The sequence below is a fragment of the Neomonachus schauinslandi genome, chromosome 8, assembly GCF_002201575.2.
Source record: "Neomonachus schauinslandi chromosome 8, ASM220157v2, whole genome shotgun sequence".
Taxonomy (NCBI): Eukaryota; Metazoa; Chordata; class Mammalia; order Carnivora; family Phocidae; genus Neomonachus; species Neomonachus schauinslandi.
Window position 1 is genome coordinate 4,590,960 of NC_058410.1, and position 72,089 is coordinate 4,663,048.

Below are 72,089 nucleotides of genomic sequence, written 5' to 3' on the forward strand. Positions count from 1 at the left end.
TCTAGGGAGTGTGAAGAAATTTTAAAATTGCAAAATGGATAATTTGAAGATCATTTATAATGAATTTACAGTCATCTCCCTCAGTGAATTGCAGTAATCAGTTGACAAAATGATTTTACTGCATAGCCAAGTCTTATCTGAATGAAATTGGGTGTTTTTGTAAACAAGTGCTATCTAGTACATTCTTTTCAAAACACAAAAACAAAGATCTAGGACATAAAGCATTCTATAACAGAATGTATTTAGGTAGCAATGATGGGATGATGTTTAAGTGGAACACTTTCTTGGACTATCAATCCAAAAACCCAAAGCCTCTGATTGGTCTTGGTGCTTCCCACATCTACCTGCTGCCAGTGGAACCAGGGAATCACCAATGACTTCTAGCCATTGTATATGTTTGTTGGCACGGTTGTCTGCTGTGGTACTCTGAAGCAGATTACACTCTTTTTATGACAGATTTATAGAAAATATTGGACAGGAAGAAAATGAATTTATCAATCAATTTTGAAAAAAAAAGGTTTAACAGTAAATAGAATGTGGGATAACTGGATCTCCCTTTTTTCCTGACTCCCAAACTTCTGAGGAAGTGAATGACAAAAAGCAAACAGTCTTGTATGGCTGGCTTTCTTGAAGTGGACAGTGAAAATTTTGAGGATTATATAGCAAAGAATTTATTCTCAAGTAGTTCTTTAGACTTAGTGTCTTACCATTGTTCAAAAAATAGGAAAAAGGAGGATCACAAATACTCATTGGGGTAATCATTACTCTAAATCCTTTATATTTTATTTTTTAAGACAAATTTTTGATTAGCAATTATATAGATGTCAGAGAATTTTAGTCATATTAGAAAAAAAAACACTTGGGCTTTTGTATGGGAAAGGAATAGATTGTTTTTCTCATTTAAATTAACCTATTATAGACTTCTACTATCTAAATGTCACCATACAACAGATATTTGGGAATAGACCGGATTCAGATAAGTGACTTTGTTATATTCCATTTTAATATTATAAAATCACTTCAACAACCACTCAGCCCAGTTTTTCAAAAACAATCTTTGAACGTATGGAAATCAGTAACAGTTAGTGGGAAATAGAAGTTGAAAGCTAAATATATTTAATTTCAGGTTTCTTATGGTTTCTACAGAAGCAGTTACTAAGAGAAATATGAAGTGACTGATCCAAGTCCACACATTTAATAAGGACCAGGATGGGAATGGAATTTAAATTAGTTGCTCCCTGCTCTAGTACCCTTCATGATCAATTCCTGGGGACATCTTATCTAATTGAAGAGAAAGTACATTAGAACTAATAATGGATATTGCTGCTCTTAATAATTGTAAAGAAGACCTATTGAAGTCAATGCCTCTGGAAGTCCTTGAAACCTATAGTGTGGTTATAAGTTATATTTTGAGAGGAGCTAGATAAGATGTAGACATTAACATTTTCAGTTGTCAACCTAAGATAATGAGGTTACCCTAATCTCAATTTAGTGCCCACTTGAGACCCAGGGAGACATTGAGACAACGCGTCTGTCAGCAGGAGATCAAATAAGTGTGCTTATGTTGGGGTTTTCACAATATACATGTAAAGAAGACAGTGCCTACTTAGCTATTTAGTTACATTTATTTGGGGGGAATTTACAGTTTTTTAGGACAGACTGTTTAATGAAGTTTTCACAGAGAAGCAATAACATAGAACCGTTGGATTAACATTAAAGACTTTGAAGATATTTGCCAATTACTTAGGATAACGATTTTCTTTTATTCCAAAATAGTTAACATTGAACCTGTCTCCTTTTGGGACAACTATTGGTATCTAGTTTCTTATTAGAAGCCTATCACTTTCTCTGATCTCTCTGACACGTTTTGTGCCATTTAGATAATGTTTGAAATAGATGTATACAAATCTATATCCTTAGTCAGTGATTTACTGAATTGACTTCTTTAGATTACATAGTTCCATGGCAGCACCATTTTAGAATAAAACATTATTAGAAAAGTAATGCATAAACATTTATAGTACTCAAAAAACAAACAGAAATGTGAAGTAAACAAAAAACAAAAAACAGAAAAGTGTCCCCCTTCCCATTAATCCCATGTTACAGTGGTGATTCCAAGCAAATACTTCATGTCTATCTTTCTAAACTTCATGTCATCCTATCCATTCAACACTTTGTGCATAAATGAGATAGCTGTTGTCCTGCAACCTGTTTTTTATTGTTGTTGGTTTTGGAGGGATGCCTGGTAGTATGCAGTTTGTGAACTCTTTTGGACACATATTAGTGCATATTCACATAGAACTATTACATTTTCTTCAGAGATCACTGTGCCACATTTTGACTTACACTTCCTCCAGGTGCACTTCTTTTCCTATTGACATCTGGGCTTTGGTCACTTTTATTTTGTTCTCTATGTAGTATCAATATAGAAACTCTTTAAATTCTACTTGAGTAGCTGTAACTCTACAACTATGTCAATATATAAAATTGCAGAGTCACATGTATTCCCACTCCTAGTTTTCAGTGCAATCATCACAGGAGGGTTACATGAATATCACCTCACAATGGTTTTACAAGATGATTCGAAAGAAAAGACATCTGATCTGAAATCTAGAGGACTCAAGTTCTTAACCCTGTCATTAAATCTCTTTGTGAGCTTAGGCCTTGATTACTGCATGTGTAAATTAAGGGTATTGGACTAGATGATCCCTAAAATTATATTATTCTATGATTGCATTTCACTCAGCTAATCATTAATTTTCTCTCTCTTTTTTTTTTTTTTGCAGATGGGTTTCTGTAGTGCCAGACTGCATATAATTTTCTTTACTAAGACACTCTGATTGTTGAGTAAGGATATAATATTACATATTCAAATAGATAAACTTATTCAAAAATACTTTTATAGTAGAGATTTAGATTCATTACCTTTAAATTCAGAATCTTCTATTTTTGTAGCAACCTAGGATGTTTGGTTTATAGAGTATACTCTGTGTAAACCCAACTCTTCCTGGAAGTAAGGTTAGCAAAGCTTGTCAAAAACAGCATTTAAGGACTCGAGGAGCAAGATGGCTGAGGAGTAGGAGACCTAAATTTCATCTGGCCCAGGAATTCAGCTAGATAAGGATCAAACCATTCTGAACACCTGCGAACTCAACAGGAGATTGAAAAAAAGATTAGCAGCAACTCTCTGAACAGAAAAGTGACCACTTTCTGGAAGGTAGGACATGCAGAGAAGTGAATCTGAGGCAATATTCGGGAAGATAGATGGCGGGGGAGGGGGCCTCCGTTGGCCGCTTCTGGCAAGTGATAGAGCAGCGGAGCACAAAATCAGAACTTTTAAAAGTCTGCTCTGCTGAGGGATGACGCTCCAGTGGCTAAGTGGGGGGTGGAACCCTCGCTGGGACAGTGTGGTCCCAGGACCCTTGGGGTCACAGAAAGACTGGGGTGCCTGAGTGCGGCAGAGCTCCCAGGTATCGGAGCGGGGAAGCCAGCAGTGGAGACAGAGCCAGAGAAGGCCCTCAGCTCGGGATTGCCATAAACTGTGATCCGTGGCACTGTCGGGCCACTGCTCTTCCAGCAGGGACCCAACAAGCAGCAGGTCTGGGGAGACTCCCCTTCCTCCCCCAGGAGGAGCGGCACGGGAGCACACCGCGAGGATCTGCTGGGTTTGGAGACTCCAAACGAGGTTGTGTGCCTGAGACAGAAATGCTCGGTCACAGGCCGGGTGAACACGGAGTGCAGCCGGAGACTGGGAGACGGGAGTGATTGACTGCTTTTCTCTGGGGGCTCACTGATTAGTGGGGCCCTGAGTTCTTGGCTCCTCTGAGGTGGATATTGGAAGGCAGCCATTTTCATTCCCATTCTCCAAAGCTGTATGGAAAGCATGCAGGGAACAAAAGCTACCAAGAGCAAACCCAAGCAGATTAGTTAGCCCGGCCCCCACCAAGGGTGGTGCAATTCCGCCTTTGGCAAAGACATTTGAGAACCATGGAAACAGGCCCCTCTCCCAGAAGATCAGCAAGAACAGCCAGCCAAGACCAAGTTTACCAATCAATGAGAACCGCAGAACTCCAGCACTAGGGGAACACTATACATAGAATTCATGGCTTTTTTCCCTATGTTAATTTTTTTAATTATCTTTTTCTTTTTTTTTTTAATATTTCTTTTTCCATTATTTCAACCAACATCTTATCAATCCCTTTTTTAAAAAATCTTTTTTATTTTTCATTTTTAGAGTCATATTCTATCCCTTCATAGTAGTTAACCTTATTTTTGGTATATATATATAAGTTGTTCTCTCTTTAAAATTTTGGGATACAGTTTCTTCTAACAGACCAAAATATACCCTAAATCTCTAGTGTATGGGTTTGTTCTAGTCTCCGGCCTGATCACATTCTCTCCCTTTTTTTTTTTTTACCTCTTCTTTCTTTTTTCAACCAACTTCTTGTCTTATCAATTCCTTTTATAAAATCTTTTATAATTTTCATATTTACAGTCATATTCCAGCCGTTCATCATATTTACCCTTACTTTTGTACATATATAAGTTTTTCTTGAAAATTTCGGGAGGCACTTTCATCTAACAGACCAAAATATGCCCAAGATCTAGTGTGTGGCACTGATCTATGCACCAGCCTGATCATATTTGATCATATTCTGTTTTGGTTTTTTTATCTTTTTTTTTTCTTTTTTCTTTCTTTCCCTTTCTTTCCCCCCAGTATCAGGTCTCTTCTGACTTGTTTAGTGTATATTATTCTGAGGTCTATGTTACCCAGTTAGCATTTTGTTCTCTCATTCATCTATTCTCCTCTGAACAAAATGACAAGACAGAAAAAATCACCTCAAAAAAAAAAAGAGGGCGCCTGGGTGGCTCAGTTGGTTAAGCGACTGCCTTCGGCTCAGGTCATGATCCTGGAGTCCCGGGATCGAGTCCCGCATCGGGCTCCCTGCTCGGCAGGGAGCCTGCTTCTCCCTCTGACCCTCCTCCTTCTCATGTGCTCTCTCTCTCTCTCTCATTCTCTCTGTCTCAAATAAATAAATAAAAATCTTTAAAAAAAAAAAGAAAAAAAGGCAGTCCCAACTGCCAGGGACCTAATCAATACAGACATTAGTAAGATGATGGAACTAGAGTTCAGAATGACGATTTTAAAGATACTACCTGGGCTTGAAAAAAGCATGGAAGATATTAGAGAAACCCTTTCTGGAGAAATAAAAGAACTAAAATCTAACCAAGTCGAAATCAAAAAGGTTATTAATGAGGTGCAATAAAAAGTGGAGACTCTAACTGCTAGGATAAATTAGGCAGAAGAGAGAATTAGTGATGTAGAAGCCAAATGATGGAAAATAAAGAAGCTGAGAAAAAGAGAGATAAACAACTACTGGATCACGAGGGCAGAATTTGAGAGATAAGTGATACCATAAGATGAAACAATATTAGAATAATTGGGATCCCAGAAGAAGAAGAAAGAGAGAGAGGGGCAGAAGGTATATTGGAGCAAATTATAGCAGAGAACTTCCCTAATTTGGAGAAGGAAACAGGCATCAAAATACAGGAGGCACAGAGAAGCCCTCTCAAAATCAATAAAAATAGGTCAACACCCCGACATCTAATAGTAAAACTTATGAGTCTCAGAGACAAAGAGAAAATCCTGAAAGCAGCTCAGGACAAGAGATCTGTAACCTACAATGGTAGAAACATTAGATTGGCAACAGACCTATCCACAGAGACCTGGAAGGCCAGAAAGGATTGGCATGATATCTTCAGATCACTAAATGAGAAAAATACGCAGCCAAGAATACTATATCCAGCTAGGCTGTCACTGAAAATTGAAGGAGAGATAAAAAGCTTCCAGGACAAACAAAAACTAAAGGAATTTGCAAACACGAAACCAGCCCTACAAGAAATCTTGAAAGGGGTCCTCTAAGCAAAGAGAGAGCCTAAAAGTAACATAGACCAGAAAGGAACAGAGACAATATACAGTAACAGTCACCTTACAGGCAATACAATGGCACTAAATTCCTATCTTTCAATAGTTACCCTGAATGTAAATGGTCTAAATGCCCCAATCAAAAGACACAGGCTATCAGATTGGATAAAAAGACAAGACCCATTGATATGCTATCTGCAAGAGACTCATTTTAGACCCAAAGACACCCCCAGATTGAAAGTGAGGGGGTGGAAAACCATTTACCATGCTAATGGACACCAAAAGAAAGCTGGGGTGGCAAACCTTATATCAGACAAATTAGAATTTAAACCAAAGACTATAATAAGCTATATCCTACTTAAAGGGTCTATCCAACAAGAAGATCTAACAGTTGTAAATATCTCTGCCCCTAACCTGGGAGCAGCCAATTATATAAGCCAGTTAATAACAAAAGCAAAGAAACACATCGACAACAATACAGTAATAGTGGGGGACTTTAACACCCCCCTCACTGAAATGGACAAATCATCTAAGCAAAAGATCAACAAGGAAATAAAGACTTTAAATGACACACTGGACCAAAGGGACTTCACAGATATATTCAGAACATTCCATCCCAAAGCAGCAGAATACACATTCTTCTCTAGTGCCCATGGAACATTCTCCAGAATAGATCACATCCTAGGTCAAAAATCAGGTCTCAACTGGTACCAAAAGATTGGGATCATTCCCTGCCTATTTTCAGACCACAATGCTTTGAAACTAGAACTCAATCAAAAGAGGAAAGTTGGGAAGAACTCAAATACATGGAGGCTAAAGAGCATCCTACTAAAGAATGAATGGGTCAACCAGGAAATTAAAGAAGAATTTAAAAAATTCATGGAAACCAATGAAAATGAAAACACAACTGTTCAAAATCTTTGGGATACAACAAAGGTGGTCCTAAGAGGAAAGTATATAGCAATACAAGCCTTTCTCAAGAAACAAGAAAGGTTTCAAATACACAACCTAACCTTAAACCTATAGGAGCTGGAAAAAGAACAGCCAATAAAACCTAAACCCAGCAGGAGAAGAGAAATAATAAAGATCAGAGCAGTAATTAATGAAATAGAAACCTAAAGAACAGTAGAACAGATCAACAAAACTAGGAGGTGATTCTTTGAAAGAATTAACAACATTGATAAACCCCTGGCCAGACTTATCAAAAAGAAAAGAGAAATGACCCAAATAAATAAAATCATGAACAAAAGAGGAGAGATCACAACCAACACCAAAGAATACAAACAATTATAAGAACATATTATGAGCAACTCTATGCCCGCAAATTAAATAATCTGGATGAAATGGATGCATTCTTAGAGATGTATCAACTGCCAACACGGAACCAGGAAGAAACAGAAAACCTGAACAGACCTATAACCACTAAGGAAATTGGGCAGTCATCAAAAATCTCCCAAGAAACAGAAGCCCAGGGCCAGATGGCTTCCCAGGGGAATTCTACCAAACATTTCAAGAAGAATTAATAACTATTCTTCTGAAACTGTTCCAAAAAATAGAAATGGAAGGAAAACTTCCAAACTCGTTTTATGAGGTCACCATTACCTTGATCCCCAAACCAGACAAAGAACCCATAAAAAAGATTTACAGACCAATATCCCTGATGAACATGGATGCAAAAATTCTCACCAAAATACTAGCCAATAGGATCTAACCGTACATTAAAAGGATTATTCACCATGACCAAGTGGGATTTATCCCTGGGCTGCAAGGTTGGTTCAACATCCGCAAATCAATCAACATGATATAATACGTTAACAAAAGAAAGAACAAGAATCATATGATCCTCTCAATAGATGCAGAAAAAGCATTTGACAAAGTACAGCATCCTTTCTTGATCAAAACTCTTCAGATTATAGGCATGAGGGTACATATCTCAATGTCATAAAAGCCATCTATGAAAAACCCACAGCAAATATCATTCTCAATGAGGAAAAACCGAGAGCTTTCCCCCTAAGGTCAGGAACACAGCAGGGATGTCCACTATCACCACTGCTATTCAACATAGTATTAGAAGTCCTAGCCACAGCAATCAGACAACAAAAAGAAATAAAAGGCATCCGAATTGGCAAAGAAGAAGTCAAACTCTCACTCTTTGCAGATGATATGATACTTTATGTGGAAAGCCCAAAAGACTCCACCCCAAAACTGCTAGAACTCATACAGGAATTCAGTAAAGTGGCAGGATATAAAATCAATGCACAGAAATCAGTGGCATTCCTATACACCAACAACAAGACAGAAGAAAGAGAAATTAAGGAGTCAATCCCATTTACAATTGCACCCAAAACCATAAGATACCTAGGAATAAATCTAACCAAAGAAGCAAAGAATCTGTACTCAGAAAAACTATAAAATACTCATGAAAGTAATTGAGGAAGATACAAAGAAATGGAAAAACGTTCCATGCTCATGGATTGGAAGAACAAATATTGTGACGATGTCAATGCTACCTAGAGCAATCTACACATTTAATGCAATCCCTATCAAAATACCATCAACTTTTTTCAAAGAAATGGAACAAATAATCCTAAAATTTGTGTGGAGCCAGAAAAGACCCCGAATAGCCAGAGGAATGTTGAAAAAGAAAAGCAAAGCTGGAGGCATCACAATTCCGGACTTCCAGCTCTATTATAAAGCTGTCATCATCAAGACAGTATGGTACTGGCACAAAAACAGACACATAGATCAATGGAACAGAATGGAGAGCCCAGAAATGGACCCCCAACTCTATGGTCAACTAATCTTCGACAAAGCAGGGAAGAATGTCCAATGGAAAAAAGTCTCTTCAACAAATGGTGTTGGCAAAATTGGACAGCCACATGCAAAAGAATGAAACTGGACCATTTCCTTACACCACACACAAAAATAGACTCCAAATGGTTGAAAGACCTCAATGTGAGACAGGAGTCCATCAAAATCCTCAAGGAGAACATAGGCAGCAACCTCTTTGACCTCAGCTGCAACTTCTTCCTAGAAACTTCGCCAAAGGCAAGGGAAGCAAGGGCAAAAATGAACTATTGGGACTTCATCAAGATAAAAAGCTTTTGCACAGCAAAAGAAATAGTCAACAAACCAAAAGACAACTGACAGAATGGGAGAAGATATTTGCAAATGACATATCAGATAAAGGGCTAGTAACCTAAAATCTATAAAGAACTTATCAAACTCAACACCCAAAGAACAAATGATCCAATCAAGAAATGGGCAGAAGACATGAACAGACATTTTTCCAAAGAAGACATCCAAACGGCCAACAGACACATGAAAAAGTGCTCAACATCACTCAGCATCAGAGAAATCCAAGTCAAAACCTCAATGAGATACCACCTCACACCAGTCAGAATGGCTAAAATTAACAAGTCAGGAAATGACAGATGTTGGCGAGGATGCGGAGAATGGGGAACCGTCCTACACTGTTGGTGGGAATGCAAGCTGGTGCAGCCACTCTGGAAAACAGTATGGAGGTTCCTCAGAAAGTTGAAAATAGAGCTACCATACAACCCAGCAATTGCACTACTGGGTATTTACCCCAAAGATACAAATGTAGGTATCCAAAGAGGTACGTGCACCCTGATGTTTATAGCAGCAATGTCCACAATAGCCAAACTGTGGAAAGACCCATGATGTCCATTGACAGATGAATGGATAAAGAAGATGTGGTGTATATATACAATGGAATATTATGCAGCCATCAAAAGGAATGAGATCTTGCCATTTGCAACAGTGTGGATGGAACTGGAGGGTATTATGCTGAGCGAAATAAGTCAATCAGAGAAAGACATGTATCATATGACCTCACTGATATGAGGAATTCTTAATCTCAAGAAACAAACTGAGGGTTGCTGGAGTGGTGGGGGGTGGGAAGGGTGGGGTGGCTGGGTGATAGACATTGGGGAGCATATGTGCAATGGTGAGCACTGTGAATTGTGCAAGACTGTTGAATCACAGATCTGTACCTCTGAAACAAATAATGCAATATATGTTAAGAAAAAAAAAAAGAAGAAGAAGGTAGCGGGAGGGGAAGAATGAAGCTGGGGAAATCGGATGGGTAGACAAACCATGAGAGACGATGGACTCTGAAAAACAAACAGGGTTCTAGAGGGGAGGGGGGTGGGAGGATGGGTTAGCCTGGTGGTGGGTATTGAGGAGGGCACATTCTGCATGGAGCACTGGGTGTTATGCACAAACAATGAATCATGGAACACTTCATCTAAAACTAATGATGTAATGTATGGGGATTAACATAAGAATAAAAAAAAAAAAGAAGAAGATAGTAGGAAGGGAAAAACGAAGGGGTGGAAATCGGAGGGGGAGATGAACCATGAGAGCCTATGGACTCTGAGAAATAAACTGAGGGTTCTAGAGGGGAGAGGGGTGGGGGGATGGGCTAGCCTGGTGATGGGTATTAAAGAGGGCACGTTCTGCATGGAGCACTGGGTGTTATATACAGACAATAAATCATGGAACACTACATCAAAAACTAATGATGTAATGTATGGTGATTAACATAACATAATAAAATTGAAAAAAACCAAACAAACAGCATTTAATCTCGTCAAACTCAAAGCTTGCCGTGCCATCTTCTGTGATCCTCTCTGATCATTCAGTATGATGGATGGGGTTTCATTCCCATCAGTGCTCTGGTTAGTCTCGGTAACACCAGCATCCACTCTCAGTCATACTTACCTTGCTGGCTGGTAACTCCCAGCAATCAAGCATCAATGCACTACATCTATTCCCCACATTGTGCCAGTTGCTCAAGGAATAGAATGCATGATATATTAGTTAAGAAACGTGTAGAAAAAAATGATAAACACAATAGCTTAGGAAAAGTGTTGGTACCGGTTTGATCAGAACAGTATTAATTTTTAAATAAAAGTAATGCAATCTAGCAAACTCAAATCAAATTTGTTCTATGTGATAGACCCTTTAGTAAGCAATGTGGTTGAGGAAAAAATTGAATAGAACATTTTACAGCCACAAAAGAGATTATAGTCAAGTAGGCAGAATAAATCTTCTACACACAGAAATATGAGACAGCATGTGGTAATTCTATATAAAAGGGACTTATAGAAATAGTTGGTAACAGACAAAGGTAAAGTCTTTGGATGTCACATTGTGTCAGATGCCTGTAATTTGACCTATTATGTAGGAAAGTGTTAGATATGTTTCAAATACTTCCTAGTGAAGGAGAAACTTAAACACCCCTCCTGCTCAGGTTATTATATATTTGGTGCTATGTCTTTGGCAGCATGGCCTCGGTATAGATGCTGTCTTTGAACATCAGTAAACTGGATAAAGTGTTAGGGAACCACTTTTTCCTAGAAAATTATCATTGGGAATTATCAATTATAATTGCACTGCCCCCCAACTGTGAAAATAAGGGATAACTTGGGATGCTCTATTTTAGTTGCTTCACCATAATATTAAAATGCATTGTGTTTTGTAGCACAAAAGGGAGGGAAAGAAATAAAAATAAAAATAGACATTGTCAAAGGATAAAACCATCCATAGTACAAGACCCAGAAATAATAATTTAAAAAATGTTAAAACCATCAGACAGAAAATGAGTATGTTTAATTTTTTTTAAAAAAAACCTAGTAGAGGGCGCCTGGGTGGCTCAGTTGGTTAAGCGACTGCCTTCGGCTCAGGTCATGATCCTGGAGTCCCTGGATCGAGTCCCGCATCGGGCTCCCTGCTCGGCAGGGAGTCTGCTTCTGCCTCTGACCCTCCCCCCTCTCAGGTGCTCTCTCTCTCTCATTCTCTCTCAAATAAATAAATAAAATCTTAAAAAAAAATAAAAAATAAAAAAAACCTAGTAGAAAAGCTGAACTACATTCATGAAAAAGAGATTTTTAAAAAGACAGGAATAAAATATAAAAGCCATAAATAAAATATTAAATAAAACAGTATCAGAGATGCCAAATTTTTCTGTCAACTTAGTAGCCAACTAGAAACAGCTAAATAGTGATTCAGTCAATTCAAAGTCAGGTCAATAAGTATTCCCCAAAGTGAAAACAAAGAAAGATATGGTGAAATTTAAAAGAAGAAGGAGAAAAGGAATAAGACAACAGCAAAAAGTTCTGAGAAGGGGTGCCTGGGTGGCTCAGTTGGTTAAGCGACTGCCTTCGGCTCAGGTCATGATCCCAGGGTCCTGGGATCGAGCCCCGCATCGGGCTCCCTGCTCAGCGGGAAGCCTGCTTCTCCCTCTCCCACTCCCCCTGCTTGTGTTCCCTCTCTCGCTGTCTCTTTCTGTGTCAAATAAATAAATAAAATCTTTAAAAAAAAAAAAAGTTCTGAGAAAATAACAGAGTCTAAAATATGTGTAATTAGACCCCCTCATGGAAAAGGAAGAAAGGTATAATGGGGCATGTGTGATAAGTGAAGAGATAATAGGAGAGAGTTTTCTAAAATTAATGAAAGACAATGAACCATACATCCAAGAATCTCAGAAACCCTGAGCCAATGCATACTGGGGGAAATTTTAGAAAAAGAAAAACCTGGGCATCATAACCTAACTTTGGAAACCAAAGGTAGAGGGAAAATAATCATAAATTCATCCAGACAGAAAGAAAACCTGACATATAGAGGTACCTGGGTGGCTCAGTGGGTTAAGTGCCTGACTCTTGATTTCGGCTTAGGTCATGATCTCAGGGTCATGAGATCTAGCCCCACATCACATGGGGCTCTGCACTCAGTGGGAAGTCTGCTTGAGGATTCTTTCTCTCCCTCTCCCTCTGCCCCTCCACTCAAATAAACAAACAAATAAATCTTAAAAAAAAAAAAAAAGAAAAAGTAAACCTGACATACAGAGGAACAAAAAGTAAAACAAAACAAAACAAAAATGAAAGAATCCAGCACACTGTACACCTTAGACCGCAATCAGAACAGTGGAATTAAAATCTTTAAAATACTTAAAGCATAAAACTGGCAACCCATAATTCTTTGCTCAGTGAGAATATCCTTTATAGTATTTGCAGAGACACTTCTATAAAGAATAGAAAAGGGCACATAAAAATTTGTTCAGTTCAATTAGTCCTTAAGGAAATATAAGTCAAAATCACAATGAGCTATTTCTACTCACTTACTAGAAGGGTTAAATTTCATTAAAAAATAAAAACAAACCATTTACTCTTGGTATAACACCTAGTGATGGTAAGGTTGCAAAATGACTGGAACTCTTCTGTATTTCTCATGGAAAGCAAAATGGCAAAGCCATTTGGAAACATGTAAGAAGTATTCTTACACTTAGATATTTATCCAAAAAAATACCCAAAAAAGTCTACCAAAAAACCAAACAAACAAACCTGTACACAAATGTTTATAGAAGCTACATTCATAATTGCTAAAAACAACACAAATACCCATGAATCTATGAATAAACAAACTGGTACCTCCACACAATGGAATAAAACGACATTAAAAAGCAACAAATTACTGAAACAAACACATACACAAAGAATGTATCTTTAAAGCATTTTACAGATACAGAAAAACTACAGAGAATATGATTTCACTTACATGACATTCAGAAGAAAGAAAGCTATAGAACAGAAGTTAGATGTGTGGTTGTCAGGAGCTGGGTGTTGGAGGGGGAGGAGATGGACTTCAAGGGATGTGGTAGGGGTGAATAATGGTCCCCAAATATGTCCACTCCCTAATCCCCACAACTATGACTGATACCTTGTGGAGCTAAAGTGACTTTGCAAATATCATTCTGTTAAAGATCTTGAGCTGAGGAGATGATCCAGGATCATCAGGATGGGCTCCAAATGATCACAGGGGTGCTTTTAAGAGGCAGGCAGAGTAGTCAAAGTCAGAGGGAAAAGGCAATATAATGTAGGATGCAGACACTGGAGTGATGCAGCCATGAGCCAAGGAGCAAACAGGTGCCAGAGGTCTCTGGAAGCTTGACGAAGTAAGGACGCTATACTCTCCTGGAGAAGCAACCACTCTGCCGACATCTTGATTTTAGCCTCTGAAGACTCATTTCTGACTTCCTATCTCCAGGCCTGTAAGAGAATAAATGTGTGTCATTTGAAGTCACTAAGTTTATGGTAATCTGTCACATCAGCAATGGGAATCAATACAAGCAGCCACGAGGCATGTTTTGAGTAGAGCACAATCTATATGTTGATTGTGATGGGATAACATGATAGAAAACATTTCTGAATACCTATTAAACTGAGCACCTAAAAAAGGAGAATTTTGCTTTATGAAATAACACCATAATATATCTAACTTCAAAAAGACAGATCATGTCAATTATAATCATATGGCTACTAAAGTGTCTGTACTTTAAGTAGACTAAGTAAACTAAGTAGACTTCTGAACAAAGAATATTTTGGGGAACAGAGAGCTGTTTCCACTTATAAAGTGGTCAATTTATATAAAAGAGGTAAAAACCCTAAAGTATATATAAGCCTAACAAAATGCTTCATAGTACATGAAGCAAAATCTAATAGACTTGATAAGAGAAATAAGTAAATTCACAATAAATTTGAGGCTTTCAACACATGTTCATGGTTAATAAAACAAGTAGGTAAAGAAATCAGGAAATATATACAATGTTCAGAGAAAATTATCAACAAACCTGACTTAATTTATATATGTAAAATTTCCCATACAACATACAATAGTGAAGCCATTTTTTTAAGGGCACATGGAACATTCACCAATGTAGAACATATGCTGTGCAATAAGACATGTAAAAGCATTGATGTTTTACCAAAAATATTCTCTGACGACAACAGAATTGAATTAGGTTATGAATAACAAGTATATATGAAAAATCCTCAAATATTTGAAAATTATGTTTAAAAATAACAACCTTCCAAATAAGCCATGAGTCAAAAAGAAATGATAAGAAAAATTAGAACATTTTAGAAATGAATGAAAATAAAATCTACCATGCCAAAACCTTGGGACAGAGCTGAAGATGTGCTTTCAGGTTAATTTACTGATTTACATGCTATGTAAAAATGAAAAAAAAAATTAAAACAATGATCTAATCTTCCACATTTAGAAACTAGGAAGAACAGCAAATTAAACCTAAAGTAGAGGCTTAGATAAAACAAAAATAACAACAGAAAATACTGAAACGGTACATGGGCCATTAACAGAGTAAATCGATGAAACCAAAATGGATTCTTATACCATACCAATACAGAAATAAAACTCTAGCAAGAATGATCAATAGTAGGGCACCTAGGTGGCTCAGTTGGTTAAGCTTCTGCCTTTGGCTCAGGTCATGATCCCAGGGTCCTGAGATAGAGCCTCTCATTGGGCTCCCTGCTCAGTGGGGAGTCTGCTTCTCCCTCTCCCTCTGCTGTTCTCTCTCACTCTCAAATAAATAAATAAAACCTTTTTTAAAAAAAAAGAAAGATCAAGAGTAAAAATGAGAAAAAAATTACAATATTAAGAATAAGAAATAAATAGAATAACTTACTCATTAACAGAATAATAAGAATCAACTAATAGAATAACCAGAGAATATTATAGCAATTAATGGAATAATAAAAGAATATTATAAAAAACCTTATGCAATAAATTCAAAGACTCAAAGAAATAGACAAATATCTTGAAAATAGCTTTTGAGAAAACCTCAAGAAGAGAAAATATATATATAAATATATAAAAATATATATAATAATATAAATAAGGATATTTATATTTATTTACAACATTAAAATGAAAATCAAAAACCTTTCTATAAAGAAAACTACAGGCCCCTATGGCTTCCCTGAGATTTCTATCAAATACTTAAAGAGAAAATACAACCAGTTCTACAAAAAATCTTTGAGAAAATAGAGGACTTATCACACCAATGTTTAACATCAGTATTACTCTAAAATTACTCTAAAACAACAGCGTTTTCTCTAAAACTATAAATATAAAGAGACACTGCAAAAGGAAAATTACAGACCCATATTTTCATAAATATGGACATTAAAATCATTAATTAGATATAAGCAAATTGATTTCTGCTATATATTAAAATGGTAATATATCATGACCAAGTTCAGTTGAGACAAGAAATGCAATGTTGGATTAATATTCAGGAATCAATATAATTCACCATACCAACCCAATAAAAGAAAAATCATAAAATCATCTCAAATTTTGTGGAAAGGAACATTTGATTAATCCAATGTCCATTCATATTTAAATGTTTTAGTAAACTAGGAGTAGTAAGGAACATTTACAACTTGGCAAAGCATAGCTGCCAAAAAACAAACAAGCAAACAAAAAAAAACTCCCTACACTTGACATCATAGTCTGGATGAGACTACCCATCAGGAGAAAGGTAGGAATGACTGCTTTCATCACTTCTATTTGACTGTGCTCCAGAAATCCTAGCCAATAAAATAAGGCAAGGGAAACAAAAAGGAATCATAATTGTAAAGAAGAAAAATATCTTTATTTACAAATGATGGAATCTTGTATATAAGAAATTTTAGGAATCTATAAAAAAGATTATTAGAATAAACTTAGCAGGATTGCAAGATGTAAGGTATATACTCAATAACTGAATGTATTTCTATAAATTAGCAATAAACACTTTAAAAATAAAAATTTAAAAATACCATTTAAAACAGCTACAAAAACATAAAATATTCAGGGAAGGTTTAGTTATATAAATGGCCTGCCTATACACTGAAAACTGAACTTAACTCCTGGGAGAAATTTGAAAGCCCTAAATAAATGTGAATATACACCATGTTCATAATCTGGAACTCTCAATATTTTAAGAGTTTTAATTTCTTTTATTCAGTGCAATTGCAATAACAGCCCCATAACTCACTTGTGGAAATTACATTTCCAAAAGTTATATGGAAGGAAAAATAACCTAGGATATATAAAGCATTAAAAAATATGAATGAAGTTGAAGAATTTACATTGCTGGAATTTTAGACTTTCTATAAAACTTCTGTAATCAAGACCTTGTAAACACATATGGGATGATGAAGAAGAATAGCCTAGAAATATCCCCACGTATACATGGTCAGTAGATTTTTTTAAGGACTTTTTTAGAATACTTTTAAGTTCACAGAAAAATTGAGAGAAAGATATAGAGATTCCCCATACATACCTCTACCCTCAGACAGCCTCCCCCCCATCAACCTTTCCCACAGAGTGATACATTTGTGACAATTGATGAATCTAAATGGACACATCATTATCACCCAAAGTCTATGGTTTAAAATAGGGTTCACTCTTGTTTCTGTACTTATGGGTTTGGATAAACATACGATATGCATTCATCATTATGGTAGCATACAGAGTTTTTTCACTGCCCTAAAAATCATCTGTGCTGTGTCTATTCATCCTTCCTCCGACCCCTCCCACCCTACCAACTCCTGGTAACAGCTGATCTCCATAGTTTTGCCTTTTTCAGATTGTCACATAGTTGGACTAATACAGTATATAGCCTTTACAGACTGGCTTCTTTCACTTGGTAATCTGCAAGCTTCCTCCATGTCTTTTCATGGCTTGATAGCTCACTTATTTTTAGTGCTGAATTCCATTGTCAGAATGTACCACACTTTATTTATCCATTCACCTTAACAGATTTTTTAACAAAATGTCAAGCTAATTCAATGGATAAGTGTAGTCTTTTCAACAAACAGTGCTGTATCAGCTGGAAATCTTTATGGGAAAAAATATAAACTCTATTTCTTTAGTAAGCTTAGCTAACCCAGAGAGCTCTGAATATAAAGATAGTAGAATCTATATTGCAGAGCTGTATGAGGAGTAGGATAAATAGGGATGAAGTTGAAATAAAACAAAAGCTACCTAACATCTAGACTCTATTCTCAATACCTCAAAGGAAGTTGAATAGAGCACTAAAATTTACCTCTTGCATTAAAATTAAATATTCAGCCTCAAAGTCCTGCTCCCAAATCTAATTACTATTTAGCAAAACAATGTGGATTAGAAGATGGAATTTTGATAAACTCTCTTAACTGAATTTCCCCTCATCCATGACTATTTCAGCCATTGGTACTGTCCCTCTACAACTCTTCCATACCTGGAGTCTATTCAGGGGAGGTAAACTACCACTCAAAAGCTTTCATTTCTAGCTCCCCTATTCTTCACCACCTCCTTCTGGACATGAGCTGAACACCATAATCCTGGTATGGACTGAAGAGTACCAAGAACAGAGGAGCAACATCCAAACATGGTATTGGTGTCCTTGGTAAGCTTGCATTAGATATTTTAAGAGGTCTTTGGTTCTCATCATTCAATATTACTTTTTTTTTTTTTTTTAAGATTTTATTTATTTATTTGACAGAAAGAGACACAGGCAGAGAGGGAACACAAGCAAGGGGTGTGGGGGAGGGAGAAGCAGGCTTCCCGCCAAGCAGGGAGCCCCATGTGGGGCTCCATCCCAGGACCCCGGGATCATGACCTGAGCCGAAGGCAGATGCTTAACGACTGAGCCACCCAGGCGCCCCTCAATATTACTTTTATTTTTTTTTAAAGATTTTATTTATTTATTTGACAGAGAGAGACACAGCGAGAGAGGGAACACAAGCAGGGGGAGGGTCAGAGGGAGAAGCAGGTCCCCCGCCGAGCAGGGAGCCCGATGTGGGACTCGATCCCGGGACCCTGGGATCATGACCTGAGCGAAGGCAGACGCTTAACGACTGAGCCACCCAGGCGCCCTCAATATTACTTTTAAAAGAACTTTCAAGTTTTTGTTTTGAAGCCAAGATATCCACCACCAAATTTTTTCCCTCTAAGTTAAAAATTTATACTCTTTGGATATAGTTTTTCAACCAGCTATTTTAACTATGTATATGTATATATTAATATATGCACATAAGTACCTAACTGTATATATATATATATATAGGACATTATAAGGCATGGTGCTGAATGGCTTAGTAAAATTAAGATAAACCATATCAGCCACAGTAGGAAACTGTTTAAGTCATATAAATGATCCATGCCCAAAACACTGAATCTTGTGATAGTTATTGTGGGATTTCCATAATGAATTTTATGTTACAAATAATAATAGTGTTTCTCCTTGCCTGGCTTCTGCAAAATATGGGTAGTTTCCTTTACTTGTTATGGAACATTCCAAAGATACTAAAATTTTCTAGTGATATAACTTGGAATGAGCTGAAACTCATCTGTGTTATATGCATATTAGACAAATACAGAAAAGAGATCTTCCTTTGGTTTTAATTTTGTTATGAAATTTAAATAGTTGTCTCTAACACTGCCCAAAGAGGTGTTAATTGCTATGTGATAAAACTTTTAACTAGTTTCACCCTTGCTTTGCTCCTTGCTCCAAACTCTTGTTCTATTATTTCAAATTGAGTCTGGATCTCAAGTCATCATTCCTAGGGTTTGCTGGAGAGCATCAGTCAGTTGGCTTTCTGGAAAAATCAGTGTCACAGTCACAGCTGAAGCCAGGAAAAGAGTTGGCAAGAAGAGAACATCCATGGGCTGAGGACGGAAGCTACTCAAGGAAGTAAAGCTGAAACACAGTCCCTGAGGAGACAGTATCTTCCTCAGTCCACGGACTCTCCATTATGTCATCAGATAATGTATGACATGACTGGCAGCTGCCCTAGATTCAACTATTGCTGAAAAATAGCCCTGCCACAAAGCAAAGCACATAAAATAGAATGTGATATTTGTAGTTGGTATTTGACTTTTTCCTCCTCTTATTCTATGTGTCAGATTGAATCATTCTCTGGTACTTTGCAAGTAGAGTAACCAAGACTGATAGATCTTTCCAGCCTGTAGGGTTAACATCATGTCATATTAATACTGGTTCCTACCACCACATGAGCAACTATGTGTGTTCCCAGAAAGTTTTATATATACACAATTTTATAGCTTGGGGTCAAGTTTATTCTAAAATACTAATCCAATGTCCTTTGCTTCAAGTAAATTGTTCTGCATATTCTTGAGTACTAAGCCTGATTTGGGGGGGAATTTTATTCATCAGCTACATTTTCTTAATCTTAAGAATCTGGAACTGCACAGTCCAACATGGTAGCCACTATCTACCTGTGATATTTAAATTTAAATTAGTTAAATTTAGGGGTTCCTGGGTGGCTCAGTCAGTTAAACATCTGCCTTTAGTTCAGGTCATCATCTTGGAGTCCTGGGATAGAGCCCCACTTTGGGCTTTCTGCTCAGCAGGGAGTCCGCTTCTCCCTCTCCCTCTGTGCATGCTCTCTCTCTCTCTCTCTCAGGTAAGTAAATAAGAAATCTTAAAATAAAAAAATTAGTTAAATTTAAATAAATTTTAAGATTCAGTTTCTCTAATCAATAAAACTAAAAGGAAACCTATTGAATGGGAGAAGATATTTGCAAATGACATAGCCAATAAATGGTTAGTATTCAAAATATAAACCTCAACACCCAAAAAAACAAATAATCCAATTAAAAAATGGGCAGAAGACATGAATAGACATTTTTCCAAAGAAGACATACAGATGGCCAACAGACACTTGAAAAGATGCTCAACATCACTTATCATCAGGGAAATGCAAATCAAAACTACAATGAGATGTCACTCACACCTGTCAGAATGGCTAAAATCAACAACACAAGAAGCAATGGATGTTGGTGAGAATGTGGGGAAAGGGGAGCCCTTGTGCACCATTGGTGGGAGTGCAAACTGTGAAGCTGCTGTGGAGAACAGTATAGAGCTTCCTCAAAATTTAAAAATAGAACTACCTTACAATCCAGGAATCATACCATTAGGTATTTCCCCAAAGAATACAAAAATACTAATTCGAAAGAATACATGCACCCTGATGTTTAGAGACACATTATCTACAATAGCCAAATTATGGAAGTAGCCCAAGTGTCCATCAGTTGATGAATGGATAAAGAAGATGTGCTATATAAATATAATGGAATATTACACAGCCATAAAAAATAATGAAATCTTGCCATTTGCAAGGACATGGATGGAACTAGAGTGTATCATGCTAAGCAAAATAAGTCAGAGAATGGCAAATACCTTATGATTTCACTCATATGTGGAATTTAAGAAACAAAACAAAGAAGCAAAGAAAAAGAGAGAGAGAGAGAGAGGAAAAAAATAAAATAGACTCTTGACTACAGAGAACACACAGATGTTTACCAGAGGGGAGATGGGTGGGCAGGTGGATGAAATAAGTGATACAGATGAAGGAGTGCACTTGTAATGCATACCAGGTTTTGTATGGAAGTAACAAATCACTATATTGTATACCTGAAACTAATGCTATACTGTATGTTAGTATAGTATAACTGACTTGAATTTAAATAAAAACTTTTTAAAAATTCATTTTCTCAGTTGTACTAGCCACATGTGAATAGTGGCTACTTTATTGAATATAATATTTATATCACCACAAAAAGTTCAATTGGATAGATAGTACAGGTCTAGAATCTTGAGATGTAGGAATTCATGGATCCAATTCCCATCTTATTATTAATTTTAATCATACATTAGTTGTACTAAACTCTTGCCATTGGGGATCTAGTTCTCCTTATCTTAGCCCTATCATCTTCATAATGCAGTGAGAAGGTTTGGATGCACAAGAACCAATTCAAGTCAATATCTCCCTTCTGAAATGGTCTCTTAAGCTGTCTGAGCTTCACTTTTCTCTAAGGAATTAATGTTATCTGCACTGCCCACCTCACAGGACTCTCAGGAGACCTCAAATATGCTGAGTTCTAAGTAATAACGATCAGTGGTGAGGATGATAAAGTTAGAAACAGGTAGACTTGACTCACATCTACAGGGCTAACTGGAGTATTGATCCCCAGGGCAGTTCTGCAGAAGTACAATATCACCAGCAAGCTCTTCTTGGTTTGTTACAGAAATCTGATCCTCAAGATATCTGATCCTTTTCACTGAACAGATATCTTCAACCAGAAGAAATATGGCATGGTGATCTTAAGTGATTCATCTGTTCAAAGTAGACCCCAAGCAATACCTAAATACAAGGAGAACCATCATATGCAGAATGTTGGAGTCATGGTCAAGTGGATAACTCAAAGTAGGTCTCCTAGTTTGGAGTGAATCAGCAGGTATCAGTCAGAAGTCCAGGCACATTAATATTCAGAGCAAAAATAAAGGTGGATAGGACAGGAGACTACATTTCTGGTGATGTGTAGTTCTAAACATTACTCAGGCACATCAGATAGTTGTTTTCAAACTGAAAAATGGGTTTATACTCTATCAAGTGTGAATTTGGACCTGATAAAACCTTACCAGATTTGGTCAGGTTGCTCAAAAACAAGACTGGGCTTAAGATAGAAGAGAAAAAGGAGAGTAGATTTCTGCTATAGGTTGGGGAAATCATGGGTAAGCAAAGATAATATGTGTACCCAGAGAAACACTCTAAAGATATAAATTGTTACTTGTTTCTTAAACTTCAACCCAAGTATAATCTGAGGAGCTCCGTTACCTTCGTGAGCACTGGGAAGCAGCAGAGATCCAGAGCACAGACCAGTGTCAATGTCTAGGTGTGACTCCCAGCTCTGGATACTTCCTGACTGTAACTTCAGGTAAGTCTTCTTTTCTTTCAGTGACTCAATTCACTCAGCAGTACAATGAGGAAGATAATTAGAGTTCCTATAGGACTGTGAAGAATTCGAGTTCTATTGAAAATTTTTAGAAGGGTATATGGCTTGGTTCTGTGGATTGCATTTTCCCCCTGAAATACAGGTTTATCTATTCATTCATTTTTTTGTTGAGCATTTACCATGCACATGGCATTGCGTGAGGCACTGACTCTATCTTGTTAGTGAAAACAGACAGAAGACATACACTCACGCAGCTTAGATTCTAGCAAGGAAAATAGGACTTTTGCAGATCTGTGAAACATGTGGGCTCTTTAAGTCAAAAGCAATTATATTCTATCTTGATAAATTTTACCACAGGAACAAACAAACAAACAAGACTAGCAAGAACATTTTTCTGAATAGATAGTAATGCAGAGTCATGTTGAATTAAGTTTTTTTCTTTGGTTTTCTTTTGCTAGTTTTTCCTTGATTCTTCCTCTATCACAAGTTTTTCTGCTTTAGAGATGAGATTTTGTGCAAGTTCAAGAGAAAATAGAGAGACAAAAAATCTCAGCAATATCATGGACAAATAACATAGATGTTGACCTATAACTGTCATTTTTCTTCAGCACATTAAAATGCAGATGCATAAATATCCCATAATGTTTAAATTTCTTCTTTTAAAAATCAAGAACTGAATGTTTATAGTTATTGCTAACAAATGATTAATTCATAACAAATATTGCCGTATAAGTATTAAGTTAATTGGAAGAATGGGAAGATGATCCAAGCAGAGGGAAGAGCCTTGAGTAAGGCCTGGCATGGGAGAGAGACAGCTTGTGGCAAAATCTGGGATTTGTTTAGATGCAATAAGCTGGTGTCACTGAGGTTGAGCAGTTTTTCAAAAATAGACCTAGGTCCAGGTTGGTGAGACAATTTGGAAATCTGCATTTTTATCAAACAACTTACCTGATTCTTGTGAGTAGTTGAGAAATCTTGGTCTAAAAAGCAGGGGTCATGTGACAACCACAGTAGATAAAGGAAATAGGAAGGTAAGTCACAGTTGGTATCAGAATGACAATATTGGGCGCCTGGGTGGCTCAGTCGTTAAGCGTCTGCCTTCAGCTCAGGTCATGATTCCAGGGTCCTGGGATCGAGTCCCACATCGGGCTCCCTGCTCGGCAGGAAGCCTGCTTCTCGATCTCCCACTCCCCCTGCTTGTGTTCCTGCTCTCGCTATCTCTCTCTCTCTCTGTCAAATAAATAAATAAAATCTTTAAAAAAAAAAAAAAAGAATGACAATATTATGCTGGGAAGCTTGGACTTCTTTCCAAAAGCAGTAGGGTACAATAGAAGATTTTTAAGAAAACAAATGACACAAAGAAACTTATGGTTTAGAAAAAAGTGTCATATGAATGTGGAGAATGGAGTGGAATTTGTAGGCTCTGCTAGGATGATACCAAAACAGCTCAGATAAAAGTCATTTAGAGCTCAGGTTAGCATAGTGGCAGTGGATGTAGACAGAGGGAGCGTCTATCTGTTGGGGTATGACAGACTGGCTTGAGCTGACTCAAACCAGAGGGGAATATATTTAAAAATATTGAACAGTAAATAATTGAAATGACATTACATTTTGTTTATTAGTGTGAAACTCTTTAGTGGTCCACACAAGAAAGCATTGAAATATATTTGCATTGATTATCAAAAAATTTCTTTTTTGTTCAAAGAAAAGTCCCTAGGGAATTTTTTCCTTAAATAACTTCCCAGAAAAATTACTGTATTTGTAGATTTTTGCATTCACACACAAACAGGTATATATATATAATCTTGGTCAAAAATCTTTTAAATTTCTAAATAAAGATATAACAGGACTTTCTAGGGTCTATAATCTGCTAATGTAGTCTATGCATATTCCCCTAAAAAAAGATTTATAGTGTTTTCCAAATATTTCTTGAACCCCAAAACCCCTTGTATCACAATGATCTGTACACAGACCTTGAGACATAATTTGGTAGCACTTACTCAGGATAATAGACTTTTTGTGTGTGTATGTGAACTACTATCATTATTGAAACTTTTCAGAGAAATGTTCAGTGAGTCATTTATTAAATAATTAATTGAACAAATATGTATTTTATACCTATTCCCTTATTATTTTTATTATTTGATTACCTGTGGATTTATTAGCTGTGGGTAGAGCAGTAAGGAAACAAACTAACAATATGACAAATCTCTGAGAAATTTAGTTGGCTGCTAATCAACCACTGTTTCTATTCCTCTCAAGCTCAAATTGAATTTGGATCATTATCATCAAGGTGATTCTCAACCAGTAAAACAAGGGAAAGAATTTATTCAAAACATCTAAAACAGAAGATATAGATACTTTGGATTGGAGAATGGAGGGCTTTCTAGTGATAAAAATTATGGAATAATATATGAAAAAAGGAATACACAATATATAATAGTTTTAAAATTCTGAATGTTAAAAGCATTTGCCAACTGAAAACACAAATAACTGAAGAGTATTTTCAGGAAATTAAACAGTGAAATGATTCATTTCCTAACATGTAATATTTATATAGAGGAAGTTGCATGAGACTAAGGAAGAATCACATGGGAAAACAAACGAATGACACAATACAAGAAGAATTATAGATAAATGTGATCGAGGCTCAATCTTACTTCTTAGTGACTATGTAAAGCAGAACAGCAAGGGTCCAGGGAAATGCACAATATTGGGGAAGTATAATTTGGAAATCAAGAATTAGGAAATTGTGCCATGCTCTGATGCAGTCATCCTGTCACATGAGGATCTGCTGCCTGTTCACAGGTCTATTCTCCTTTCCCCTTTTTCCTACTAGACCACTCCCCGTACCCCGGTTCAAACATGGCAGGTGGCCAGCGCCCTGAGACCGCACTTCCCAGCCTCTGAGGTGCTGTGCTCATTGGATGGACATGACCCGGCCTATGAGAGTGAGGGGCACATCCTTAGGGAAAGGAGATCTGTGTCCTCCTTCCCTCTTTCAGTATGGTGTGATGACAAATGTAGCAGCCAGTGTGGACACAGAGAAGGAAGCCGGGCTCACAGAACTGCCCCGTGGTCTCAGAGCTGCTGGTGTCTCCACTCTACCTGATGAATAAACTTGCGCGTCGTCTGAACCCCTGTACATGAGCTCAGTCAGTACCCTAATGCAACATTACAGAAGGTTATATTGTAAGGAAAAAATAATTCTATTCTTTCTAAATTAAAATAAAAAATATCGACAATAACAATGTAATAGCAAAAGTTTTGAGGGAAACTGAGTCAAATAATAAGAGAATATTTTAAAATTACATTGTTTCCATAGAATAAATATTAAACAGTTGAGATTTTAAATTTTGAAAAGTAATAACATAGATAGATGCTCAACATAATATTAAGTGAAAAATCTAAATAAAACTATGTATGTAGTATGATGTGTATTTTCTAAAATAATGATACATTGGCATTACAAACAATTTATAGGATTGGAAGCTAACACATCAAAATATTAAAAGAGATTAGGGGTGGGCGAGAGGATTGTGGAGACGCTTGATCTTCCTGTTCCTGTTCATTCTTGTCTTTATTTTCTATAATTTCTTCAGCGAATTTGTACTTGTTTACAGTCAGTGATGTAAAGTTTTATGGCCTTTTCCTATAACTTGTAGTTAATAAAATGCAGAAGAAAAATAATATGCTTAAAAGCTGGCCCCAGGGCACCTGCCAAGAGAGAGGGATTGTCCCTTTTGGTAAAACAGCCGGACAGGCCAGGATCTGGATGGGCTGGAGGTGAGGGAAGAGATCCCGAAACTGCTGGTCATGAGAAACATGTGCAGTCTCCTAAAGTCTTCAAATGCAATTCCTAGTTCTTCTGCCCTTTTTTTTTTTAACGTTATCTCCCTCTCCCTCTTGGGTTAGAAGGTTCTGCCCTGCTGGTAATCGCATCACTTCGGGCAAGGGGGTTAAGTGACTGCTAGAATCCGGGAGTCTGTGAGGTTAATCTTCCGGTGGCAAGCTGAGCTGGGGGCTCCTTTGCACAAGCCCACGAGCCGCAGATGCCAAAGATGACCTCGCTCCACCGACGGCCGCTGGCTCCTGGGGGTGCCGGCGGCCGGCCCGGGGGAGGAGGCACCAGCCCCCGGGCTCCCGGCGCGCAGCGCCCCGGGCCTCGCACGCCGGGCCTCCGCTGGGAAGGGGCTTCAGCGCCTCAGGCCGCAGGAACGCTTAGCAGCTTTGATTGCAGCTGCCAAGCCTGTGGCAGGTTTCAAATGGAGGCGCCTGATTGTGAGGATAAGGAGGCCTCCTTCAAATGGAAAGTCGCTTTTCATTACAAAATGGTGCAGCCAAGGACACTCTCGACTGGCCTGCGTGCGCGTCCTCTCGTCCTCTGCCTCCTTCCCTCCGAGGCGGAACAGGAGAAGATTGGCGGCCATCCTTTGCGGGATCGTGGAAATGCATCCAGGAGATGGTGGTAAAATGAACCTTGCGAAGAAATAAGGAAGGCTAATTTGGTTACTCTGGTTTTATTAATATTATGTAACTTTCTAACCTCTCGTAAATTTCTCAAGTTTGGATAAAAACGCTTGTTCTACATTAAATATGCAGGGTAAGAGAGAGTTAATTAATATAATCAGGGAGAGCGAGGCTGCTGACAGCTCTTATTACTCATGGGCCAGTTAAGTCAGTGAAAGAATTTCTGAGAAAATTCCATCTAATGCAGCATTCATTACTAAATTACCTAAAAATAGAGTTTCTTAGATTAAAAATGAGGCTGTTTCAATGACATTTGGCTGTATGCAGAGAAAAATAAAGACTAAAAGTAGAGTAAAAAAGAAAGGGCTATTTTCCCTAAGCGGTTACTGTGACAGAAACAGCTTAGGATCTAGATCAGAACGGTCCTCACAACTCTTATCAGCTTGCTTGTAATTGCTGCATTGAAGGATGTATACTTTTAAAATTAATATTCATAAGTTAAGATATGGATAATTTTGCTGGGCATTTCAAGAGCTTTTTGGCCTCTGGCACAGAATATCAGTGTGTGTGGATCTGCCGTGAAGTGTGTCACGAGTGATTTGTCATTATAAACACAGATACTTGGGAATGATTGATGTACACTCTTACACGTTGGAGCAGATTCAGATTTTCAAATGATCTCACAAACATTTTGAAAAGCTTCCTGGAATGGGAGGAAAGATGTGGAGTCCGTACCACGGGGACCTGGAATTGCCTGGAGGATGTGGCCTGCCTCTGGGAGGCCTCCTCAGAGTGCAGCGGATGGAAGATTAGAAGCTGTTTCTGCCCTTGATTGATTTGCCTGGATGCTGATTCTTTTCACATTATTTTCACTGCACTCCTCTGTAGTGACAGTATGGGAAAGCTCTCTGCAATGGAAAACTCTTACATCTCACCCATTTAATATCAGTCGAGGGCACATGGAGGGTCCCTGAAGGAAAGTCTCTCATTGCTGAAATCCACAGGACACACAAAGATTTACTGAATGTCTAGTGTGTGTTATCCAATCAAGGTGCTGGATATACATCATTTTTAGTCAAAGAAATGATCTTTGACCACTTGAATCACACTTGTTTTGTCATGCAGACCAACATAAACAAACAACAAAGGGAACAACAACAAACAAACAAAAACAAACAAACAAAAAAATAGCCCAAACTGTGTATTTGTAGAAATTCTGTTAAATATTATAAAGGGACACCACGGGCCTGGACACTGCTGTGTGGTTTGGGTGGCTTTTCTGGGAGGCGACACTTCCTCAGGGGAGATGTTGGGTAGCAGTTGAATACACAAATTTGGAATAATCAACATATAAATGATAATGGAAAGTCATGTGGGCCAATGAAAACACCAAGAGATGAAGCATAAAAATAAAAGAGAAATGGGTCCATGAGTAAAACTCTACAAAATGTCATCATGTCAAGGATTCCTGTGGAAGATTAGGAATCAGCAGCCAAGAATGAGAAAAGAACACTCAGAGAGGTAAGAGGAGAAACAGAGGATTGTAATTTCATGAGCACCAAGATAAGATTGGGGTGGCAGGGGAGAAGGAGAGCTCAGCTTAATCCTTCAGGAGGACAGAGTAAAGCCAGTCAAAAAGTACCCACCAGATTTGGTCCCATAGATGAGGTGGTGATCTTGGCAAAAGTATGTGTGTGTGTGTGCATGGGTGTGTGTGCATGCATGTCAATTGTATGTTATGTGCGAGCACACGTGTGCATGTGTGTGTGAGCATGCGTGTGCTCTGTCTGTGGTTTGGGTTGGGGGAGCGATGGTTGAGTGGAGGAAGTGTGTACAGGAAACCATTGGTGGATATTTGGCTGTGAAAGTGAAGAGAAAAAAAAAAGTGGTGGATGTGTATGGATTCGGGCAGAAGGAAAAATTTTGTTTTAAATGGGATATACCATGACATTTTTGCATGATGACAGTGCTGATCCCGCAGAGATGTAGAAACTGGTGATGCCAGAAATACAGGGGCTAATTGAAGGTGGCAAGAGGTTGGGGAAGTGAGAAGGGGCACAGGTGAATGGTTTGATCTCTCCTAGGGGGAGTGAAGCTCCATTGAGTAAGTAAGGGACAGCTCACTGTATATACCAGTGGGAGTGTCATTTTTGGGGTGGAAATGTAAGGACCTTTGCTCTTGTGGCTGCTATTCACTGCTGGACATGTTGGGTTGGGTTGTGTTTAAGCTTTGCAGCTTGAAGATACAGGGTAAGGGAGTAGCTGGAACCTGTGGGAGCACAAAATAATCAAAACATATCAAAAGTCTGCAAAGTAGAGTTGAGCTCCCATTTAAGATGCTGAATCATAAATTACAGCCCCATTAATTTGCATAGATGTATAATCTTCTCTGCAATGCTGTAGATCTTAAGAAAGTCAATGTTTGGTCTTACTAAGAGTAGAGAAATTTAAAAAAAAGTCATCGTAGAAAAATTAAAGTCCATATTTTGCAGATGAAGAATGAAATAGAGATTTCATGAGATCTGTGTTGAAGATAGTACCTCTACTGAGTGGCAGAAGTGAAGCTGGAACCTACTGGTACTTCTGCTCATTAGGGGGTGGTGTGGGAGGGTCTTCTTGGAAAGGTCTTATCTGCAAGTGTGAGGGAGACAGGAATAGCATATCCTTCAAACTACATTGTTGATGGAAAATAAACATTAAAAATTGGATGGAGACACAAAGAGAGGAAAAAATGGAAAACGTTTTCTCATTTTCTCATAAAACAATGAACAGGTCAAAAAGATTACTCCCTAAAGTGACCAAAGTAAGGGCAAGCAAGGGTCCTCCTTATAGACTGGACTAGTCTGAAAGTTTGATGTTTTTTTTTTTTTCCCCTGACAGGCCTCATGTAAATTCATCTTTCTCCTCATAAATTGAACTGAAATAGCAAGAGCTAGAATAGCAGTGGGGTGCACAGTTTGATAGTTTCTTTCCACTGGGTGAACAGAAGAGATGCCTAGAGATTTGACACACCATGTTTATTCTAAGCGATGTCTGGAGCTGAGGTCTACCCAGCTTTTTATGCTTCTAAATTATACTTGAAGAGAAGGGAGAGCAAGTCTGTGGCTTTTAGATATGAGACCTCAAGGTACCTGATTAGGAATGGCCGCAGTGTCGGATTTGACCCACTGACTAATCAGCAGGAACCAGGGGGCTGAATAATTATTTGTGCTGTGTTGTGAACTGAACAGATATTCTTCGGGATGTGCAGAAGGTGAATCTGCTCCACGCGGGCCCTACTTATGCCTCACGGTCCTTTCCACTGAAGTGCCTTGCTCTCATCTCAAGAATGAATTCACAACCAAATGACATGTTCCCTCCACACCTCCCATTTGGGGGTGCTCTTTCCTGATGGCACACTCCCTGTCATCAGGGACACCTGGCTCCAAGCCTCCCGATGCACAACTTGGCAGATGCCAACAGCACTATTCAGCACCACTCCCCAGCACACCAGTCCCACACTGCCTTCCTGCCTTCTGTGTCTTTGTTCTTCATAGGCACCACTTTGTTTTTCATGCCCGTTGTCTCCCAACAACCCAGGTTTTCCCATACTAGCCTGTATACCAACACTGGCATTATTTTTCCTCAAACTCAGATTTCCTCATGTTACTCCTAACTCTCAAAAAAACCTAAAGGGTTGCCCCAGCTGTCCACAGGGGAGGGTCACATCTTCTTAGACAAGAATGTTAGGTCTCTTCCACTTCCTCTGGTCACTTCCAAACTGACGTTCCACTAGTTCCAGAAAGAACGCTCAGATGCATTCAGACCTGCTTTCCTGTCTACCCTGCACGTTCATGCCCTTCCAACAGCAGAAAGACCTCTCCTAACCTTCCCCTCGAATCCGATCTTACCGAACGTACCAGACTGGGTTCAAATCTCAACTGCTACAGGCACCCTTTTTGGAATTCTCCAGTCAATATGGTCTGTTCTGCCTCTGACTTCTTGTAACAAGTATGGTATATTTCTTTAAATGACATTTCCTCACTGATATTTTTATTAACTTTCACCATGTCTTTTTTTAAAAAGGAAAAAGATTTATTTATTTACTTGAGAGAGAGAGAGCGGTGGGAAGGAGCAGAGGGAGAGAGAATCTTAAGCAGACACCATGCTGAGCACGGGGCTAGATCTCACAACCCTGAGATCACAGCTGAAACCAAGATTCAGACACTCAACCAGCTGTGGCCCCCAGGTGCCCCTTCACCATATCTTTTTTAAAATTGGGTTTTAAAATTCTTAATATTGATGACTGCTTCTTTTAAGTTTCACAAAATTTAGTACAAAATAGAAGCATACAACATGTATTCATATTTTGATAAGCAAATTAATTTAACCTTTATAATATAAAGTTGAGACTGAATTTCAAATCTCAACAAAAGATAACAGCAAAAAGATATGGCCACTTGCCATATTTGCCAAGAGACTTTAGAGAAAACCCTCCTAAGACCTTGAGGGAGGTACCAACACGTTAAGTCATTTCCTGATGTTGATGCTCCTACAAGCTCTTGCTTTTTGGACTTTCCCCTTCAGAGCATCATATGAGAGGGTGATGTCATTTTGTTTTTCTCTGGTATATTTGAAAAAAGAAAAAACCTTATGTAAATCTGACTGGGACTTTTTAAATTCTCATAAACGTTAGAAGCATAAGTTCACCGGAACTCCACAAACCAACACATGAGCTAACGGCATGTGCTATCAAGGGAAACCCCACAAAATTTGCAAAAGTTCAGCAGCTACCACACAAAGAATAAAGGGAAGAATACAAGTTAGAAAATTGAGAGGATGAATGCAATCATTTTGGACCTTCTGTTCCACGTTAACACTCAGAATGTCTGGCAGAGCTCAGTTTTCTTAACTGAGATTGTGATGAAAATTACTATATCCACAAATCTTAATTGTACCACACTAGAGCCAAATAAATACCTTGCATAATATTATACTTGAAATGTTAAGCACATAGTCTTAATTTGTGGAATGTTAAAATCTTACTGAGCTAAATCTCATGCATAAGAGTGTTAAACAAACACAGAAACCTCAGGCAGTGATTAATACACGTTGGCAATATTCTTTCCACAGCTAAGTACAGAGTTTGCTGTAATTAATATTTATGATACTAAATAATGAAAAAGTGTATTTCCTTTTATTTTTCCTATGCACTGTAATTTTAAAATATCATTCTAATAATTCTTTCTCTGCTAGTTGACACCCTATGGGGATTGGCTAATTGTCTTCAGATCTGCCCCTCACATGGGTTTCTTGACTGTGTCAGTTTGGTCGACTGTTGGCATCTATGTGTGTGCAATGCCAAGTTTGTTCCTTATAGAAGATACGGCAGAGAATTAAAATAGGACTTCCTGAATAACTACAAGCAAGAGATATCCAAAATTGTAGTTTTGGAGTAGACTGTTTAAAATAACTAGAAGAGGAGATTTGAAATATTTAAGAGCCACTTGTCATTGGTTCAAACCAAATTAAATATTTCAAGTGTAGAATAGCAATGATCATTTCCTCACAGCTTAGATACACACCAGAAGAGGCCTCACTAGTGTAAAATGGTTTGCATAACACATTTAGGAAGCATCAAACTCTTTATAGAAAGTTCTAAAGGGAAGTGGTGTGATGCAGATGGAAATGAATCATCTAATTGATAGTAAATTATAGAAAAAGGATGTCAGAAAGGATGGCTGAAAAATCTAAATTTATCATGTTCTTCAAATCATTGCTTTAAGTCAGTGTTTCTGCCCCACATCGAATGAATGGAGGAAGCGTCAACATTGCTTTGGAATATTGAAGTCCTTTACTTAAATTGCAGAATATTTGGAATGAGAGCTAAAAAAAAAGAAAAAGCAGGTTATTGTTTTATTGATTATTGTTTCTCCCGAAAGTAAGCATTGCTATATGGAACTAGGAGTCAAAGTGTACCATGAAAGAGTACCTCCATCAACACTCAGCTTTGGACAAATTTAGAATTATCTTTGCGGTCTTAATTTTTTCACTCCTCATTTTCGTCTAAACTACTATAATCAAGTTTATATGCTTACCACTCTACTGAAAATATATGGAAGATTCTGGCAAATGTCATCAGTGACATTATTCTTGTAAATCCATTACATATGTCTTATTCATTCTTTTATTTAATGATCTTGAATTATTCAGTCATAAAAAACACTCATTTTTTTTAATTCACTCTTCCATTTTTTTCTTAAATACTAACCTCTCTGGGTTTTTAATCTAAAGTTGGCTAGACTTTGACCTAAACACTGGTCTTCCACAAGGCTCTCTCTTTCTCCCTTTCCTTTTTTTAAAGATCCCATTATTTTGGAGCAGTTTTAGGTTCACAGAAAAATTGAGGGAAAGGTACAGATATTTCCTTTTTATCCCTTACCCCTACACATACATCGCCTACCCCATTATAAGCACCTCCACATTTGTGGGGCATTTGTTACAAATGATAAACCTACATTGACACAGTATCATCACTTAGAGTCCATAGTTTACATTAGGGTTCACTCTTGGTGTTGTACATTCAATGGGTTTGGACAAATAGATAATGCCATGACATCCACTATTACAGTTTCATACAGAATCATTTCACTGCCTTTAAACTCCCTCTCACAGCCCCTGCAACCACTGATCTTTTTACTTTCTCCATAATTGTGCCTTTTCCAGAATATCATATAGTTGGAATCATACAGTATGTAGCCTTTACTGATTGGCTTCTTTCACTTAACAGTATACAGTTAAGGGTCTTATATGTTTTATCATGGCTTAGTAACTCATTTCTTTTTAGTACTAAATAATGTTCCATTTTCTGATGGACTATGGTGCACTTATCCATTCACCTACTGAAGGACATCTTGGTTGCTTCCAAGATTTAGTAATTATGTTCTTTTTCTAATTCTCCACCATTTCTTCTGATATATTATTCTCTCCCTCTGCTTCCACTGCCAACATTGTCATTCTCTCAAATCTACATCTTTAGGTGTGAGAGCATTAAACCCTTCATTTCAACGTCTTGCTGAATGAACTGTCTAATAGAAACAAAGACATTTCAAATTCAAAATATTCCAAACAAATAAATTATTTTACTTTTTTAAAACCCCAATCCAATTATTTTTCCTGCTGAGTTTATTCTGTATACTGGCATTATCTTTCGCCCTGTTGCCCAGTCCGGAAAGGTGTTTGCCAGCCTCAATCATTCCATCTTCTTTCTCAGCTATAATCTTTGAATAGCCATCAAATCCTATAAAAATATTGTAGAATTATCCCCAAATATTTCCTTCTTCTCTAATAAATTAGCAAGCTTGGTTATTAACTGTCTCACACCTCACCTGGATGATTTCAATCACTTTTAACTAGAATCTCTGATTTTAATTATTGCTTTTTCTGGCCAATCTTTTATGCTACTCACTGCTTTATTTTATAAAACACAAATCTCTCCATGAAATCCCCCAACTTAAATACATTTGATGGCTCCCAGCATGAGATCTTCACTATCTACTTGTAATTTTCTTCTACAGACTTATTTCTGACCACTCCTTCCCTGGATACACTCTAATATATGTCATGCTGTGGATCATCACCTGAACTTGGCTTAAAAATTAATGCCTCCATATTTTGCTCACTCTTTTCTTTCCTTCTTCAAGACCCTTTGCTCCTTACTTTTTTGGTAAACCCCTACTCATTGTTAACAGCTCAGCTAACATGTGTCCTCTGGGAGCTTTCCATAACTCATCTAGGCTTTCTCTTTCTTACTGCTCCCTTGTAATTTTTCCTCTGTGACAGTGCCCACTTCACGTTATGAGTATTTATTTGTGTATCTCTATCAGCTATTGACTGTGAGCTCTTGTGTTCATTAATTGATTGGGTAATTTTCTCACAGGATATAATGGTGCTCAATAAATGCAGGATAAGTAAATGATATGTTAAAATAAATGGATAATAATTAAAAAGTTAAAGTTCAGAGATACACATAGCAGAACATTTCAAAGTCAGGCTGAGTATTTTTATAATATTATTATAGGCAGTAGTGAGTCATTGTACATCTTTGAACAGAAAAAAATAGTCATTATTGTGCCAATTATTATAGCATATGAATGATGGACTGGAAGAGAGATTTGGAGAATAGAAAGCCACCTTAATATATATAAAAGCAAAACATTTTAATTCTGGAAAGAATACAAAAGAGAAAACAGATTGCCTTGAGAAAAATACTTGTAAACACACTCTTTTCAGTGGCTGAATGACTGATGACTCACCCAAGTGTCTTTTATGGTTTTATGTCCAGATTGTGCTATCCCTGTGCTCAGCACAATGGAATAAATGAATGGTGGATTACATGGATCCCATCCAGGTGTATTTTAGTGTCTAGAGTTTGCCTATTCCTATGTTAAGCACAGTGGAATAAACAGAGAGAGAATGGGCACTGTGATGGTTACTTTCATGTGTCGGCTTCACTGGGCTAAGGGATGCCTAGATGGCTGGTAAAATATAATTTCTGGGTGTGTCTGTGAGGGTGTTTCAGAAAAAGATTAGCATTAAATTGGCAGAGGAAGTCAAAAAGATCACCCTCACCAAGTGGGTGGGCGTCATTCAATCTGCTCAGAGCCTGAATTTAAAAGAGAGACAGAGAGAGAAAGAGAGAGGAAGGGCAAATTTATTCTCTCTGCTTCAGCTGAAAGATCAACCTTCTGCCCTGGGACATTGGTGTCTCTGGACTCAGCCTGGGACTTATACCTTGGCTCCCTTGGTCTCAGGCCTTTGGGCTTGGACTAGAACTACACCACCCACTTTCCTGGGCCTCCAGCTTGCAGTCTGCAGAGAGTGGGACTTCTCAGCCTCTATATTGTATGAGCCAAACCCTCATAACAAATTGCTTTCTCTCTCTCTCAGCTGATAGGATTGGTTCTGTTTCTCTGGAGAACCTTGAGTAATACAGGAACAATGTTAGAAGTAATATTAAAGCACACACACAAAAAAAGCATCTAAACTTGATTATGGGTTCAGGTTTGATAGCTGGATAGCTCACTCATTTTATTCAATGATTGCTTGCTCACATTTCAAAAGCAAAACATTAAATGCAAACCAAAGATAAGCACTGTCAAATATGCATTTTATGATAATTCAAATGAAAGTCTAAAGAGTAACTTTCTATACGTATGTTTCTGTTAGGAAAGGCATCAGGGAAATGTGCTCAAGTCATAAGAGAGTGCCATTTTGGTACATCTGGATCCCTCAAAAGAACCCATCCACGAAATTCAGAATCTGTCTAAAAAGATGCTGATTTTGTACTCTTCTTTTAAAATGTGTAGCACTTCTTTTCTTGGAGCCCAATTAAGTTTTTCTAAATTCCCTTTAGCTTTATAAGTGAATGTCTGAGCATGATGTTTATAAAGGCAGGTATGTGCCCCCCGCAGCTACATATTCTTCAAATCACACTGTTCACATATAATACTTATATTAAAGCATTAGATTCATAGTCATGTGCAGCTTTTATATCCTATACAAATTATCCAGTACCTTGCATTCTGTGTTCTTCAGAGGAATGAAGCCATAGGTCTAAAAAACTGAAAAGCACAAGTGAAAATGATGTCATCAAAATTAAGTAGGGAAGAATATGACAATAAGACAATTCTGAGTGGATTTTCTGAAGACATGTGTAGGTAGATAGATAACTGGATAGAAGGAAGGAATAAGAATAATAAAAACTTTTAACACATTTGATTTTTGAGGAAAGATAATTCAAATACCTAGAGACTGCATAATTTTCTTCACCCTCCATCTATTTCCTGCCTGATGGGTTTGTATTTAAAATGTTTTCTCTGCCACATTTCTCCCCAGCATCAGTGCTATGCATATGAGTGGTAAGACAAGAGCTACGTACAGCCTTGAAATTCAGCTGGAATGCTCTGATCTGCTCTCAATCAGAGTGAAAAAGGCATGCAAAGAGGAAGACTGGGGATGAATTAACCAGTCTATCAACCAATGGAACTTCAGAAACCAAATGGGAAATGGGAAAGAAAAGAAACCAGAATGCAATGACTCTCCTCCAGCCTTATTGGATTATTGATTTTGTTTGTCATCTTAGTTTATTTTGGGAATGCGTCTTAAACCCATGATCACATGGGAGAGACTGGGAGTGTTATTTCTTTTATGTAATGAAAAAGAAATGTAGAAAATTTATGAATCTATCCTATGGAACGGTGCTGAGAAGACTTGTCTCATTGAACTGTATTTGAACTTCATAGAGTGTGGAATTAATTTACATTTCATTATAGCCTGGTAATTCCCTCAGCACAATATAAGGTGGTTCCAAAACAAGCAAACTATGTATATCCTTGGGTTACTGCAAGATCCCATGAGCACCAATCCCCAAATCCCAGTCTGAGAGGTCAAACCTGAATTGCTTAAATCAGTAGGAATCTTGCTCTGTCCCTTTGGAGAAGGATCATGCTGCAAACAGGAATATTTCAAAATCAATTACTAGTACTTCCCATTATGATGACAGAGTTCACTCGTGACCCCAAAATAACAAAAACAACAATAGGTTAGAATATGTACTAATTCATCATCCAGCAATGACTTCATTAAATAAAAGAAATTGGAGTTGGCAGTAAAGTAATAATACCACTATTATTCACACACCACTTACATCCCCTACTACCTATAGTCTTAGCTGTTACAGGGGAACTGCTAGGTCCCTAATCTCATTTGGTGAGTTCCTTCTTAAGAATTTGCTCTGCTTAAAAAAGCTCCTATAACTTTTTGCATGTCCTCAGTATTTTTTAGGTTCACAATTTTGTTTACGTCCAAAGATTCTCCAAAGTCCTAAATCATATGACTTCCTAAATCATAGATGACAATAACTGATGTGATATAGTGCTGACTATCATTTCCTGGGACAGGAACAAGGGCAGTTATTAAATCATAATTTAGGCAAATGCCCTGACAAGGTATGTTTCCATGTACCTCCATCTCTAAAGATCCTGGAATTCATCATCCTTAACCTTGCTTTTAAGAATTCTCACATGTCTTTTCAAGCAATTTGACTTGGCTCATTTGTGTAAATAGCCTTGTCTTTTTACAAATGGTCCCTATTCAGAGGGTTTGCGCTCTCCAGTATGGAAGTGGAAATTGTATAGTGCCCTGAGAGACAGCCATATCAACATTCCACTAAAAGTAACAGTTGCAACTCTGCTGAATTCAATTTAATTGTGAGCATCAGTTTCAAGCCCCCAACAGGTAACTTTTAGCCACCAGAAATGGTGCTTGTGGGACCAAATGTAAAAAAAAAAAACTAATCAATATTATGATACCATTTTGTGCAGCATGTTGTCTTTTCCAAAGATAGGCTACTCAACAGTGTGGTCTATGTACTGCCTTTGAATTGGGGCTTAAGATTTACTTAAACTGATAGAATATGGCAGAAGTGATGACGTATGATTCCTGAGGCTATGCAACATCTACTGTGATATTCAGAATTCTCATTTTGGTGCCTTGAATCAAATGGTAGGTAGTCTGAGTTTTCTGAAACCACCCAACAAGGCAACCCAAACTTGTTCATGTGCCATTGGGAAAAGTCCTGAGATTTCCTGGAGAGAGAGAGAAAGAGATGCCTGACCAGCTTCCATCTACTGTCTGGCTGTCACCACATAAAAGACCCCAAATCACCATGGATAGGAAGTAGGGTGAGGAAACCACCCAGTTACTTCCATAGAAAAGGAAAGAAGATTCAGAAGGAGAAATCGAAGACTCAGAGAATCAATCCCAGAGAGTAGTACTAGACCCTAATCAACTATATAATAAATATAAGATAACTTTGGGCCCAAACTCAAGCCACTGACCACATAACAGAGCTTGAGATCTCCTTTGTTGCCTTTCTTTTTAAGAGAGGGGCGGAACAGGATCATCTCTAGAGTTAGTGTCCACTCAACGATGGGAGTAAGAACCAGGATAATATGACTTATTTGATAGCCTGGATAATCAAAGTCCATTTTGGGAAAACTATTAAAATTTTACTCTGTCTTACATAAAAAGTTCATATATTAATTATAAAATAAACTACAAAATAAAGATTAAAAATATAAAATAATCTTACTTTAATTCTACTACTCAAAAAGAGTCACTTGTAGGTACCTGGGTGGTGTTCTCGGTGGAGTGTTTGACTCTTGGTTTCGACTGGGGTCTGATCTCTAGGTCCTGAGATGGAGGCCTGTGACAGGTTCCAGAGTCTGCTTAAAACTCTTTCTCCCCTTCCTCTGCCCCTCCCCACTGTGCTTTCCCTCTCTCTCTTTCTCTAAAATAAATAAATAAATATTTAAAGAGAAATAGTCACTTGTAAATACTTAAGAATCTCAGTTGCTGACACCATAATCCACTATAGATAGTTTAAGCAAAACTCTTTGTGAATAAGATATACTTTGATAGGCCAAGAAATATTGCTTTTGATTTATTATTTTTATAGGTAGAGAAACTCCAGAGGTACCCACGTGACACTTCTTTCTAAATGTTTCTTACCACATAGGTCAAAGAACCAAGATGTGGTTTCCACCAGTTGTTTACTGTATTTATTTATAGTATGTATTTATAGTATAACCACAGATTCCTTATATAGTAAGTTTTGGAGTCAGGAATTGGGAGTCTTCCAAACTTTGTGCTTTTTGAGATTGTTTTGTCTATTCTAGATCATTGCATTTCTATATAGGATTACTTTATCAATTCTGGGGGAAAAAAAACAGAATGGGAATTCAATAGGAACTACATTGAATTGTAGATAAATTAAAAAAGAATTGTCATTTAACAATATCATGTCTTCTGATCCATGGACATGAATGCCATTTTGTTTACTAGATGGTCTTTCATTTCTTTCAACCATGTTTTGTAGACTTCAGTGCCCAAGTATGAACTACTTTGGTTACATTTATCCAAGTATTTTATTCTTTTTAATGTTATTGTAAATCGAATTGCTTTGCTAATTTTACTTTTATATTGTTCATTGCTAATGTATAAAAATACAATTGATTTTTGTAAGTATATCTTGTATCCTGTAAGACCACTGACATTATTTATTAATACCAATAGCCACAACTTTTCAAAGCTCTCTGTGGACATCTCAATCCACAAATCTTTCTTTTAATTTTTTTTGTCCTGTTTGCCCCAGCTGGTGTTGCAGCCCCAGACTATTGTAATGGTAAACAATTGCTGCTGATTTTCTCCAAAGCCTTCTGGATAAGGCTTTTCCTGAAAAAAGAACCCTGAGTCAATTCAGTAACAATAAGGGTTTTTCCAAGAAACTCTGAGGTAGGTCAGATTGTAAAAATGCTCTGTAGATGGGACTTTTCCAGGAGCTTCAAACCCAGTCTTTGACCTCCGGTGGCTGCTGGACTGCTAGTTTTCAAGGCTAGCTAGCACAATGGTAGAAAGAGGGATGGGAATAGATTGAGATAATGTGTTATGAACTGTTCTTCATACAGAAGTTCAGCAGATTTTCTCGAATAAACATTCTTCATATTGTTGCAAAGCTTTAATCAATTTCCAGAGTTCTAAAAATGTTAGTTTAGACTGTTGTTGCCAGTGTTCTTGTTGCTTTTATGGAAGAAAATATTTGTAGAGGTCCTCATTCCACCATTCTGGAAGTTCTACCAGGAGGCTATTTCTATTTTTAAAGGAAATGTATTTATTACTAATTGGAACATAGTATGCATCGTATATTAAAATCTAATATTTTTTTACTTAACACGATATCATAGAAAGTTATTAAAACTATTTACCATGTCTGTAAACATATATCCAGATAATACATTTACACATTTCTTCCTCTGAGTGGATGTTCGACTGGACCCTAATCATGTTTCTGCCTGTTAATAATCCCTGAACTTGCTTTCTCTTACAAGAGTTGATAGCCAATTCAGAAAACATTTAAAATAAAGCATAGGAAATATTCAGTAAATCATAGCAGTATATAGCAAGGGCTACTATATTAGTTTGGGGTAGGGATTGAGAGATGTTAAGATTTTCTTAGAAAAAAATGTAATCGAAGCAGAATTCTGAAGAATGAGCAGGAATGATCTTGGCAGCTTATAGGAAGACTATCTTTTAGGCAGGATCCAAAGGCCTAAATATGAAAGAATGATTATCGCTGGAAAGTACAAAGCAGAGGAAAGTGGCTAGAAATGAGCCTGGAGTGGTAGAAGAGGCAAGAGGAAGTCTGAAGTGACAGGAACACATGAGCATTTAGAGGAGTAACTGGTTGCAGAGAGTAGAAATTGGGCAACACTGCATGCAGAAAAATGAAAAACAAGCCATTTGCAGTAAAGGTAATGGAAAATAACATTGGCCTTGGGGATACAGAGAAAGAGAGAGATCCAGGAAATAGAATCACAGGACTTGGTGATGAGTGGATGGACAGCTGGGGACAGGAAGAAGTCCAAACTGAGTCCCAGGTGTTTGGTTTGCAAAAACTGAGTTGAAGATCATTTCAACCACTGGGAGACAGAGTCGTTTTTTAGCAAAAGATTATACATGTATTCTCTGCCCTGTATATTTTGTGGTATGTGTAAGATATCCAATTTCAGACACTCAGTGAGGATTCTGACACGTGAACTGGGGTCTCAGAAAAGAGCTCTGGGCTAGTAACAAGGATTTAAGCATCATCAGCATAAAATTGGTCCCTGAAATCGTGGACAAGAATGAGGTGAGTCAGGGATAATAAAGGAGAGAGAACACTGAGATCTTAAACTGTGGTTCAGAGGCCCACCCAGGGCAAGAAGCCTATAGGGGAAATGCAAGGTGTGGCCACAGATGAGTGACACAGACCAAGACAGTGAGGCATCATGGCAGCCAAGGAGGCTAGAGGGAGGCTGGCAGTACTGGAGGCTGCTGAGGACCAGTCAGACCAGGACTGAAAGTGTCCTTTGGATTTCACGACAGGGTCATTGGTGATTTGGTGAGAACACTTTGGGCACAGAAGATAAATTCAGTGTGAATGGGTTTGGGAGATGAGGAGAGAACCACCACAGACAAATCTCTTAAGCAGCTTGTCTGTGGAGAGGAGAGAGGGCTACAGACAGCTAACAAGGGAGCAACCAGCATCAGACCAACTCAAGTTACTTTCTTTCAGTCTTCCCCCTTTGCGTTTCTTTTGGATATGTATAGTTTGGGGTTTATTATTTTTAAGTATGGAGGGACTTGAGCACATTTAAAATTCTATAGGTAGGGGCTATTAGAGAAAGAGAGAGAACATAAACATTGGAAATACTGAGAGAAATCAGTTGATTCAAGGTTGGAGGAGACCATGGATAAGAGTCTGAAACCCCATGTCCTTCACATTAGCTGACCCGCTCTTGGATATCAGAAACAGAGAAGATAATGGGTAAAAGCCATCCATATCCCCCTCCACCGCCAAACAAAACTAACTTAATCAAAGTCAGTTGTTCAATTCACCAAAAGTCTGGGTTTTTTATAATTCAGAGTTTCCCTAAGGGAAAGAAAGTGCCCCAATTCCAGAGCTTCTGGTAATACGAAGCCTTTGTCTTTCTTTTAAAGATTTGTTTATTTATTTTAGAGAGGGAGGGAGAGTGCGCGTGCACAAGTGGGGGGAGGGGCAGAGGGAGAGGGAGACAGGCAAACCTCAAGCAGAATCCCCACTGAGCGGAGCGCCATATGACCTGAGCCTAAATCACAAGTCAGACACTCAACCAACTGATCCATCCAGACACCCCATGAGGTCTTTTTTCTTAAAAGATGTCTGCTGTGAGTAACCCAGTGCTTTGCTGTCCCTCCCCGGGTATCTTTTTGGTCAGGACACCTCAGAACCAGAAGGCCAGCAGATTCCTGACGAAAATTTAAAGTTTCATTAGGATCTAATTCTCTACCTCAGGACTTAACCCTCAGGGATTAGGAGAAGCATTTGTCTGTCATTTTCCTTGTATTCACAGATAGCCTGGCTCATTTTCTGATGCCAATACCTTAACATGTAATCAATTAATACTTTTCTGAGTCCTACCTGCTTTTCAAGACTTACCTGATCACACATAACAGGTCTTTATTGCATACAGTTATCAAAGGCAACACAATCCACAGGCAGCTCCATCAACTGGTTCTGCAGTAACATATTTTGTGGAATGACTATAACCCAGCCCAGGAAGTTATATTCTGCTTGTCTCCTCCTACTTCCTTCTGAGTCAACCTGTGACTCTTTCCGTCTGTCAGATCTTAATCTAAGCTCCACAGTAAAGTGGGGAGAAGGTAGCCCTGTAAGAAGCTTTAATTAGCATCATTCCCAGCACACCACGGATGAAAGCAACACTCAGCTAGGGTCCCCACTATCAGGAGTCCAGAGAGGCAGCGTCACCTGGAAAAGATTCTCTGCAGGCTACAACCTCACAGACCACCATGATGTCTTGGGTGGAAGACGTTCTACTGTCCCTGAAGAGGACAAAGAAGACAGGAAAGAGGAAATGAGACAGCAATCAGAGGAGGGACGCATATTTGAAGCTGCCTAACAGCCCAGTGAGAGAACATTTTGGTTTTTTTTTTTTAAGCTTTAGGAAGAAAGCTGAGTCTTATAAAGTAACTTTCTTGTATTGCTTAAATGGGGTGTCAGGAAAGGCTTGCAAATGTTTGTAGCAGTGTCAGAATAAGCAGTGAATGAATAGCAAACACACCAAAAACAAGACCAAATTTCTCAAAATGATGTAGAGGCTCTGCCTATTCCTGTAATCCTTAGACCTTACAGGAGATTGCTGAGGTAAACAAGTGACAGTCTTAGCATCTCCCTTTGAAGTCACTCAGCATAGGAGATAATTATGATAATGCACACAACAGCTTTTTCTTCTGCCAACGTTCCTTTTCATCAATCTCTCTATTGTTTTCCCCAACAACATGATGGGTAGTAATAAGAGGCCCCATTCTCTCTCTCTCTCTCTTTTTAATACCATTAAGGCTCACTGAACCACATTTAATTAAGGGAATGTATATTGATACGCATAGCATAATCAGGTCAGGGACTGGAGCCGAAATTGATTGAGGACAGCTCTTTCACACTTATTTCAATTTATGAATGCTCAGACGCAGACAGATAGTGAAAAGGATTTAATTTCCGTTTGTGTTGTTTGCACATTCTTTATAATGTAAGCATTAATTGAACATGCACAGTGTCAGTGCGGAGCAATCAAGCATATCCATTTTTCATAAATGAAGGTCACAGGTCAATCTTGAGCAAGTTCCAAGCAATCTAGTTGTAGAAAAGTATTTATATTTGATCAGCTATAATATGAAAGACTGGCGATCTGGAAAATGAACACCAGGAGAGCCATGCAGTTTTAGCTATGGAATGGTACCTTCTGGAAAGGGAACACCAAAGGTTTGTTACTTTTTGCCTTGGAATGGTGTTTTGGGGCTCTTTGTGAATTTCTGAGACGCCCTTTGGTTTGCTTGTTGATGCCACTCGTCACAAAGGATGAGTTCAGCCTGCTGAGCTTGGGAGAGGGAATTGTGAGCTGAGGGTTGCTTTGGTGAGGAGGGGGTTGCTGATTTAAAACCACAAAGCAGGGGCGCTTGGGTGGCTCAGTTGGTTAAGTGTCTGCCTTTGGCTTAGGTCATGATCCCAGGGTCCTGGGATTGAGCCCCATGGTGGGCTCCCTGCTCAGCGGGGAACCTGCTTCTCCCTCTCCCTCTGCCTGCCACTCCCCCTGCTTGTGCTTGTGTGTGCTCTCTCTGTCAAATAAATAAATAAAATATTTAAAAAATAAATAAATAAAAAATAAACCCACAAAGCATTCCGTCCATTCTGTCCACAAATACTTAGTAAGGGCTTACCTTTCACCAAGCATTGCGTTAGGCACACCTGATGTAAACTGGATGAAGTGTTTTCCAGATGAGTGTGTGGCTATTTTTTAAATTATGAAGATGTCAGCTTTTCATTTAAAATAATAGATTTAGGGGTGCCTGGGTGGCTCAGTCATTAAGTGTCTGCCTTCAGCTCAGGCCATGATCCCAGGGTCCTGGGATCGAGCCCCGTGTCGGGCTCCCTGCTCAGTGAGGAGCCTGCTTCTCCCTCTTCCACTGCCCCTGCTTGCATTCTCTCTTTGGCTGTGTCTCTCTCTGTCTAATAAATAAATCAATAAAATCTTTAAAAAATAAAATGAAATAATAGATTTGTAATAGCTTATTCTCATTATGATTTTCCCAATTTGATGTTAATACCCATATATTTTACTATATATATATATAGAGAGAGAGAGAGAGAGACCCATATATATTTACAATTAGAATATTCTGCTAATTTCTGAGATTTTATCCTAAAATTTCAACTTAAAATTGATTCAGATATTTTTTAAAACACAACCCAAACTTCTTACACCTTGATCTAAAAATTCTGTAATCAAAATGAATCACACTTGTTGCTCCAATATAAAAGTTTGCACAATTTCTCGCATCTAGAATAACATTCTCCATATATTAAGCTAGGGTAATATGAAAAGGAAGTGGGGAAGCTTTCTGAAATTCATCTTTTCCCCTGACAGTAAACATTTTACCAACATAAGCAACCTTACCTATTTGTATCCTCATCAGCAAATGTAATTTTGCTCATTGCCTCAAAGACATTAAAATATTCACTCTGTCTTGCATCTTCTCATTTCATCCCTCGAATTTCCAAGAGTTTAATGTCCAAGGGTCTTGTGAAGTCATTTTATATTTTATCCTTAAACAGTGTGAGGTCAGTTAACTAGGCAATAGAACACTAAAATTTGCATGTGATTTCAAATTTTTGTTCTTCCTAAAGACCTTGTTAAAAAGGTAAATGGAATAATGCTCATCAAGAGAACTATTCTGTGTCACTTCCAATATTTATATTTGCTTGAACCAGAAAAGACAACAGGAAAAACATTCAGAAACATTAGGGTCAGACAAATATTTAAAATGTTACCTGTTAGTTTGATTAGAGAAGTCAATGAAAGGAAAATCAAAGATGAGAATCACAAGTACAACAAGAAATATGAAAAAAAGCAAAAATGTAACTTATGCTTGTAAAACCTATATTCTAGGTTGATCTCCTACCTTGATTTGTGAAAATTAACTGAACAACTCTATGCTTTGAAAAACAACTATCCCTAAAAGGGGACCCAGTAGGAAAATATTAAGATCTATGGAAAATTTTCACTGAAGATTATATTTGTGGAAAAAAGTCTTTTTTGCCCCATTCCTTAAGCTAAAACATAACTGTAAAGAGGGCAAACAGAGACGCCTGGGTGGTGCAGTCAGTTGAGTATCCGACTCTTGATTTTGGCTCAGGTCATGATCTCAGGGTCCTGAGATCAAGCCCTGTGTCCGGCTCAGTGCTCAGCACAGAGTCTGCTTGGGATTCTCTCTTTCTCTCCCTCTGCCCCTCCCACTTGTGCTTTCTCTCTCTCTCTCTAAAATAAATAAATAAATAAATAAATAAATAAATAAATAAATCTTTAAAAAGAGGGCAAACACCTTCAAATTACTTAAAAGCAAAAACTATTAGAAGGAGGAGTTTGGTGTCTTCATCAGAGGAAGACCCTGAGGATTATCCAGTCTTTCCCTGTGTGTCCCATACCTTCAGACAAACATCAAATATTTTTATATTTAGTGATATGAATGATGTGGTATTTCCTGACCTCCTTTTCTCATGTCGATTTCTTTAATACATTAATTTTTACTCAAGGTCTTGAAATTTCAAGGGAAAAAATGCTGCAGCATGCACTGCAGGAAATATGAATACTGTTATTATTAAGCAGTCAGGAAAAGAAGCCCTAGACATTGGGAAAAAGAGATGACCTAAATGTCCAGGCTCAAAGAGGAACCAAATGCACATTGGATGTGCTCCCTCAGCCTGGGACTCTCACTCTGAGAAAGAAGAAATTTTTAATAGGATAGATTTCAGGGGAACCATAGTGACAAATTCTAATTGAAGAGTCCTTCATGGTAAATAATATGCATCATGCCTCCAAACATTTAGATGGAAAAAGAATGTGGATAATGTTTTCTTGGGAAATAGAGTTAAGGGAAGGAAATTGTATGAGGGAAATGTATGAGAATTGTCCCAAGAGGCATTATTAAAGGCTTGCTCATAGAAAAGAGTCCATACAGGCTTCTTTTGATCTGGAAGAATGACGTGTCTTCTCACACAATGATGTGTAAAATAGTTTCAGGGGTGTGGGACTCCAATTCCAGAATCTGGCAGAGAAGCAATAATTTCTCAGAATGAAAAGAAAACAAAAGATATGTTAAATGCAAAATGATGCATACAAGTAAGAGGTATACATACCAGTAATAGGTGGCACATTTAAAAATTACATTTTCAAACCATTATTGTTGTTGTTGTTTTTCCTTAGGGTGGCAAAATAAGCAGGAAAAAACACAGAACAGACCTAGCACTTTTTTTGTGGTAGGTGGTATACAACTAAGTTGACAGCTGGGAAGCATACTGGATGTTTCTTATTAAATGTTGAAATAATTGATCAATAGGAAGTATTTGCCTTTCCAAGCCATGAAATTACTGGAATTTATCTTTCCTTTACTTTCTAGACATTAGTTTCCTAGAGAAATAAGTGATTATCAGTCAAAACCAGACTTTTACTTTCCTAACATATTATGACCTATATTTTCATTCATTTTGAATGAATTTATATAGCTACTTCCTTTGGAACAAAAGACAACTGATCTTCATAAGCATATCTTAAATTTGTAACTCTCTCCAAAAATATACTAACAAAGCATGCAACTTTCTTTTGAGAATATATGAGATAACCAACTTGAAAAGTTTGCAAATAGGATGCCAGGTTTTATTAGAACAAAAGAAAAAAGAATGTAAAAATTTATCTTTCACAATGTCTAACTCATATTTATACCTCCTAATCTACTAAATTGGGGGTTTGCAAAAACTATGTTCTGTGGTCCAAATCTGGCCCCTGGCTTGCATTTGCAAATAAAGTTTTATTACAACACAGCCATGCCCATTTGTATACACATTGCTTTTGTTCTACAATGGCAGAATTGAATAATTATGACAGTGGTCACATGACCTTCAAATCCAAGAATATTTCTATCTGGCTCTTTAGAGAAAAGGTTTGCTGCTCTCTATACTAAATGCAAAGATTTTATGCCAGATTGATTTAAAAGGTATGGAATTTCCAATTTTTCTTTTCACTCCATAATTCCATCATTAAACTGCAATGAGGACTAATTTTGGGTGAAGTTCTCTGCCAGTACATGATACATATATTCTTATGTATGTCTCTAAACTTTTCTGTGAGGGAGATATTTTTAATCCTCACTTTATTTAAGATAAAATAGATTCAGATAATTTAGGAAGATTTTCCTGTCACACAGCTAATAGCAGAGAAGGAACATCTTCCAAATATATCCTGGTATTTTCAGTGAATCAATCCTCAACTCATAGGAGAATTGGCTATCAAAAGTTAAGTTCTTTGCATACTGTTTTATTTGTTTCTCATTTTTCTTTGTTTTGTGTATCCTTTAGAGCTTTGTTTTGAATACTATTCATTTTGAATATTGCATCTACTTTTCAATGGACAGTAGCTCTTATTTTAATCTCTGTTCTGCCTACAGAGACTATTCATGTGCAATTTAAAATCAATCGTACACCTTTTCTTTTTTCCTGTGGGTGCAAATAAAGTTTATATAGTTATCTTTCCAGTGTTTTACCCATTGACTCCTCTTTCTGCATATATGTCTTCTTGTATGGGAAATAATAATTCTTAGCATTGCTAATTTTGTAACAACGCCTCATTGTTTTCAAATGATACAATTTTATGAAAGAAGAACTGTGAAGAACTAACTGTTATTGAATGTCTACTATGTATAAAGCCCCTTGCTGAGGACTCAGGATGAATGAGTACCCTCCCTAGGGAGTGCACAGCCTGAAGAGGGAACAGGAAAATAAACAGATCATTTCCGCACCATGTGGGAAAATGCTCTGATTAAACTAAACTAGGAGCAAAGTCCAATGGGACCACAAAGATTAGGACTCCCACCTGCTGGGGCTGTGGTGGTGGGGTCAGGGAAGGCTTCTTGGGCGAGATAATAGCTAAATTCATTCGTTAAGAGTAAGGAAGAGTTGTCAAGGCAGACAAGGAACATGGTCACGGTGTAATGATGGTCCAGGGGCTCAGGACAGAGCAGCACAATGGACGCAGGATCTATAATCAGTCTGGTACTGATGGGGCCTATAGGTGAGCAAGGGAGTTTCAAAAGGTGAGGCTGGAACAGAAGGCCAAGGTAAATCATGGCATCTCCTATGTTATATGTAGGGCTTAGAATTCACCATGCAAGTAACTGATGCTCATAGCAAATAAAAAGTAGGAGAATGTACAATCATATTTTTATTTGGTTGTGCATGAAGGGTTATATATGAAGAAGGAAAGAAGAGAACACAGATTAGGACTTCATCAATATAGTTACAAGAATGATTATTTGAGACTGAACTAAGGAGAGTCACAATGAGGACCAGGAAAGGAGAATTAATTGGAGAAATAGTCACAGAATATTATATCTGATTGAATATACATGGTGCAGAGTAAGTGTGAAGGAAAACGATCATCTTCAGGTTTAATGTTGTGGATATTGAGTATATTGATGCTATCAAATCGATAAAGAATAGATAAGAGGTATCTGGTAAAAAAGAGATGATGAAAAAACCCGTTTTAAATATACTGAGTATGACATGCTTACAGGTGTATTTCAGTGAGTGTGCCCAGCAGGCATTTGGATGTGTGATCTGAGACTCAGGGTATGGACTGATGGAGAACAGCCCCCAGACAGAGAAAGGATGAAGACCTAAGAGAGAGAACAAGTTGTGAGCTAATGTAAGGGCGGGGTCAGATCCTGGGGGAGGGGAAGAGAAAGAACCCTCACTTTAGGTTGGTGGAATGTGTGGGCAGATGTCGATGCCCTCAGAATGAGCGGTAGGATGTGGGGGAAATCTATCTGCTCTGGCCACCTCTGTTCTCTCAGTGGTGGAGGAGAAGGTTACTAGTGAGTTATAAGGTGAGTTCAAAGCAAGTGTTGCGGGTTTGGACCAATCCCTGTGTCTAATTGTGTAGGAGTCTGACAAAGATAGGGAAAAGTACTTTTGAAGGGTAAAAATGGATTTTTTTGAAAGGTTTAACAAATAGTTTTAAATATTTTCTTCTCAAAGACAGAAAATTTACTTTCATTCCTGTGGACGGATATTTTGAAATATTCATCAAGGTGGTCTTCCGGATTTGCTTGTGTCATGTGCCCTTTCCAAGACAGGTGGTTAGCACAGTGTTTCCCAAACTATAGTCATCCCTTCATCACATACATGATTTTTTTACCATCTCAGAGAGCAACATGTACTCTCACTGATGGATTTTTTTTTCCTAAATGAATTCATTTACTTAATGGAGAATTATTTCAAAAGGAAACTTTGCAACACAAACTGAAAGGGAAAGCATATCGCATGTTGTTGTAAGCAGACGTTAAGCATAAAGTATACCAAATAAAAACAAAACGGCAACTACTAAATGCTTCCTAATTTCCACTCCCAGTGAAATCCTGAATCTGTGCCCCTACGCTGTGCTAAGGGTAATCGTGTGTGTACCAGGTGGTCTTGTGAATTAAGTGCACCAGCAGGACATTCTTCTCTTTGACATAATCAGGAGTCATAGGGAATTCAAAAGAGAATGATGTTTTCTCAGTGTGATTGGATGCTATTTATTACAGTGAGTGCAATCCCCCGGAAGTCATCTAGTAGCACACCTGATACTTGTCCTGCAATTTTAAAATCAGAGCTAGGGAAAGCTGCATCATTTCTTCAGGAAACGGAAGACACAGAGGAAGTGCAGAGGATAACGCAGTGGTAGACGACATCATGCTCGCTTGGGGCTGTAGGCACAGTTCTGGGAGTTAAGTCTACAGTTCAGGGCAAAGCTACCACAGGTGTGCGCTCCCCACACCCCTCACCAGACACACACACAAGACAAGGGCCCAGCATGCCCAGGGTTGGGGGACAAAATCTGAAGGGGGATAAAAATGTGTAGACCACAAACCCCCGAGAAATGGGCCCAGCATCTTGGGGCCCCTCCCCAATCTAAGCCTGAGGGAAAAGAGGATACAGAGGAGACCCCAGACCAGCTTGCAAATTCTGGGCCCCGTCACAGGGGATCTGAACACATGGCAAGATACCTGAGTAGAAACTGCTTTGCTGTCAGGAGGGGCCAGCATTCTTGGATTCAGCCCTGGTCTGAAGGTGTATTTTTGTTTAAGCATCCGGGCTTTAGAAATCTTGACTTGGAACCCCTCAGGTTTGCAGTCTGCAGTTTAATCTGTCCCCTGCACCCCCATCACCACCATGCACCCCCACTTTCTCACATGCTCACTGGACCTGATGTGCTCCTGAAGATCCTGGGCCTGTGACCCATGGCTAAGCAGACAGGCCTGAAGGGGCCATAGGGCAAACCTGGGGGACAGGGAAATGATTCCCTTGGCCTGCAGAACTTATATGAAATCCCACAGGAAGGGACTGAACCACCAAGTAGAACGCACACTGGAAATGAAGTTTCATCCTGGAACAACATAATACGTCACACCTTTCCCACATAGTCTGAGGTTGGCCAAGTGAGCTGGGAGTAAGAACATGACCAGTAACTAATTGCAGAGCAGATGCAAAGGCCTGTTTTTAAAGATCTGGCTAATTGACATGGACTGAAAGACAGGGCTGGTCCTGTACCGAGACCCCCTAGAGCGAGGCCAGGGTGGATGTTGTCTCGTCACAATTAAGCATTCATTCTTGAGAACCAGATGCTGATGGGGACACAGCCTGCTGACAGCTGCCAAGGTCCCTGAGTAAACACAGGTTGGGAATAGGACCCAGCCAGCCCATGGGAGGGAGCCCATTTGAGGACAGCTGTACCAGCTTCTGACCCTGAGCTGGGACCACAGGATTTTTGTCTGTCTCATCCACCATCCCCAGTGCCTGGTACATGTAGGTCTTTTGGTAGAAATCCAATATATATTTGATCAAGACAGAAAGAATAGCCAAATATGAGGGAAAAAATAGACTACATATTAAACATGATACTATCAACCAAAAATGTAGGGTGGAGGTAACAAAAGTTCCATGTAAACCTTAGAAGAAACACAGTTTTACTCAAATATGACCCTCTCATGAGACCCCCTGACCACCCCCTTATCTGAAACCACAATCTCCCTCTGTCCTCCTGCATTGTTGCTGGCCCCCCACACCCCGATCACCTACTCTCTTCATTCACACCTACCTTTCCACTTTCTTATGGTCGTGTCTATTCCTGCTACAACGTCACATGCACTTGGAGAGCGTAACTGAGAGGAGAGACTTGGAAACGAGTATTTCAAACATCTCAGCAGCTTTCAACTCACGTTCCTTTTCCTGCAGGACCAAACAAGAAGGTCTGGCTCACTGAAGTCGCCCAGAGATCCAAGATTACGGAGACCCAACCCTGACCACACTACCTTGATTTCCAATGCCGTGGAGACGAGATCATGGTGACACAATCACAGAGAACAGTAGGGTGAGAAATGTGGTCCTCGCAGAAGGACAGGCAGTAAATGTTTCTCAACCATCCCACCAGTCTCCCCCACAGCTGAGCTGGTGTCTCTCCTGCACTCATTTACCCTTAGCACATGTAACAACCACTAACATGAGGTGGGGGCTCAAAAACCATTTCTTTCCCAGTTTCTAATTTCTACAACCATCGGTGCCAAAGCAAATAGCTTTCCTGCACTCTAGGGGCAGACTGTGTGCATGGTATCATTCATGTAGGCAAAGCTGCCATAAGAAAAATTATCTCGTGAGACATTTCATTGTGTTGGATAATACACATCCCAGGCTTCATCCACCCAGGGGGAAAAAATAACCGAACAGCTTTTCTGCTAAGATCTAAACTGTTTCGATACTAGTTCCCACCTTATAAATGAACTGGAAGTCCTTTTCTTTCCCCAGGATCCTCCTCCCCTAAATCCCAAGGATTACTCATACTTGTTCATGAAATCATTTTTGAGTACCAGCAGACCTCGGTCAGGGAAGCAGGGACCATGCTGGGCTCCCACGACGGCTGAGCCCTGCAAACCCCAGGACCAGCGCCCTCCCTGCTGCCCTGCTGGGTGTGGGCCTTCAGCGTGGCGTCTTCCTCAGACAGGGTCTGGCCCGTGCTGGCTTTTGCTGACGGTAGATACATCCTGCTCTTTAACTGCCGCCTCAGCACTGCTGCCAGTTCACCCAGCCCAGGGGAGAGCATTTTCCTTCCAAGTTCAAGTTCAGCGGGAATCGTGTTCATGCCTGGGTGTCAGTCCCACGGTTTCAGTGCTGCACGGGATACTTGCAGTAGGCTGGCACACAGGACATAGCCCTCCACACACACACAGACTAGAGGGGCGCTGCCTGGCACGAACAGTGCAGCAAGTGCAAAGAGCCAGTGTCCCTCTCCCCAGCCAGGTCCCCATGTTAAGAAAACATCATGGGTCTCATTTCCTTCTTCCCTTCGGGTGTCTTTTCTCCAGGCTCTCTGGGGCTCCTTTCCTGTCATGTGGCCTCGATTCCTACTACTCACCCTCAGACATGTCCCAGGGAAATTTAATCACGAGGGGAAGATGAGTGTCACATTTACTCTGCTCCCACCAAGTCTACTGCTCTCAGGTAAACACAGGAAAGGAAATAGAAATGGGCTGTTGGAGGTCCATTTATGCACTGATAGTTCATAAGCCTCAGGTCCCCAACAGGTTTAAAACACCCTTAAATCTTCACAGTTAAGAGGACCTTTCAGTTCCATCTTCCCAGAACAAAGAGGCATTTTTCTCAAAGTAAAATGCCAATCCATGACCAAGAAGGCAGATACTGCTGAAAAGTTTCTAAATGGCAATTTTCTAGCTTAAAAAATCTGAAGGTCCAGTCTCTATTGACACCTTATTTCATTTTTAGCATACTTCTACCTCCCGGGTCCACTTATGACAAGTCATGCCAACGATGTGTAATCTGCTGAGAGTCATCGAAGATGCTTTGAAAAGATCTATACTTGGGGATAAAATAAAACCAGATAGTGATTTGAGATACCCAGGTACCGACGTAGCTGACTGACTTGAGAAAACACGCTTCACCCCTGGGCCTGCGCCTTCCTGTTTTATCAGAGGAAAGAGGTAGATGTGACTCTGTCTTTGGTTCCATCTCTGTGGCACCCAACCATTCCAGCATTCCCAGATTCATGCAGAGGGAGACCTTGAAAAGCATGGCTTAAGTGCTGCTATTCTTTTCCAGCTATTTGTTCATGATTTTATGAAAAGTCTTCTTTGAATGTGGCATTTCTATGGAAGAAGATGGCTTTTCTGTAGCGTCACCGTGCAATTGCAAAGAAAATGAAAACATCGATGATGATATTGGAAGGAACGGGAAGAGCATTTTCAGTATCCTATAATAAGATGTCCCAATGATACTGATAGTTCAAAATGAATGAAAGGAATGATTAGATGTGCAATGCACGGGGCATCTTTATATGAGAGCAGATAGCTCATCTTTCAATCGTCTGTTTTTCAATGAGATGTGGGCACCAGTCACAGTGACTTCAATTGAATTCTAAATGAGGAGGACTAAGTTAATTAACGGAAGCCTTTGAAACTGTCTGAAAACTATTATTTTCTTGCAACTGTTCCTTTCCAAAAAGATACAGAAGGAATTACATAGTGAAACTATGATAAAGGATGTGCCATCTGAATTTTCTCATTAGAGCCCAGATTGCTGCTGAGAAGGTGGGAGGGTGACCCGTTGTTTCCCTCACCTCCTAGAGTGAGCAAGAGGCTTCATCCCCTTTAAAGACTGGCTTTAAGGCCTAGTTCTCCATATGTTTGATTGAATTATTGGCAGACAGTGTGGAGATACTTTATTTTCATTTAATTTGCTAATGTAGAATCATATATATACAGTTGGAGAAACTAGGACTTTGGTCTGTGTCTCATAAGTATTTAAATCTAGGACAGTGAACACAGTGACTGCCCAAAGTCTACACAGCAAAGCTAGTTATTTAGGTGATGAGATGATTAACATCATAGGATTCACAGCTTTGAATATGCAGTGTTTAAAGATAGCTTTAATTAAAACATCCTCATTGTTTCTCACATCCGCAGACCCTAAAAGTAAAAGTAAATAAATATTTTAACAGGCTGAAACAATTAAATTATTGGTTTTATAAACATAAATACTTCAAAGTTATTTCCTAAAATCCAGTGTTTTCTTTCCTTTTAAGTAAGTTTGTAAATATGTGTGGAAGGTAAAAGAAAGCACTTACTTTAACAGAAGTTAAGTTAAAAAGCTGAAAAAAATAGCTTGACTCCTGAAAATCCAAGTAATATTATTGATCTTCATGTATTATTTTAAAGTACCAGGGAATGCTTTTATAAATTATGTTTCTAATGGTATGCTAACAGAACTAAATGAGGAAGATAGTAATTAACGAATTGTGGGTTTACAAATAACCTTTAGCTGACATCAAGTTAAGTATGAACAGGTAAAGAGTTAGTGTTCTAAAACAGCATGCTATTTTTTGAAGATCCTCACATCTTTTTTCAAAATCAGGACAAAACACAAGCTAGCCTAGCAAATTCCAGATCCCAGTGTTTCTTATTATTAAGAAATGGCAGACCTAGGGTGTGAGCTGCAGGCGGTTGGCTGCTGTCCCTGCAGGACCCCGCCACTCAGGGGCGCGAGGCTCAGAGCCTGAACCCTGTCCCCAGATTTTAAAAGGCAGAGTGGGTGCCTGTGTGACAGTTTAGAATCTGTGGGGATCCCTGGCACCAAGGAAAGCAGCAACCATTTGCCAGCCATTTTCTGCAGCCACCACTGGCTACTTGAAGACGAGGTATCCACCCTCGAGTCCGTATACATACGGATGGTGACCAGCCACTGCTGCGGACAGGCACAAAACTGTTCACTGGTGAACCTCTCTCTCCCATGAAGCAAATGCAAGCTGCTGTTGGGCAAGCCAGGGAATGCTTCTGCCTCACAGTCTCAGGAAAAGGTCAGCAGCTGCTGGTGGAGGATGGGACACCTGGACACCTCTTCCCTGCTGATAAATAAAATCTTTAAAAAAAAAAAAAAAGAAAAAGAAAGTTCAAAGGTTATTTCTTAGTGGTTCACAGCAGGTGCCTGGACCCCTTAGAATCCTTCCATGTTGATTGTAATTGGTGTCTTAAATATGTTTTCAATCTTTTAAAGAGCCAAAAAGAGAATGCAAATTTATCAGCATTAAGATTGCACAGACTAATTAAAATTTTTTTTGTTTTGTCTAGTACTATATCAATTTAGTAAGAGTAACTCATGATGTTCATGCTAATTAGCAATTTTAATTGGAAATTATAAATGTCTCTTTGACAATGAACAATTATTTTATAAGTACAGTCTGTTTAGTAATCAGCATATTTTATACCATAAGGTCCAGGAGAGAATATTAATTAAAAGTTTGCTTGATGATATCAGTTTTGAGAGTCACTGAACCATCAATCATCATCTACAACTTTTAATTCAGTAACTATCGAAACAATTAGGAAAATATTAGCAGCTTTCAGCAGGAACAACTTTCAGCAGGAACAACTTGAGAGGAGTTGTTTCAGAATTTTCCCGACTTTTCTTAGGAAAACTATGTAAGACAAGAAGAGAAAGCAACAAGAGCAAACCAGAAAAGGCATATTCAGTCAAATTAGGGAACAGAGAAAACAGAAGTTACAAATGATGTCAAAGTGCCAACATCAAAAGCAACAAAGATTATCAGACCACAAGCAAAATCCAGAATACTGGGACAGAGAAGAATTGGAAGAAGAAAGGGGACCTAGCATTAGAAGGTGGCAGATGTTTCTAGAAAATATACACCCTCAAACTAAGGGAACTCTGCCTTCATGTTGAGCTGCTCTGAGTTGGGCTGAGATCAAACAAAGGGTGAGTATTTGGGGAGAAGAAAGGCAATGAGAGTGTTCAGAGCCCCATAGGTGATAGCTCAAAAGGTGGACACAAACACAGCTTCAGGCAGATCACCTTGGGGGCCAGTGAAAGAGGAAGTGCACAGGGTGGGTTCTGAGAGAGACGGTAGGCAAAGATACACAGGGTTTCCACATTTTTAGAGACAATAGTTCATCTCTATAACAGTGAAGGGGACAGCCCTTGAACTACAAAATCTACAAGGGCAAACTGGCTCTTCCCCTGCAGAGTTTCCTACTAATATCTACCTATTATTTATCCTAAAATAAACAACAAAAAGGGTTAAGCCTAATATCCATACAAAGATAGAAGAAAGCATGTTTAAAAAGAGGAGTAAATCTTTCCTATAAATGTGGAGTCAACAAACTTTTCTGTAAAGGGCCATGAAGTAAAAGTTGGAATGGAAAGAATTAAAGAAATTAAAGGAATTAGTGAGGACATCGCTAGAGGAGATAACACAATCACAGAGGAAAACCAAGACAATGAAACAGAATAAAAATATGCCAGTATTCAAAGGGTACTTCAAAGTAGCAGAAAAAAATGACCACAAATTCTATAGTATATTATATTATATACTATTCATGTATTGTATACTGTATATGTATACATGCATAGTATATTGTATTATATTCTATATAGATTATATAATACTACAGGCATACCTAGTTTTATTGTGCTTTGCATTATTGCACTTACAGATATTGTATTTTTTTTTACAAATTGAATGTTTGTTGCAATCCTGTATTGAACAAGTCAATTGGTGCCATTTTTCCAATAACATTTGCTTACTTTGTGAATCTATGCCACATTTTAGTGATTCTCTTAATATTTCAAACTTTTTTATTATTATTCTATTTATGATAATGATCTGGGATCAGTGATTATGACTCGCTGAAAGCTCAGATGATAGTTAACATTTTTTCGCAATAAAGTATTTTCAATAAAGTATTTTTGTTATATTTTTAAGTAAGATATGTACATTTTTAGACACAGTACTAATTGCACATTTTAATAGACTACAACATAGTATAAACATAACTCATATGTGCTGGGAAACCACAAAAATTCATTTTGCTTACTTTACTGTGATATTCACTTTACTGTAGTGGTCAAGAATTGACCCTGCAATGTCTCCAATATATGCCTATAGAGTAGAGGATAAAATATAGTTACTAGTATATACTGAATAATAGTGTACTAGCATATACTTGTAAGGTCATCTAGACTTTAAAAATAGAGAACAAAATTTGCATCCAGTCAAATAAATGATCCAGTCACTTACAAGGGAAAGCCAATCAGTCTGGCATCAGAATATGCCAAAACAACCTTCAATGATAGATGAAAGTGCACCATTTTCTACAAGATATCCAACTAAAATTTACTTCTAGAATAAAGACTGTTAACAGCCACTTTTGAATATTATAAATCAAGTAGACTCCTGGATTTTGCCTAAAATGTAAAAAGGAAGAAAGAACATTGCACCCACACCAACAAAAAGAGAAAGCTGTATAATCTACAGAATCATGAATTTTCTTCAAACTATCATAAAGCTGAGGTCACGGGACACCCACAAAATTTAAGGGAATAGCTATCTCCAAGGAGAAGTGGGACTTGAGCACTCGTTTGTGGAAGTAAGTGCAAGATTCCCAAACAAGCAGATAGGAGTAACTCCGCTAAAATGTCAAACTGCTCAAAGAGTAAGAGTGAGACGAAGTGAAAGTCTATAACACTTTTGAGCTACAGATCCAAGGGAAATTGATATTCAATTGTAGGTTTTCTCTACGGACTCACCACATGCCCATGAGAAAGACTGGGAACAGTGCAAAAGAGAGAATAATCCATGTTTTTGCAGTTCTGGAGGATGGTTGTTACAGACTGTAGGTTTGTGCAAAATTCATGTGTTGAAATCTTAACCCCCAAAGTGATGGTATTAGATGGGACCTCTGGGAAACAATTAGGTCATGGGCATGAAGCCTTCATGAATGGGAATAATGACCCTATAAAAAAAGAGGTGGGAAACTTTCTCTGTCTCTGTCATCTGAGGATAAAATGAAAGATGACAATCTGTAATCCAGCAGGAGTGTCCTCATGAGACACTGGATCTGCCAGTGCCTGATCATGAACTTCCCAGAACTCCAGAGCCATGAGCCATAAGTGTCTCTTGTTTAAGCCCCAGTTGATGGTAATTTGTTATGGCAGCCCAAGCCCTTGTACTAAGACAAGGATGCAGGTGCTACTGCATGAGAGGCATGAAACACCCCTCAGAAACTTCTTCCCTAGGAACAAAAGCTTCTGCTTCTGGGGGAAAGGCAGTAAGCACTATCAACCTTGGGGTGCACGTACATGAAGACCCACTGTAACTGGTGGTAGGGTAAAAGCAAATGTCCTCTACTCCTGAGGAGGTGAAGAAAATCATCCTGGGCCCAAGCAACTAGAGATCTCCCACCATTGGTTGGGGGGAAGCAAGATCACTTACAAAGATGTACCCCTGAAACCCAAGGACATAGGACCTTAGACAGAGGCTGAACCAGGAAAACAGAATCCCCCTGCCCCATTGCCAAGGCTACCAAGCACCAAACAACCAGGAATTTATATTGCTGAAGGAGGGGAAGGAACAAGGAAATACCTCTCTGAGGTGTAAGTGCAAAGTTAAGAAGTAAAGCTGTGGTTGGAGGGGAACACTGAGGCAAAACCCTCCAGAAAATTATCCAGAACCTAAGCACAGCACTCAAAAGAAATTACCCGAATTGAAACACTAGTGGAGAAAAAAAAAAGTATGTATATGTGTGTCTGGTTGGGTAAGTAGGTAGAGCATCCATAAACAGGAAAAACATCAAAGGTGTAATTTATGTTCATTGCAATCCCAGACACAGAATAAATATTGAATGGGCCAGAAGAAATATTTGAAGAGACAATAGCTGAGAATTTTCCAAATATAATGAAAATATAAAACCATAAATACAAGAAATTTAGATAACATCAAGCCAGATAAGCATAAGACAAGAAAGGAAACCATATGAGCACTTCATATTCAAATAGTTGTTTGCCAAAGTTAAAAACATATTACAGAGGACTAAAGATAAGAATTAAAGCAGATTTTCCATCATAAATTGCACAAGCCAGGAAAAATGGTATGGTATCTTTAAAGTGCTGGAAGGAAAAAAAAAAAGAAAATGATTGTCAATCCAGAATTCTATACCCAGCCAGTGCATTTCAAAAGTAAAGGACAAGTAATGACTTTTTCAGACAAGCAAAACCACAGAGAATTCATAAATTAGGCCTTCATTATAAGACACATTAAAGAAATTCTTGAGGCAGAAGGAATATACACTGGCATAAATTTGATCTACAAGGAAAAAGACATGATTCCCAGAAATAATTAAATGAAAGTATATGTAAAAGACTCTCCTTATCTTGACTAGCTATGAAAAATTATTGACTATCCAAAACAAAACTGGCAGCAATTGAATTCTTAGTCAATAACATGAATGATAGTAAAATTAGGACAAAAACAAAAAAGATGAGAGGGAGAAATAGTAACTCTGCCATTGTAAGGTGCTTACGTGACCTGTGACTATCTGAATGTAGAATGTGGTTAACTAAACCTTCATAACTGTAACCCTAGGGCAAACATTAAAACAACAACAACAACAACAATAGATTTTCAAACAGTTATAAAAATAAGCCAATAATGGAAAAGAAATTGATTATTTAAAGAAAATCCCTGTTTTTTCAGCCAGAAAGGATCCCACTTGATAAAATGACAAAAAAAAGAAAATGAGTACGTGAAAGAGCAGAGTTTATCACCCTGAGTTAGCCCCAAAAGCAGCAAAAAACAAACCTCAGTAGCTTACAAGACCAGCTTGCACTCCATTTTGAGGCTTCTCACAGAGACTGCAAGCGCTTGCTTGACTAATAGTGTTTCGGGCTCATAGAACGTACCTGATAAATTAATGAGCTGCAACACTCCAAAATTTAACATTTTCAGGCATTTCTCCTTATTCTACCACATGAGCTGTTTCTTCCTGTCCCTCACATTTAATTATATGCTTTGCATGTTTTCTCCAGATTGGAGAATCATCAGTTATAGCTTGGTTCATTGAGTCATACTGTGTCATTACTCATTATTAAATATTTCCAAGACAGAGGTTACTAATGCAGATAAAATTTGATTTATTTGTCCAAGAATAAAAGAGGATAAGCCATAGTGGAATAATCAACAAAACATCTATTCAGAGGATTCATAACAATAAAAAATAATAAAAAAGTGAAGTGTTTAAATTTTGCATTAGAAGCTATAATAACAGTGTTGAAAATATCCATCACTGAAGGTGATTTATTGAATAAACATTTACATGCAAATTCTATAACATTATTTACTCTAACAGAGTAGCTAGATTTGTATAAAAATCATCTTGGGAATCGTATTATAGGAAAAAATTTATCGGTGTTACTGTATCTCAGAAACATAACTCTTGCCAGGAATGTACATTAATCAGAATTCCCATAAGTTTCTAAACATTAGAAATATATTCCCCAGACTTTGCTTGGCTGTCTAAAGAATTCTTGAGGGGAGAAGTGAAGCTGTGGAACATTCTTCTCAAAGAGCATTGGGTGAGGTGGCTGACCAAGAGCAGGTGAACAGATTTGGGGGCAATGTGAAGGACTTTGCAGAGGTTGGCATCCACTACATGATTTTTTTAGTTGGGACGTTTTGTACACTGATTAGCATAGTAGTTAGAACTCCTTTGTTGAAACAAATAGAAACCTGTTGAAGTTAATTCAAGCCCACACAGGGATTTCATTGTGACATTACTGTGTCTCTTAGAAACCAAAGAAGACCGCAGCAAGATTCAGGGAAATGTGGATCAGGGACCACAAGGCATCAGTGCCCTTCCCCGCTAGCCTCCTCCATGCTCTCTGCAGGTGGTCCATCTCCTGACACTGCTCCCTTCTGCATGGCCATTCACACCCGGAAATATGCTTATTCCAACAGAGTCACAGGAAGACTCCCTTAGGCGCGATTGCTGATGGTCAAAAGTGGAATATAACTTACCTCAGCCTTGACTGGGTGCCTCCTCTCAGAAGAAGACCTGCCATAGGGAAGGGAGGAGTCAACGTGCTGAGTCCCATTTTGCAAAGTGGCTCTTGGGCCTACCATGGTAAGTGAGAAGGAGAGTTAAGGGGGCCTCCAGTAAGAATGTCTTTTAACATACAGTGGCACTCCTCACTGGTGAACTTGGTGCAGTCAGTGTCCTGTGGTACAGAGAATCAGGTTGGCCACACCTTGTGGAAGGAATGCAGGAGAAAGTGGGAAAGCTGGTAGAAGACAGAAGGAGCATTGTCAGGGAGGCACGGGCCTTTTCCCCAAACTTCCCTGTTCTCTTTTCCCCCAAGAACAGTATCCAAGTAAACATTCCTAGAGAGGATACTCCCGGATATCTAAACTGCATATTCATTTTCAAAACTTTAATCTGGGTTTTTGTAAGATGATACCGTGATGGGAATCGGACAGACCCAAATACAGATTCTGAATTTCCCACAAGCTGGCTCTGTGAACAAGGACAGGGTTCAACCTCTGCCAGCTTCAGTGTCTGATCTGGAAAATGGGGGCCATAGAAGACTAAAGATAATCATCTGTTTAAAGCCCTCCATTCCGTACTGGGCATGAGGAACATGCTTCCCTGCAGAGTACTCTCCTTGGGACTGGACTACCAACTGAGGAAAACTGTGGCATTTCTCTGTATATTGTTGTGCCCTACTAATTATGGTTTGGAAAATTGCTCAAATTTACATTACTCCTAATTATATTAGCAACTGAACCTGGACGATTATGCCCATAACTGAATGACCCATTTCGGATGACCTGCTATGTGAAGAAGTAAATTGTGTGAACAAGCATAAAAGAATCAAGGCATCTACAATTACTATGTTCATCTATGCTAACAAATGGAGATGTTTAAACAGCTAGGAAGTGCACTTACATCCTCAAAGCTCAGTACACTCTATTCTTGCTGGCATGCCTTTTTTCTTTTTTCTTTTTTTTCCTTTTCAGGGAATAATAGCTTTAGAAGCTTACGTATTACATTTTTAATGACTTGTAGGGTGAGGGCATGGGTGCTTGGCAAGTAGTATTGTGTTCCCAGGGGCAAGGGGCATAGGAGAAAAGCTGGAGAGCAGTTTGCTTTTACTTCATTTGATGTGCAGATAATGTTTGTTTTTGTTTTTCTAAGATTTGATTAAATAGGGGTCTTCTCCAACACAGAAGGACATCCTTCTAGCTCCTAACATGAAAGCAAAATTTTCTATACTGAGAAAACAATTTAAAAGATATCTGTATCAATAGTTAATGTTACCCGTCTCAAAGTGGTAAAAAAAATCCATTGCCCTAGAAACCTCATTTCATAGGAAGAAAGTGATTCTAAGGTTTTATGCTAAGAGTTCAGGAACAGTTTGGGCGAGCCCAGGTCTGTGAGGCCACCAGCACAGGATACATTATCATATCAATGATGTGCAAATGAATTTCGCTGGAGAAAGACAAAGGTCTTAGAATCTGAATAAGAGCGGCTTTTCTTCAGTTCGTTGGCGGGAAGGTCATTGGAGATGGGAGTTTTGCTTGGACAGTTTTCTCCCAGATTCCAAAACAGATCTGGAAGGGTTTTAAACTATTAATATGGTAAATGCTTTCCCCTTCCTTAGTGTCCCCTAACCATACTCATAAAATAGTGTCATTTTTGCCAGTTTACAGTGACAACTCAGGAGCTTCTCCCATCAATCCTTTAAAATAAAGACAAAAATAAATAAAATAAAAACCAGATAATTTGTGTGCATTTCACTAGTTGCTCAAAAAATAATGAACAAAGAGAGCACTGACTTATAATCAGAGACTTTTTGAATGGTCTTGACACTTGATTTATATAGATATCTAAAATGAGGGGAAAAAATCCACTATTCATTAGTTTCTGCCTCATTTTTTTCAAATGGATGAATCTGCTTAGTATAGACAAACACAAAGGTAGACCCAAGTATAATAGTGATTATTATGTTCCCCAAATAAGTCCAATCTTTGATTGCTCTTGTATCTCAAGGACTATCAGTGATATTCATATACATCGGTCAGTATATAAAGTAAGCCTTTTTTTTTTTTTTTTTTTTGGCTCTTGACATGTTTCCTTGTAAGAATGCAGTCCCCAGTAGTCACTACTCTAGGGCCTAAGTTTTGAGGACAGACTGTTGGGTAAACCATGGGATGTCTACCTGTTTTTGAAGTGAAGTTTTAGGGGAACACTGCCCTTTAGGTATCACCTCTGGCTGCGTCCACGCTACAACAGGGAAATTGAACCCTTGCAGCAAGGACACTATGGCCCTTTAAGAAAAAGTTTGTCAACCCCTGCACAGCAAAGATGGATTTTTTAAAAAGTTGTTTTACATTGCACATCTTTATAATATTTACTGGAGTCTTCATTTAGCATTTGAACACTCATTGCATCCCAAACTATGTTCTTGGAACTGTAAGTCTGATGACTATCTGTTGAGATAAAGGACATAAAAATATCCCATTAATTGCTTTCCCATCAACAGGGCCTCAGCACTTTGTATCACACTACTGAATGAGTGACCACAGTACCAGCATCTCTTTACTTTTTAATTACCCTCAATTAATTGCAATGATGTCTAATCTAGTCCTAAAAAAGCTCAAGATGCTATTAAGTGAGTGAAAAATATAGTTTTCCTTACTTCTTTTTTTCCTTGGCACCTTCTGTGAGTGTGTTTAAGTTTAATTGGTTTAATTATGCTGAACAAAATCTATAAGGAATATGGTAAATGCAATTAAAATTTAATCAGTTTATGTAGAACAGATAGAATCCAGTTTCCTTCAGCCAAATAAGCTCAAAATAATACCGTTGACCCACTCAGAACATGAAAGGGTTTCCATATAATGTGGGCGATTATATCCTCAGTTTAATGTGCATAAATGAGAAAATAGGAAATAGCATGCTGATTAAATCATTCGATTCAACTAGCCTGTGCAGCTCAGGGAAATCATTATAAATGGAACTGGCTATTGAATAATGACATATATTTGGCACTCTAAGGGGATTTACATTTTTTCACCTTATTGCATGCTTTGTTGAAAGTCATTAACTTATCTATGGAGCAAGCAATTTTAAATATGTGACTTTCTACAGGATTAAATTAAGATTTCACCTGTATATTACTTATATACTGATGATTATAAAGACTCAAATTATATTTTGGTTTTGCCAACAAGTTGAATTTGGTCATTTGTTAAATTTTATATTGTTTAAGTCAATGAAACATTTATCTAAAGTTCAAAATACATGCCTTGAAAGCATAATCATGAATTCCATAGCATTTTTCACAGCACTGATTGATTTTAAAAATAGAGGTTACTTTAAGGCAGGAATCAGAATAGTTGGGATATAATTATGCTTTGGCCTTGACCAAATTGTGGGTGATAATTACGATGATAATTATTTTACTTATTATTTCTCTTCATTGGGTTTTAAAAATAACTGATAAAAGTAATATAGGAATTGAAATAATTAAACCCAGAAAGAGATCAGTAGGCTGATTCCTTTTTACTACTAATGCCACGACTATGAGGCAACCACTGAAAACAGTTTGCTTTATTTCTTCCACGGCTTTGTCTAAACCAGTAGTTGTCAAAGAGGTTCACAGAGCCCTGGGGTTCCCAGAAGACTTCTCAGTGGTACACAGAGTCAAGAACGTTTTTAGGACAATATCGAGATGCTAGTTGCCTTCTTGTGCTGACGTTGGCAGTGATGGAAAAACAATGGTGGATAAACCTTCTAGTGGTTTATGTGAATTGAGGTGGTGGCACCAGACAGAACCAACAGTCACTGTATTTTTCAGAGCATTTGTGGTGCGAAAAGAAGCCAGTTTCACTTAACAATATCCTTGCTGGGGGCAGTAAAAAGTATTAATTTTAACAAATTGCAACTCTTAAATACATGTCTTCTTAAATATTCTGCTTGATGAAATGAAAAAAGTGCTGAAAGCGCTTCTGGTACATGGGGCAGTAGGAAGGCTGTGTGACCCCATCGCTTCATCTGCAAACTGAGCTACTTGCTTTTTTCATTTAAAATAATTTTTATGAGGAAGACTGACTGACAAACTACGACTATTCGGACGTGAGTGTTTCAAGACATTTTGTCAAAAAATGAACCTGTTACATACAGGAAAACGACTGACAGCCTTGGTTGCTAATGATAAAATTCAAGCTTTCCTGCGAAATTCCAAATTTTGGAAAAATTATATCCAACATTGTAAGCTCAACAACTTCCCAATATTTAAGACTCTTCTGATGAAATTGTTGGTGATAGGAATGCATCTGAGCTCTTCCATGCTGGATAATAAAATTGGCAACTTATACGAGATCTGTCTTACTTAGCAAACCGCTAATTTCCAAATTCCACTGCATGATGTTGCAAAATTACACATATGTAAAGCATCCTTCAAAAATGTAGCAAGATGAGCGGATCTTAATGTAACAGAATATGACAAAAATCATTAATGTGAGAAGGTGACTTAGGGAAAGGCCAAAGAAAAACATATGTCATAAAAACTTTTTTTTTGAGAAGGATTTTAATGAGAAATTTCTTTAATAAATGTACAGCTATTTAAATAATCTACTTCTTGGTGCGCCTGGGTGGCTCAGATGGTTAAGCATCTGCCTTTGGCTCAGGTCATGATTCCAGGGTCCTGGGATAGAGCCCCACATCGGGGTCCCTGCTCCGCGGGGGGCCTGCTTCTCCCTCTCCCTCTGCTTCTCCCCCTGCTCATGTTCTCTCTCTCTGTATCTCTGTGTCTCGAATGAATAAATAAATCTTTAAATAAATAAATAAATAAATAAATAAATAAATAAATAAATAATCTACTTCTTGAGTGAGGCTGGATAATGCATGTACTCTAAGGAATTTGCCCAATTCATCCAAATTTTCATATTTATTGGCATAAAGTGTTTACAATATTTTCTTATTGTTCTTTTGATATTTTTAGAATCTGTTATATGACCTCTCTCATTCCTAATATTGGCAACTTGTATCTTCTCTCTTTATACTTCCCGATCTCTCCAGCTAGAAGTTTATCAATTTTATTGATTTCCTCAAAGAACCACCTTTAGGTTTCATTGATTTTCTCTATCGTCTTTCTGTTTTATATTTTACTTATTGTTGTTCTTATCTTTATTATTTCCTTTCCCCTCTGTGTTATGTTTAATCTGCTCTTTTTTTGTAGCTTATGAAAGTAAAAGCTGAGGTTACTGATTTGAACTTTTCTTTTTTTCTCATACAGGAATTGAGTGCTATAAATTTTAGCATAAGCCCTGCTTTAATGGAATGTCACATATATTATTTACTATGTTTTATTTTATTTTAAATTCAAAATATTTTTTAATTACATGATTATTTCTTTTTGATCATAGATCATTTACTATTTTTTTTTAGTTTCTAAATATTTGATGATTTTTTCCAAAGATCTTTGTTTTTGATTTTTAATTTTTCTATTATGTTCAGAGAAAATGCTCTGTATCACTTAAAACCTTTTAAATGTATTGAGACATGTTTTATGGCTCAGAATATCATCTATGTTGGCAAATAGGTGCTTGGAAAATGTGCTATTCTCCTGTCTTTGAGTGGAGTTCTGTAAGTGTTAATTAGGTTGATTGCACTGTTCAGTTTTGTATTTCTCATTTTCTGTCTACTTGTTCTATCAAGGTATAGTGAAGCTTCTGAATATAATTGTTGATTTGAAGATTTTCCTTGCAGTTTTGTCATATTGTTTTTTATGCATTTTGAAGCTCTGTTATTAGATGCAAAAGTATTTAGAATTAGTATATTCTTTAAATGAATTGACTCCTTTCTCATTATGAAATGACTTTTTTATCATTGATAGTATTCTGTTCTTAAATCTACTTTTTCTGATGATGCTAATGTTACCTCTCAAACATTATTGCCTAAATGATAGTCTCAGCATGATGTATATTTTTCCTTATTTCACATTTGAATTGTTTGTGGCCTCATTCTTAAAGTATTGTAAGCAGAATATAATTGGGGATTATTTCTTATTGAATCTGATAATCTCTGCCTTTAATAGGGTACTTAGATCATTTGCATTTAATGTGATTATTGATACGTTGGGGCTATCATCATGCTATTTGTTTTGTATTTTCACATTTGTTTTTTATTTCACTTTGTTTTTTTCTGTCTTAATTTTTACTAAGTGGTGTTTTTATGATTCTACATTATCCCTGTTGTTGGCTTATTAGTTATAGCTCTTCGTTTCTTAATGTAATGGTTGCTTCAAAGTTTAACATATAATATTAAGATATTTTATTCTGTTTTAAGTGGTATTGTACTATATTCCATATACTATAAAAACTTACAACATTTCTCTTTTCCCAGCCTGCATATTATTTTCCTCGTATATCCTACTTATACATATATTATAAACCTGTCCATATACTGTTACTATTTCTGTTTAAACTGTCAATTGTATTTTTAAATAATTTAAATGATCAAAAGAAATGTATATAGTTGTTCCTGCAGTTGATATTTTAGGTGTTGCTGATTACTTTTTGCAGAGCTATGTTTCTGTGTTCTCATTTAAATTCTGCCTGAAGGACTGTTTTTAACATTTCTTTTTTTCTTTTCTTTTCTTTCCTTTTTTTGGTGGGGAAGGGTAGAGGGAGAGAGACAATCTTAGGCAGGCTCCATGCCCAGCATGGAACCTGACATGGAGCTTTATCTCACAACTCTGAGACCATTACCTGAGCTGATACTAAGAGTCACATGCTTAACCAACTGAGCCACTCAGGTCTCTAATGTTTCTTATAGTGTGGTTCTACCAGTGAGGAAATTTTTCACCTTTTGCATGTCTAAAAATTTTTTTTCACTCTGACTTTTGAAAGGTATTTTCATGGGCTATGAATTTTAGATTGACAGTTTTTCTTTCAGTTTTTTAAAAGATGTTGCTCCACTGTCTTCTTGCTTGCATTGTTTCTGGAAGGAAATCTGCTGTCATCCTTACCTTTGTTCTACTGTGTTCTTCTGTATGTGACCTGTCATTTTTCTCTCCCCCACCCCCCGACCCCCATGGCTGCTTTTAAGATGAGAAATTTTTTTGAGCATTTTTACTATGTGCCTTTGTATTTGGGTTCTGTTTAGCTTCTTGGATCTCTGGTTTTATATTTTTATCAAATTTGGAAATTTCTTTCCCTATTAATTCTTCAAATACTTTTTCTGTTCCATCTTCTTTTTTGGAGAGTCAAATTACACCTATGTATTCTGTTCAAAGTTGTCCCACAGCTCACTAATGCTGTATATTTTTTTTAAAGAAACTGTTTTTTCTCTTTGTGTTTCACTTGGAAAATTTCTATTCCTATCACTCAAATGTAATAAATCTTTTTTTTCACAATGCTGAACCTGCTGTTAATCCTATTCAGTGGATTTTTCATCTCACACATAGTTTTTATTTCTAGAACTTCAATTTTGATTTTTTAATATCTTTCATATCTCTCCCTAACTTTTTTTCTTTTTAAAGATTTTATTTATTTATTTGAGAGAGAGAGAATGAGATAAAGCATGAGGGGGGGAGGGTCAGAGGGAGAAGCAGACTCCCCGCCGAGCAGGGAGCCCGATGCGGGACTCGATCCCGGGACTCCAGGATCATGACCTGAGCCGAAGGCAGTCGCTCAACCAACTGAGCCACCCAGGCGCCCTAACTTTTTGAACATATGTAATATAATCCTGAGAACTGTTTGCTCCTTTCAGATCTTGTTCTTAAGACTTGTTTGATGGGATCAGAGCAAAGTTTAGTGTAGCTAATCATTTCCTTCTACTAACACAAGACCTTGGTTCTCTACTCAATCCCTATACATGGTGAGTTTCCATGGCTAGTATACCAGCACTATTCCTAGCCCTGTGCGAGTACTGAATACTATTCCCTCTATCTTTTAGAATGATTTTTTTTCTCAGGCTTTGAGCACTTTTTCTAAACATGTGTGGATTTGTTGAATATTCAAGGGAGAGTCCTTTGGAGATCTTTGGAGTTTTCTTTCTGTACAGCACTTTTTTCTCTGCTACTCTGACTTGAGAACTCTTGCCCTCTTGATCTTCCTGGACTCTCAGCTGTGTCTCCTCTAGAGGGGAATTCATTTGGTTCTGCCTGAGTTCTCTCCCAGTGTCATGCCCTGGAAACCGTCTCAAGGCAGTAATCTGGGGACAACTACAGAGTTTTCTGGAGTAAAATTTTAAGTAATTTTGTTGACTACACAGTATGCTTGGTCCCAGTCTGATTGGATGATAGGATTTCAGGGACAGTTTCAAATCAATTTCCTCCACTATTTTCACATTTTTTTCATTCCAAACCTATAACCACCCACACAATGAATTTGAGGTGAGTAGTAAAGGTGGGCAAGTAGATTTCAGTTGAAGTTCTTTTACTAGGGAGAAATTTGAACCCTATCTCTTTGACCAGGCTTTTTATCACACCATTTTAATTCCAAGTGACCCATAGGGAAATCTGGATTTTCCATATCAAATTTTAAAATCTTAAATTTATACAGCAGACAGGAAAGCAAGAATTCTTCATCAGGGGCACCTGGGTGGCTCAGTCGTTAAGTGTCTGCCTTCGGCTCAGGTCATGATCCCAGGCTCCTGGGATCGAGCCCCACATCCGGCTCCCTGCTCGGTGGGAAGCCTGTTTCTCCCTCTCCCACTCCCCCTGCTTGTGTTCCCTCTCTCACTGTCTCTCTCTCTCTGTCAAATAAATAAATAAAATCTTTAAAAAAAAAAGAATTCTTCATCAATTCCACCTGTTTTCTGTTTGCTGAGGAAGTATATTTATGACTAAGAAAGTATTTTTTAAGGGTTTGACAGAGATATCCTAAGAAAATTTCCAGAGAAAAATGAAAGAAAAGTAACAACAGCACCAAGCAGATGTGAAGCCATTCTCTCTTAGTTGTTGGGAGGGAGAGAGAAATGTTGCCCTGTTTTTACATTTCCTTCTAGTGGCTATCCAGCATAACCCTTCCTCAAGTAATACTTAACAGAAAACCATAGAAACAATCAACATTTATTTCACATTTGATATTTAACTGAATAAAGAATTTCTATGTGGAACAGTTCAAGTCATGTTATAAAAACCATGATGTTGCCCAATTTTCTAGATGCAATTTGGGTAGAGGAAGAAAGGAAAAACTCTTGCCTTTTACTAAATAGGTAGAGAAAGCTAAACTTTCTCTGGTTGTTAGAATTGTAAAATCACTGGAGAGATTATCCAGGCTGGTGGTGCAATTGCTTTTCCTAGAGAGAACTTTCAAAATATACCAGTCACCCAAGTATTCAGAACAATTAAGGTGCAGGTGCAACCACACCTGCAGAGAAGTGTGAATACAAGAAGTCTAAAGAGCGCATCCGTAAAGGGGCAGCAGTTGGTCTTTGATGTTGGATTGAGCTTTCCTACCACTGGGGAGTTTTATAACAAAAGGGAAAATCCATTTGAATAATTCAAGACAAGCTTGTAAGTCTACAGCTAATCAACAAAAGAGGAGTTGAACTTTTGATTGCAAACAAGAGCAAAAATAGAGCACAGCCAGTCTCTGGGAAAGTGTAATTTAGTGTAGACAGACCACTTGCAGAACTAAAAGACCCTGATAACTACCCTTGAAGGTATATTTTCAACAGGTCCCCTAAACAAAGCAAAGGAACAACTTGCCCATGGCAATGTATGAGAGGAGGACTCAATACTGTCCTTTCAAGTGCAACAGTTGTTTAAAAAAAAAGTCCACAGGTAGCTTGGGATAGAGTATAGCTTGAGTGTCTCAATGGAACAGCATGCATTTTCTCTTAGGGGATAAAGCATTTACAATGCAAAGAAAACGCTCTAGTGACCCAAGGGAACTGCCAATATTTCCTTAAGGAGGTGACTAACCAAAAAATAAACAAAACAAAACAAAATTGCTACAGATCTTAATTACTTTAAAAAATAAAATACAAA